This window comes from Schistocerca serialis, chromosome 7 (genome assembly GCF_023864345.2).
Source record: "Schistocerca serialis cubense isolate TAMUIC-IGC-003099 chromosome 7, iqSchSeri2.2, whole genome shotgun sequence".
Classification (NCBI taxonomy): domain Eukaryota; kingdom Metazoa; phylum Arthropoda; class Insecta; order Orthoptera; family Acrididae; genus Schistocerca; species Schistocerca serialis.
Window position 1 is genome coordinate 33,998,849 of NC_064644.1, and position 60,948 is coordinate 34,059,796.

The 60,948-nt window shown below is 43.5% G+C and overlaps 1 protein-coding gene across 1 annotated transcript; it reads right to left on the minus strand.

The window, feature by feature from the left end:
• Positions 1-7,967: 7,967 nt before the first annotated feature.
• Positions 7,968-44,454, minus strand: LOC126412606 (uncharacterized). Its single transcript, XM_050082274.1, has 2 exons — positions 44,393-44,454; positions 7,968-10,679 (listed from the first exon to the last, which is right to left on the minus strand). The coding sequence occupies exons 1-2, from the start codon at positions 44,452-44,454 to the stop codon at positions 9,452-9,454; spliced, it is 1,290 nt and encodes a 429-aa protein (XP_049938231.1). The 3' UTR covers positions 7,968-9,451.
• Between the last annotated feature and the right edge of the window lie 16,494 nt (positions 44,455-60,948).

Consider the following 60,948-nt stretch of genomic DNA (forward strand, 5'->3'; position numbering starts at 1 on the left):
ACTCAAACAAATAAGCTAATGTACCATTCCACAGTTCCCAAGTGGAATGATCGTCATTTTTTAATGAACACTATATGAAATAATCATTTTACAAATGCTAATGCACTGAATTTAAAATGAAAAAAGTTTTATTTATTTATTTATACGGTACTAAACATGTAATACAACTACTATAATACTTATTTACAATGGACACATTACTGCACTGAAATGGTGCAGAAATTAGATTGTACTTACACACACACACACACACACACACACACACACACACACACTTATTTACAATGAACACATTACTGCACTGAAACTGTGCAGAAGTTATATTGTACTTATATATATATACACACACAAATCAGTTGGTTCTACTGAGAAATTCATCAGTGGAGTAGAAAGAGTTGGCCACCAATAAATCCTTTAGGCTTCTCTTCAACTGAATTTCTTTGGTTGTGGGTTGTAAATGAGGCATCCGTGTGACCAGAGACCACATGTACACCATTGACAACATGCCTCACTCCCAAACTCTAAAAGGACTACGGTCCTTTACAGAGAAGATAGCTATTATAGCCGTTTTATATCCTTATAGCTCGTTGTCGATCGTCTTCAATAATGTCATGATCACTTTTCTAGAACCAACGCCAAAGTTCTTGATTAACACGAAATATGCAATGTTAGTACAGTTTATAAGCCATTCCTTTCTGGGCTGCTGCCATCTGTTGTAATTATTTTTGGTTGTAAAGGTTTCTAGAGAATCTCCTCTAAATGATCCTTTTCAGATGGAAAGGCATGTAAACTGATCAGCCAGGACATTATGACCAGCGACCTACTATCAATATAAGCCCACCCAGGCGACAGCAGCGTCTCCTGGCGAAGAATGACTATTAGTCAGACACATGCACGGTGCATGTGGTAACAGTGAGCATGCTCTCCATCTGTAGCATAGGAAAGGTACGTGATATATCTGAGTTGGACCGAGGGCAGATCCTGATGGCGTGGAGGCTTCGCAAGAGCATATCTGAAACTGCAAGACTGCCAGGTGTTCGAGAAATTCTGTGGTGAATGTCTTCAACACGTGGCGAAACCACATCCAGACGTCGTGGGGTTGGTCGGTCACCCTGTTTACAGATGTCAGATGTCGTAGGCTGCACAGACTGGTAAAACAGGACAGGTGGCGAACTGGGCAGAACTTACATCAGACTTTAATGCTGCACAGAGAAAAAGTGTGTCTGAACACACAGTGCACCGAACACTCCCAGCGATGGGCGTCCGCAGTCGATATATTAAAGACAAGGTGTACATCAATAACCGCAAAACCATTGCTGAGCTGAAAACAACCATTCAAGGGGTCATCGACAGCATCGATGTCCCGACACTTCATCGGGTCATACAGAATTTCTCCATTCGTCTGCTTCACGTCATCCCCAATGATGGCAGGCATATCGAACGTGTCATAACCTAAATCCGAATACCTGTAGTGACGTCTACCTGTTGAATAAAGTGTGTGCACGACGTAGTTTGTAACTAATTTACGTTTTGTTTCATATAGTTCAATATTCGTCACCCTGTAACGTCCCTTGCCTCTTTGTGAAACACTTGGCGCCTTCTAGGTGTTTCGGCCGTGAAGAGAAAACTCACAGAACACGCTGAATACCAAAGAAATCAGCCAGTTGTAGTTTTGCGCACGTAAACAACGACAGAACGCTCATGTATGACGGAAGTTTGGACAGTACCGGTGCAGAACGTAGAAACAGACTCAGCGCTGATTGGCTAGCAGCGCGACTGCCAGGTGCGCATCCCGTGCGCAGAGGCTGTCAATGCTGCCGCGGACTGTGGAAATAACAGCAGCTTTCAATAGTTTCGTAATTTTCAGTATTTACTGGAACGCACGCTGTGACGCGAAACGTGGCACAGTGATAAACAAATGTGACTGACGCACAAAACGCGAGTCCCCCCCCCCTTTCCATCCTGTGTTTTCTCCCCGCCTAACCTCTCCCTTCCTCGCTTCCCCTCCCCCCCCCCCCCCCCCGAGTCCTTTTGTATTCCCATCCCTTGCCTTCCCCACTCCCTGTCGCGTCTGCTCAGCACCCCCAACCCTCTTATGGGTCCTCATCCTCCATTGGCTCCTTTCCCCCCTCCCCCCTTCGCTTTTCCTCTCCTTCCCCCTTTTTTATTTGCGTAACATCTGTCCAGTTTCCCCCCTCCTGCTCTCAGCTGTGGTATGTCATATTTGTGCCAACTTTTTATTGCAGTGCTCAAGTGAGTGTTCAGTGTTGTGCGTCTTTCCAAAGTGTTGTGAACAGAAATCATGCTCTCGCTGGGTGTGAATTTTATATCTCTTGCGAACAGAAACCAGACTGCCGCCGTGTTTTTCAATTGTCTATTATTTTTATGATTCCTGTGTATTTTATTAGCATCATCAACCCTTTGTTTAATGTTTTAAGTTCCACAATTTTCCACCATTTTACCTTTAATTCCCCAATTTTAAAGCCAATTTTTATTATTTATTATCTTCATCTTTTAAAACAAATTCTGTAGGCTGAAGAGCGGCGTACTAAGCTGCTGCCAGCCCAAAATCAATAAAGAAAAACTCAATAAAGAAAAAAAAAGAAACACGAGCAGTGTGAAATAAGCGCGCGAACTTCGTCGCTATGCTCCATGCATCACCTTAATCATGTATTGTGGAAGAACGGTTTGCACTGCAAACCCTGCGCGATTGGAGGCTGCGTGCCTTGAACTGAGCACAAGTTAAGAATGGAAATCAGCATAACAAACCCTTGCGTGTCTCCAGGCAATATTGCCTCTTATTGAAGATGGAAAAAGAAATACGTGGGGGAGAAGTGGTGGGGAGGGGGCTGAGGGGGAGGGTTTCTAGCTAATAGGTGTTATCAGCTAATATGTGGTGTAACTTAGGGGTAATGGCCTCATGAAGTCTGCAAACATCTGACCTACACATTGCAAGTGAACAGGAATACAATGTAGTTTCCACATAAATTGATTTGAAAATCTATGTTGAAAGTTGTTAAGCATCAAATATGGGAAATGTTATCCACAAGAAATATTTAATGGCAGGAAAGCAATTAACTGAGAGTGTGCTGGCGTAAGCTGTCACCAGCACTCCGCTCGGCAAAGTGGCTGCGAGAAGATCGATAGTAGGTACCAGAGCAAGCGATCATATCAGGAGAGAGGCCAAAGACAAACTCGCAAGAAACGAGCTGCCAACGCCTTCTCAGCCACCAGTGTTTAGATCGCCACCACGGGATGGAGGGCCCAGCTGCCCAGTCATTCAGTGAGTCAGCGAGTCGAGTCATCAGTCCCACCCCAGTGGGACTCACAGTCCCAGTTATCTCAGCCTCTAGCTCAGAGTCAGTCAGCACCTAGCGACCAGAGTAGTGAACATAGTGGGAGTTATACTTCACCAGCAGTGAGGGTAACGTGGACGATTACGAAAGGCTTGTACCACAACAACCGGCTGAAGATAAGTAACTTCTTGTTCTGGTTAGTAAAGAACCCTGTTCATAACTGTGTGCAGTTGTGTTACAGGAAGAGGATACTGGCCACAAACAGGAAATAACGCAAACGATAGGAAAACGTAAAGTCTAGGGGTTTAAAAACAGGTTTTGCTATCTGTATAGTGTAAGTTTTTTCATGTTTATGGGCGATGATAGGCATTATTTGTCCTATCCTTATACCAATTAACGCTTTCAAGAGGAAAACTGTAAAATCATTATTTAACAAGCATCACAATTATCTCCTCTTGCAATTATTTTTTCGGAAATGATTTGTCAAATAAAAAAACAATATTAATGGCACTCAATTCGTATGCAGTTTCTCGGTGTTGTTATCCATCTGGCATAACAGTTTTACAGAATCACTTAAATAATTTGTCCACTAATTTCAAGCAATGAACTGAAACAGAATTCACTGTGTAATGCTTTTCACAGTAAGATGTTAATGCAAAAAGTATATGTCTACGTTAAATTCCTTTAGCAGCTGACTACCTCACATGTTATTGACTTCCCACAGTAATCACAAATATTCTGTTTTTGTGTCGTTTTTCATATAAATTAGCATTAGCAGTATTTGTGTTTGTTGCTCTTTCTTTGGTACGTTTATTGACATGTTACAGTGATTTGTTCAACGTTACATTCGATGTGTTAAGTGACCCAAAGACAGTTAATAATATTGCGCAATAATATTGTGCAGTATTATTGACGAACTCGTTATGCTGCCAGTAATATTGTGGAATAATATTGTTGCTCGAAATGTTGGACGATAAGGAGGCTGCTGTTGTGATAGTTACTCTCTTGGTTCCAAGCAGAAAAAAGATGAATGAAAAAGTGCTTCAAAGTGTAAAAGATCACTCAAGAAAACTTGGTGAGGAAATTGAGCTTGAAGGGGAAAAAAAATTGGCATAACTTCTTGTTGTTGATGGTCCATCATTTGATACATTACAGGAAACAGTTTTCCCTATATATGTTGGAATCCCCATATATAGCTACCAAGCCAGAGCTTATCCATTGTGTTATGATACCTTGCTAGTAGCAATTCTTTCGAAGACTTGAAACTTACAAGTGTTGATTCACCTTACAGTATTTGAGATCTAATTATGGAAACGTGTCATGCAATAATATATGCACTGAAGGATTTTATTTGGGTAAGTGATGCGCACACACAGACAAATGTCTACATAACTGTTATTCATAACTTTGCATTAATTAGAAATTTTTAAAAAACTTTCTTAGTGGCTTTACCCTCCGTTTTCTGAGCATCAAATCATTCTTAACACCTATGTTTTTGCACCCATCTGACATCCCACAATGCTGGCAATGATTAATACATTTCGATGCACTGTAACAGAAATGCCCTTCCATCTCGTTTTCAAACACTTTCCACATAACAAATCAACCTAACTTAATCTCCTTGGCCTGTGTACCACTTGAGAAACTGTCAAGGATACTTTCAGTACTGTCCACAGAAGGCAAAATATTTCCAGGCAGCACAGAATATCTCTAAAGTTTTTTATGTTATTAATATTACTATGGGACCTCTCAATATCACCTAGCTTTGTACCTTGAATTCATAACATCTTTCTTTGTGTCACCAGCCGATGTCAAAAACTATTAAACATGTGATTATGGTAACTGTTAACATGTTGATAGAAAGATAATATATAAAAATCTCATGGACACTATGTTCTCTCAGTTAAGTGTATTATAGGCAGTATGTACTTATTATAAAGTGATAGCATAAGTGTGTTTGTTGACAATATACACAGTTTCTTTATAGTTCTCAGTTATATTTCGTTAGAAATGGTGCTTCATTTACGTTGCGGCGTAAAGTCAAGTGCCAGCATGCCGGGCAGGAACGTTAGGGTAGAGAGGGCTGTGAAAAGACGTCAGTCAATAGTACGCAGACCGACCCCTCTCTAGGACGACAACGAGACAGTAGCGGTCTCTAGGCGAAGTTCTACGAGCTCTGCAGCAACGACTTCGCAACTGCATTATTTAACATGTATTAGGAATTGCATATACTGAGGAGATTTTCTTCTTTTGTCTGTCGCCCATTGCTTGCGACACATAATTTGTAAATTCTCAAAGTTAAGGTAACTTGCCAGTGAACGGCTGGAAAACCAATAAAAATTTTCATAAAGTTTATGATGGTCTAACTACATAATGTGAACTCTGCATGTAAAGAAATTTTAGGACAATGAAAGTGTTTTGAGGATAAAGATTTTGGTATAAGAATAATCAGAATAGCTTTGATATAAACTTTATTATATAAATATTTATGTCGATCAGTAATTTAAAATTTTTCTTGCCAGTCTATGTTTGAATTCTATAGACTTATTAACTTCTTTTCTTAGATGCTTAAAACTTTGTGCACACATTTATAATATTGTCATCTAAAAAGTAGACTACAGTGAAATGGTTTCAATCAATAGTTTTTATACTACACATACATAAATTAGACAATCAAAATTAAGGTAATTTTTTATAGTTAATAAGGGTATATTTTTCCTCCTGGTGATAGTAAGCTGGTGTCTGTAGTACACTTTTCTCCAAATGGTAGCATGAAATGCCACAAAAATTTCAGACCTCTGGCTTTTTTTGCGTAAAATAAACGTTAGAAAATAGGATCCTTGGGAAATTTAGTTTAAAGTTACATTTCATCTGAACCTCACCTCTGTTGTTATTAAAACCCTCCAGTTGCATAATATTCTTGGTTTGTGTGTTCCTCATCTTCTCTCTTCCTTTTCTTGCTCCTATCTGCTATTCTTGCCTCTTTAGTTGCATCAAGAACCCATTTTTCGCCTTCGGCCACTCTCAAGGAATCAATTGCCATCAGCGCTTGTCTCATATTGAAACCAGGAGTTAGTCCCAACAACTATGAAACATCACATCTGCTAACTGTCCCATCATTAAAATAAATAACTGCTTCTAATACACCTAATCTCATGGTATTGAAACCAACAAACACAGTTTTAGGTAGGCAGTCCCATATCACATGGTTGGAACATGCATTAACATTATGTGTCTTTCCATGTAAGCACTGTGACAATAGTTTAGTTCACTTAGGTCCCTGTATATGGCTTTAATTGCTTCTTGAACCTCAAATGGCAGGGAGTGATGGTCTGCATAACTCTTACCATTTGCTGTTGCTTTTTTGTATACACACCATGTGTCTACACCACTGTCGTAGAGAGCATGCTGTGGATGGTCATCCCTAGAAGCTCTGTGGAAAAATGTAGCCCATACTGCTTTCTTCATGGCCCCAATACTGTCTCGATTCCTTCTTATGGCTAAACCAGAATAGAGCTGCAGTTTGTCCACCTCTTCCTTAGTAAGATGACCCCGACCACCAATTGGTTTGCCATTACTGAGCTTTTCCATCTTCATATCTTTTATTAGCTTACGTAAACGTGTGCCCATCCTCTTTTGGACATGACCAAAAGTGTATAAACTACTAACTTTTCAATTTTTACCGTTCTTCCATAAGGCATGTTTTCCAACACATTTGCAAGCCCTTTGGAGGAATTTGACATCCGACTGCAGCGGAAATACGGTCGTTGCCGCATACCGACATATATTTAAATTCGTTTTTAAAGATGTTACCGATGTCCAAATCGATTCATTTAACCACCATTTTGTTCACAAAACTGTAAAAATTGATTTAAGATGGAAAAAATTGAATTTTTGAAGCAGATTCACTAGCAAGTTACCTTAAGTGTCGTCAATTATCTTTCTGTAATAAAAATTCATTAATACGATTTGTCTGATTTGTTGTCTAGCGACCGGAGAAAGCAGGTTTTCTAGGCACCCCATATCCGACGAGTAGGAAGGACACAACAATTTAGGTAGATGATAGGACTCTACAGTGAAATGTGGGACATGAAGGTCTAAAATGTACAACGTAAGGTATGACACAAGGATATGGTAGATCAAATGTTGGAAGCTGTATAAAATTTGATATTTAAATTGTTTTATTATTTACAACAGAAGAACATTATGTTATGTACATGTAGATATCATTAATTGTCTTAGTATTCTAATATTATCTCATGGAGGAACCAATTTTATTCAATATCTGAGCACGAAATGTATTCAAATTTTGAACAGTTAACGTTCTGTAACTGTATTTAGACAACATAATGTCATGTTTTTTTTCCCCTTACTTGACCGAGATTAATGAAAACACACGTCCAAAATTTTCAAAAACCCAATGGAATAGCGAAGAAGTACTCTGTTATTTTCAATAGTTCTGAATATATGCTGCTGCTGAGATATCTAACGCATTTATAATTAAAATTTAAATTTATAAAGGTTGGCAGATTCTTTTACAAAAATTCGTTTATGTAATTGTTAGCGACAGAAAGTATCATCAATCACAAAACGCATTTCACTTTAAAAAATATCATAATTTACACACTTTTGGGTTTAAATTAATCTATTCAAATATTTTAAGTCTAAAATTGATATATCCCATACATTTACCATACACTGATATGGCATATTTATAATTTATGTAGAACCAGTAGGACAATAGTCACGTAGGAGTGACTCCCAAATATCGCAGGCAGTATAGCAAGGTAAAGCAGCGGCCGTTGCTAGTGGATAAATAAGCAAATGCTTCCGTTGCCGCAAGGCTGCGCAAGTGAGTAGCGTGGAGAATAGAACGAGCTGCGCATAAGAGACAGTTTTTTAAGGCACACGACTCCGCCGTTTGGACGTCACCGGAAATCAGGCAAATAAGACCTCCAATCTAAGCTTACCGCTGCTGCTCACTCGGATGAAAAGTCCATTTGCGTGGGTCTCATCAGAACGTAAGACGTTGAAATTTCGCCTTAAATTCCTTCCGAATAGCGGGCACAAAGCTAAAATCAAGAGTATTGTGAGTAGGCTGTTTAGGTTTTTATGTTGGTAACGCCACGTAGCGCTCTATATGAAAATCACTGACTGTGCTGTGTGAAGTCTGTGGCTGGTTTGCATTGTTGGAATATTCGCTATTGTAGTGTTGGGCAGTTGGATGTGAACAGCGCGTAGCGTTGCTCAGTTGGAGGTGAGCTGCCAGCAGTGATGGATGTGGGAAGAGAGATGGCAGAGTTTTGAGAGCGGACGATCTGGACTTGTGTCCGTCAGAAAAGCGAAATTTGTAAGACTGGATGTCATGAACTGATATATTTATTATGACTTTTGAACGCTACTAAGGTAAATACATTGTTTGCTATATTGTATTCAAATTTTGAACAGCTAACGTTCTGTAACTGTATTTAGACAACATAATGCCATTCACAGAGCCGTTGCTTAATCTGTTTTTTTCCCCCTTATTTGACCGAGATTATTGAAAACACACGTCCAACATTTTCAATAACGCAATGGAATAGCGAAGAAGTACTCTGCCATTTTCAGTATTTCTTTCATTTGCTAACTTTGCCTATCAGTGGTTAGTGTCTTCAGTAGTTAGAATCATTCATTTAGCTGGCAGTATTGGCGCTCGCTGTATTGCAGTAGTTCGAGTAACGAAGATTTTTGTGAGGTAAGTGATTCATGAAAGGTATAGGTTATTGTTAGTCAGCTCCATTCTTTTGTATGGATTATTGAAAGTCAGATTGCGTTGCGCTAAAAATATTGTGTGTTAGTTCAGTGTTGATCAGAATAAGTAAAGAGAGAAATGTCTGGGTACGTTCAGTTCTGCTCATGTGTTTGAAAATCAAATAACGTAAGAGGTTTACCAGCACAGTAATTCATAAATTTTCCAAAGGGGACGTTTCGGTATGCCCCACGATTTTCCAAATGTCTGCAACGTTAGATTTGGGACAAGGAAGGGGAAACGTAGGAGCGTTTCTCACAGGTGCATCCTTAAACGCAGCCCGTGTGAAACATATTCGCATATGGCGAAACAGATAAATATTTGACGTGGACACATATTTTGCAATGTATACTTAATGACACATCCATTACAACCAGCCCCTTGCATCAAAATCTTGAAGCGTGATTAATGCTTTCGTTCGATACATTTCGCTCGAAGAAAATGACGGACTTGAATCCGGCTCATCAGAGGGCGTAAATTTCTCGTGTTCGTCTGCGCACAATACGTTCAGCAACAGTAGTATATGCATCACCTCCGTCGGGGCGACCCTGTCGATCTCTTGTCTGAATGCTGTCTCCGTAAACGCTTCTGTGCTACAACCCATTTTCTTCAGCCAGGCTACGAAACTCTCGTAATATAATGCTGTTAGTTCATCGACACTGTTTCTAACCAGATCGTGTCGTACGCTGGTGTACAGGAAAAATATGAGGTCTCTAACAGGCGACGAGTAGGTGAGCGTCTGGAAGTCGAAGAACTTCACACTCGTCGGATTGCCACTGACGTCGTTCAGGAACATCATGTTGTTGACCCACAGATCGTTATGCGACAGCGAAGCGTACGGTTCGACAACTTCCGCCCAAAGCTTCTCCAGAGAGATATCACACACCCGATCATTGGTAGCCCTAAGTCTGTCGTAATACGGTGCAACCTCTGGAAAAGATTTAAAATGTTCCATGAGGCTGTTGGAAAACTGCCGGTTCGCTTCGGCTCCCATACCAGCGAAAGTACACTTGCCGTCAATGAGGCTGCTAAACACTTGCGGTTTGAGGAGCCTGAGAGAGACTGCCGACGCTTGGAACTGCGCGACCTTCTCGACGAGCAACCTCGCGTGCGCCAAGTCCAGCCCCTTCTTCTGGTCTCCCATCTGGTAGCCGCTGCGCGTCAGGTTCTGCAGCAGGAGCACTGCGTTGTCGTCGGCCCCCGACGACTCGTCGTCGGCCATGTTCACCCGCGACCCGTAGTACCGCGGCATAGGGTCGCAGACCTCCTCTTCCGGAACGCCCCTCTCACGCTGCAGTTTAATCAGTTCGACGTTTATGGAGCGGTACGCGTGTATTTCTTTCACAAATGTCTTCGCCGAATCGAAAGCTGCTTTTTGCGCTTCTGTTCTAGGCATGAATTTGCCAACCAGGTACAGCGTTTGACCATCTCGCAATGCTAGCTCAATACTCAGTAAGCTGCTGCCGAAATTCTGACCGGGCTTCGTCATATTCTTTATAGATATACTTTCCACAGAGCCTTTGTTTAGCCCAAGGAGATCTTCAAATTTCGAAGATGTCACAGGCTCAGTCCACGGTATATTCTCCATGGCAAACCTGAAACAACAGCAAAAACAAATTACAAAGTCATTCATTATGAGCTCTGTTGTGATAACTAAAACACTAATTAAAACGAAAAATTTCCTTGAGTCATAAACTTTTTATTACACCCACTAGGGCTTTCAAATGGTTCAAATGGCTCTGAGCACTATGGGACTCAACTGCTGTGGTCATAAGTCCCCTAGAACTTAGAACTACTTAAACCTAACTAACCTAAGGACAGCACACAACACCCAGCCATCACGAGGCAGAGAAAATCCCTGACCCCGACGTAGGGGTTTCCGTTACTAAATCATCATCATCATCATCAAATGAAAGACATCTATTACGTAACTGTTTCAGTGATAAGCGTCCACGAAAACTTGCAGCAGCGTGTAAAAAAAAAAATGGTTCAAATGGCTCTGAGCACTATGGGACTTAACATCGGAGGTCATCAGTCCCCTAGAACTTAGAACTACTTAAACCTAACTAACCTAAGGACATCACACACATCCATGCCCGAGGCAGGATTCGAACCTGCGACCGCAGCGGTCGCGCGGTTCCAGACTGTAGCGCCTAGAACCGCTCGGCCACTCCGGCCGGCAGCGTGTAAAAAACGCAGATTAGTCAGGCTACCTTGCACCTGATGATGTTCTGGCCGCCGTTCAGCATAGTGCATGAAATAATACAACTGTAGTTTATGCAGAACCATAAGCACACAAGTCACTAAAAATACACTACAGCCACTGTTTTCAGTCATTTCCTATACTGCAATGTTCCGTAATCCTACAGGATATACTCCTACTCAAAACTACACTACTGGCGTTTAAAATTGCTACACCACGAAGATGGCGTGCTACAGACGCGAAATTGAACCGACACGAAGAAGATGCTGTGATCTGCAAATGATTAGCCTTTCAGAGAATTCGCACAAGGTTGGTGCCGGTGGCGACACCTGCAACGTGCTGGCGTGGGGGAAGTTTCCAGCCGATTTCTCATACACAAACAGCAGTTGACCGGCGTTGCCTGGTGAAACGTTGTTGTGATGCCTCGTGTAAGGAGAAGAAATGTGTACCATCACGTTTCTGACTTTCATAAAGGTCGGATTGTAGCCTATCGCGATTGCGGTTTATCGAATCCCGACATTACTGCTCGCGTTGGTCGAGATCTATATTCCAAAATATGGAATCAGTGAGTTCAGGAGGGTGCCGTGCTGGATCCCAACGGCCTCGTATCACTAGTAGTCGAGATGACAGGCATCTTATCCGCATGGCTGTAACGGATCGTGCAGCCATGTCTCGATCCCTGAGTCAGCAGATGGAAACGTTTGCAAGACAACAACCATCTGCACGAACAGTTCGACGACGTTTGCAGCTGCATGGACTATCAGCTCGGAGACCATGGCTGCTGTTACCCTTGATGCTGCATCATAAACAGGGGCGCCTGCGATGGTGTACTCAACGAGGAACCTGGGTGCACAAATGGCAAAACGTCATTTTTTCGGATGAATCCAGGTTCTGTTTACAGCATCATGATGGTCGCATCCGTGTTTGGCGACATCGCGGTGAACGCACATTAGAAGCGTGTATTCGTCATCGCCATACTGGCGTATCACCCGGCGTTATGGTATGGGGTGCCATTGGTTACACGTCTCGGCACTCTGAACAATGGACGTTACATTTCAAATGTGTTACGACGCGTGGCTCTACCCCTCATTCGATCCCTGCGAAACCCTATATTTCAGCAGGATAATGCACGACACCACGTTGCAGGTCCTGTATGGGCCTTTCTGGATACAGAAATGTTCGACTGCTGCCCTGGCCAGTACATTCTCCAGATCTCTCACCAATTGAAAACGTCTGGTCAATGGTGGCCGAGCAACGGGCTCGTCACAATACGCCAGTCACTACCCTTGATGAACTGTGGTATCCTGTTGAAGCTGCATGGGCAGCTGTACCTGTACACTCCATCCAAGCTCTCTTTGACTCAATGCCCAGGCGTATCAAGGCCGTTATTACGGCCAGAGGTGGTTGTTCTGGGTACTGATTTATCAGGATCTATGCACCCAAACTACGTGAAAATGTAATCACATGTCAGTTCTAGTATAATATATTTGTCCAATGAATACCCGTTCATCATCTGCATTTCTTGGTGTAGCAATTTTAATGGCCAGTAGTGTAGAAAAAATGGTTTAACGTATTTCCAAAAAAAATGTTTACACTTAGGCCATTTTACTTATATGGAGAATGGTGGGTAGTGGAGAGTGTTGCACGTTGAGGATAGTGCATGTGGAAGGCAGTATACTTAGGAACACATCTTATTTCCTGGTCGAGAATAGAAAGGGGCGATGTCTGTCGGTCCACGTTTGTCTGGGTTCACTATATGGTTCCAGAAGCAGAAACTCCGTGCTTCCGTTCTGGATACATTCACACGCTGCTCCTTAACGTGCGGTATTGGGTTTGGTTCGAAGGGTGGTAATAGTTTTATCATTTTTCAGCCTACTTTCGCAACTACTTCTACCGCGTGAAATGAACACGCTGCACAGAAGAACAATGCAACCAATGGAAACGAATTGTGATTGTTATACGTAACTGGCTGCAAGCGTCGTATGCAACCTACGACTGTTGATATTTTTAAAAATATCGGGAATCCGTTACATTGGTATTTAAAGAATATTATTATTGTCTCTCGATATGTCAAAAGAAGTATCGATATATCGACGGAAAAAATTTCGACGAACCGGCCTATGAAAATATTAGCTGCACATTGTAAATGTACTGCCGGCTTTAGAGCTGAATATTTAAGTATTGGTTATTATTATATAACAAGACAGCAGCCTTCCTATCGTCTTAGAGCAACAATTGAAAGGAAAACGATACGCCAGCCTCTGTGGCCGAGCGGTTCTAGGCGCTTCAGTCCGGAACCGCGCTACTGTTACGGTCGCAGGTTCGAATGCTGCCTCGGGCATGGATGTGTGTAATGTCCTTAGGTTGGTTAGGTTTAAGTAGTTCTAAGTCTAGGAGACTGATGTAGCAATGGTAACGGCTTGTAAGTGGCGCAATAAAAGCTGTCCGATGGTCCGTTGTTCTGTTTCATCATTTTTAGGATTTGTCCAAAACACTTCATGTCGACTTCCATGTTTTGCGTGGTGAAATTAAAAGTTTCACTATCTTTTGGTAGCTGCGTCGAGCGCCCATTACGTCAGCATTTCCCCTCACACGTCTCCGCCCACTGCAAAGACCGTTAGATTTTCGTTAATCACTTTCGGCAACTGTTTTTGAAGAATGCCGATGTGAAGAAATAGCACACTAACTGCTCAAAAATTAATTTTTTAACGCAGCTGGTGTGCTATTTCTTCACATCAGAAATCTTGTTATTCCATTCACACCACCAACCGTCAGTGCAAAGGGACTTTTTCTTTTGTGCCACTTATACTTGTTTCACACACTCAAAGAGAAAGACTGGACACGATGCAAGCTCAAAAAGTAGTAAGACTCTTTCACACAGAAAAGTAAAATTACGTTCTACTGCAGTTTCAAACGAACAGTTTCAAATATTTACCATAAATCGTGAAAAAATATAATATAAAACAAAAAAATGCCATTTTAATAACGATATATAGGAGATTGAAATATAACCGATAACAATCGATATCTATTAGAAAAATATCGATATACCGATATTTTATCAACAGCCCTACATACAACCTTTCCGCGGTTACCCACTGCACCTGAAGTAGCACAGCGATACAGCAGTGAACATCTCAGAAATCGTGACCAAGTTCGTTCGCTGATTGGTTATTACTATGACAAGTTTCCAGTAAACATCCAGCTGTCAATAACTTCGTTATTCTGCTCCAGGTATAGCGACTGACTCTAGGATCACACGAAGGAATGGGCACTGCAAACAACCATCTGCAGTTCCAGACATTTTCTGCTGTTTTTGTTTTGAGAGAAATGAGCTGCGGCGTTTGTAAACAGTGTGTATTCTTGATTGGCGACAGATTAGCTGGCTTTGATGTTGTCAGACAGGGCGCAAAGCTTATGCCAGTCGCGACGCTGTTGCTACAATGCGTGTAGGTAATTTTGGTGTATTTACTGTTCTGCGTATGCTGCCTCAGTGTGGTGAACTTATCGTTCCAGTTGGCAATTGGTTGCGACAGGGAGAGATAAGGTGCGTGTGACAAGCCTGAGTGGTGCCTTCGGACTTTGGAGATGCAGGACCAGGAAGGTAGTTCTGCTATTCACTAGATCTATGCACCCCTTTTAAACTACAGTTTCCTGATACAGGCAGTTCACATATTGGTTAGGGTTGGGACCGTCGTTATTTTCTCTCATAACATAACATTGTGTTTCATTTTGTTTGACACGAAAATGGTAAACAAGTGAAATTCACGTAAAATAGGAGAGGGAAGGGAGAACAGGTTACAAGAGGGTGATCTGCAGCGTTCTGTACACTATTTATCTGAGAATTACAACCGGCCGCAGTGGCCGAGCGGTTCTAGGCGCTACAGTCCGGAACCGCGCGACTGCTACGGTCGCAGGTTCGAATCCTGCCTTGGGCATGGGTGTGTGTGATGTCGTTAGGTTAGTTAGGCTTACGTAGTTCTAAGTTCTAGGGGACTGATGATCTCAGATGTTAAGTCCTATAGTGCTCAGAGCCATTTAACCATTTGAGAATTACAGCTTTGACATCAACAACGAAGAAACAAACACCGTGACCTTCTGAGGAAAATACCCAGTACAGAGTAAGATCTATATGAACAATAAATGTGTAGAAAGAGTGAACCGTTCACATATTATGCTATGAGCTACCCCTTTCTGGAAGAAAAAGCCATCAGGTACTTGAAAACAATGGGAGTCACAAATAACAGTCCAGAAACACACCAGAATACGCTCTTATAAGTCCACACGTAAAATATGCTAGTAGTATCCGATCTGAGGCGTAAATGTAGTTTTAACGAATGTAGTGAACACATGGCAAGGGTTCCAGGGTCTCGCAAGGGTTCTGGGCTCACAACACTGATTTTTTCACCTATAAAAGTTTATGACACGCTGTCTCTGTGTAATGGGTACTTCACGCCTACGTGTTTACGCCCAAAGTCGTAGTGCAGTGACAAAAATGGGCTAAAACTGGTCTTAACAGGCACGAAAATATGTTGAAATGATTGCCGAATATTATGTAAAGCTGGAAAGGCTGTAAGTTTAGTAAAGTAATTCTAAGCACATTCCTACTCTTTCAAGAATTAAAACAAAAGGCAGAGGGTTTGATGAATTGCTGTCGATGAGCAAAGTATCCAGCAGAAATGCAAAGCACGCGTTTATGTGTTAACCTCATATCATGCGTACTTTATGCGAGTGAAAGTGCATAAATGTGCTTTATAAATGTGTCAAAGTACATAAACAAACTATCAAAACTTTCGTGACCAATAGACTTAGTTTTATATAAGCAGTAAACTTTACTGTAGCAGAGAAAAGAAGGGAACCAGTGGAAAAATTCTCCTATCAGAGCACAAGAAAGGTGAACATGTTCCTCGTTAAAAGACTTTGACAGAAAAGTGGGGAAGCAGCTGCCTCAATCCTTCCTCACCAAAAATTTTGACTTCTGAACGTACGTGCCCAGAAAGTAATGCACCACTTTTTTTTCTCAACCGAAAAAAATTTATTATTTGAAGTCTCCCGAGGAGCGCGCCAAGTTTCCGTCACTTTCGACAGATGACGTAGCTGCAGGACAGTTTCAAAATGGCGTCTGTAGGTGATGTACGTTACAAGCAACGTGCCGTCACTGAATTTCTCACTGCAGAGAAAGAAACTGTGGGCAATATTCACAAAAGCTTGTGCAAAGTCTGTGGAGCTTCTGCTGTCGACAGAAGGACAGTTAGTCGCTGGGCACGGAGGGTGAGGTCATCAGAAGGCGGTTCGGCGGGGTTTCACGATTTGTAGCGGGTGTGGACACCATCCACGGCTGTCACACCTGACATGCTGCAGCCCCCTCGGACTTCCACTTGTTTGGGCTGTTGAAGGATGCCACTCGCCGAAGATATTTTGAGGACGATCAGGAGGTGATTCACACAGTGAAGCGCTGGCTCCACCAAGAGGACAAGGAGTGGTACCGACAGGGCATACATGTACTTGTTTCACGTTGGAGGAAGGCCACAGAAAGGGATGGAGATTACGTAGAAAAATGGAGCGTGTAGATAAAACACCATTATTTCGTGTGTGTAATTCTCGTTATGTTCGATAAAGAATTGTTGAAGAAAAAAAAATGTGGTGCAGTGCTTTCTGGGCAACCCTAGTATTTGCGCTATTTTGTGCTGAGAGAGCACCAAAGAGACAGTGGCGGTAGAACAGAGAGAAGACAGTGCCAGTTTGAGGTAAAGAGAGAGAAGACACAGACAGGAGACAGAAACCGGCAGTGAAAGAGAGAGACAGATGAAGATAATAGCAGTGGTAGTCAAGGAGGAAGAGGTGATGCTGAGGTGACAGACAACGGCAGTAAAAGAGAAAGAGAGATGGATGGAGATGGAAGCAGAGGGAGCAAAAGAGAGAAGAAACAATGGAAATGAAAAAAAAAAACAGATGAGTGAGACCAAATACAGGGCCTTGAGGGTCTGGACCCTCTTAGATCGGCACACTTTAACACGTAGGTATAGCGAAGGGCGTATTTTGGATCTAAATCTTAGACACGGGGCTATAGGGGGAAAAGTAAGCTGCCCTCTGCCAGAAGTTTTGAGCTGCCGAAGTGTGGTTGTGACAGTGGCAATGGGAAAGAAAGATAAATGGAGACTGTAAAAGTGAAGGAGGATGGAGTGTCAGTGGGATAAACAGTGGTAGAAAAAAGAGATAGTGGGAGAGAGACATATATATAGATAGTGCCAGTGAGAGGGAGATCCTGAGTATGAAGGTTTAACTACAAAGAGACACTGGGTAAAGAGATACAGAAAGTTCTCTGTTAGAAAAGCGCGAATATGTTCACACACCATAATTTCGATGAGAAAGGCCAAATGAGGATTGATCCAGCGCTGCTTCCCCATTTTTTTATTTATTGTTATTTTGCACCTCTTACATAGATGGGCTGGCAGCGGATAAGTCTACTCCGCTCTTCAGCCACAAGCATTTCAATAAAAGAGACAGTGAAGAGAAAAAGGTAACAGATTGGTGGTAAAAAACTGTAGAGACAAAAATTAAAAAACACGAAGCCATTCACACTTGACGAAAAAACACGAAAAACTGTCGGCACTTCACACAATCACTGATGACGGAGACGGTACAGGTGAACGAAGGAGCGTAACGGCGAAAAACGCTAAACACAAACACGATGGCACACACACGAGAAACTGATGGCGATAATCTCCGGCGCGCGAATGTCCACACCTAGCTTGTGCGAGTCTGGGGACCTGCCAGGAGGGGAAGAAGGTGGTGGGAGAGGGAGAGGGGAGAGCAAAGATGCCAAGGGCAGAGGAGATGGGGGGAGGAATGAAGGCATGGGGGTAGGGGAAGCCTGAGGGAGGAGGGGGGAGAGAGGGAGGAGGGAGGGAAGGGGAAGAGAAGGAAGAGAGGGTGCACATAGGAACAAACACAGGAAGAGGGGGGAGTATCAAAGTTGGTAGGAGGGGTAGGTGGAGGGGAGGAGGGCATCATCAGGGAGGGGGAGCTGGCGGAAGCCACCTTGGGAGAGGATATGGAGAGTGGAGAGATGGAGAGCAGTTGGGACGTGGAAATACAGGCATGGACAGGGGCGGGAGAGGATGGGAGAGACAAGCGGGTGAGGAGGATCGAGTTTACGGGAGGTGTAGAGGATCCATATCGGTTCGAGGAAAAGGAGGAGGTGGGGGAACGGAATAAGGTCGTACAGGATCCGCGTGGGGGAGGGGAGACGGATGCGATAGGCGAGGCGAAGAGCATGGCATTCTAGGATCTGAAGGGATTTCTAAAAGGTATGGGGAGCGGAGATCCAGGCAGGGTGGGCGTAGCAAAGGATAGGGTGGATGAGGGATTTATATGGAGGATGGTGGAGGGGTCCAGACCCCATGTACGGCCAGAAAGGAGCTTGAGGAGACGGAGTCAGGAGCGTGCCTTGGCTTGGATTGTCCGGAGGTGGGGGGTCCAGGAGAGATGACGGTCAAGGGCGACGCCAAGGTACTTAAGGGTGGGGGTGAGGGCGATAGGACGGCCATAGATGGTGACATACAAACCGAGGAGGCAGAAGGAAGGGGTAGTTTTGCCTATTATGATTGCCTGGGTTTTGGAAGGGTTGACCTTCAGCAACCACTGGTTGCACCAAGTGGTGAATCGGTCAAGATGGGACTGGAGAAGGTGTTGGGAGCGCTGCAGGGTGGGGGCGAGGGCAAGGAATGTGGTGTCATCGGCATACTGGAGAAGGTGGATGGGGGGTGAAGGCGGCGGCATGTCCGCCGTATACAAAAGGTACAGAAGAGGGGAAAGGACGGAACCTTGGAGCACACCGGCGGAGGGGAAGAAGGTGAAGGAGTCTGTGTTATAGATGGTGACATAGGAAGGACGTTGGGAAAGAAAGGACCCGATCAGACGGATGTAGTTAATAGGAAGGGCGAAGGTTTGGAGCTTGAAGAGGAGACCAGAATGCCACACACGGTCATAGGCGCATTCGAGGTCAAGGGAGAGGAAGATAGCGGAGTAACAGGAATTAAGTTGTTCGGAGAGGAGATGAGTGAGCTGAAGGAGAAGGTCATTGATAGAGAAGGACAGCTGAAAGCCACACTAGATAACGGGAAGGAGGTGGTGCTGGTGGAGATGTTGGTGGATGCTTTAGTAGGGATGGATTCTAGGACCTTGCTGATGACCAAGGTAAGGCTGATGGGATGTTAGGAGTAGACAGCGGATGGCGGTTTGTCAGGTTTGAGGAACATCGGGATGTGGGAGGTTTTCCACAGGTCGGGGTAGTAGCCGGTGGACAGACCACATTATAGAGCCTGGCCAGACTGGAGAGGAAGGAGGCAGGGGCTTCACAGAGGTGGCGACAGGTGACACGATCGTGACCAGGAGTGGTGTTGCGTTTCGTGCGGAGTGTAGTGATGAGATCCTGAGTAGTCATGGGAGCATTGAGTTCGGTTTGTGCAATGTTGTCCAAGTACTGGAAACCAGGGGCGAGGGGAGAGACAGAGGTGTCAGTTCAATCCTGGACATCCGGGAAGAGGGAGTAATTGAACTGGGGATCGTCGGGGGTGGTAAAGACATCGGAAAGGTAGGAGGCTAAGTGATTGGCCTTACTAAGATTATCAGGGAAGGGTTGATCATCATGAAGGAGAGGGTAGTAAGGAGGGGGCGTAGATCCGGTAAGGCGGCAGGAGGCTGACCAGTACTTGGACGAGCTGATAGGAAGTGTAGCATTAAGACGGATGCATGTCTGTCGCCAGTCCCGGCGTTTCTTAGCCACGCGCAAGTTCCTTATGTGTTGTTGTAATTGCCGGGGGCGTCGTAGTGTGTCCGGGTCACGCGTGTGAAGGAAGGCACGGTAGAGACGGCGGGATTCACGGAGAAGGAGGACAGCCTGTGGGGGTAGAGTAGGACGGTGGGGGTGGATGGCGACGGAAGGGACATGGGCCTCCACGGCCTCAGACAAGGTCTGCTGGAGAAAGGAGGCGGCAGGGGTAACATCATCAGGGTGGTGGTACGTGATGGGGGTGGCTATCGACCTGGGTAGAGAGGGTATCCCGGTAGGCATTCCAGTTGGCACGGGAATAATCATGGACATATTTCGGGGGAGGGTCAGTACGAGGGTCGGGACGGGGGCGACGACCGTCTGAAACGGTGAGGAGGACAGGGAGATGGTCACTGCCAGTGGGGTCCAGGACATCCACCGCTATGCGGCCAAGGAGGTTAGGGGAGGAGAGGATGACATCGGGCTGCATCCCCACTTTCCTGTCAGTTTTTAAAGAGGAACATATTCGTCTTTTTTCGCGCTCAGACAGGATATCTGGTTCTTTGGAATAATGCTTGTGTTTTTTTACTAGTGTGAAATAGTACAATTAATGAGAAGTAAAAGTTCTATGTGACCTATGATTCAGTGGTATGGTGATCCGCGATAAAAAGAAAATACTTCCCTCCTCACCGCTTGCGTGAGTTTCGCCGCCAACGAGAAGGCGGCGGGTTGCTCACAAGATGGCGCCTCGCGACTGCTCTTCTGCCACCGAGACAACGTACGGAGACGGCCGACCGCTGATCGGCAGACGCAGTGAACCGGCGAGCGTAACAGCATCGGCATGGCTGCCGGCCGCGAGGAACATTTAGTCAACGCTGAACGCGAGAGAACTGCACAGTAAATTACGAAAGTGATCAGTAACGGGAAACAGTTACGAGTGTCGTTCAATTAGGAATAACCCACTTTTTTCTCAGAACATATTTATTGTTAATAGTCAGAATTTGGTGACAATATACATCAACATGTCTTGTGCATGTCCTATTTTTCTACGTAGTATCCATCACGTTCTATAGCCGTACACCAACGTTGTGGAAGAGCATGTATTCCCTGCTGGTAAAAGCTTTTGTCCTGTAGGCTTAGCCATGTTTTCACTGCATGACCGACACTCTCGTCATCTTCAAAGTGTGTTCCCTGTAGAGAATCTTTAAGCGGCCCAAAGAGATGGAAGTCCGAGGGTGCCACGTCTGGGATGTACGGTGGATGAGGCAATGATTCAAATGGCTCTGAGCACTATGGGACTTAACCGCTGAGGTCATCAGTCCCCTAGAACTTAGAACTAATTAAACCTAACTAACCTAAGGACATCACACACATCCACGCCTGAGGCAGGATTCGAACCCGCAACCGTAGAGGTCGCGCGGTTCCAGACTGTAGCGCCTAGAACTGCTCGGTCACTCCTGCCGGCGATGAGGCAATGATGTCCAACCCAATTCGGCGATGTGTTTCCGGGTTCTCAGACTTGTGTGTGGCCGCGCATATCGTGTTGGAGCAAGAATTCTTCTGGATTCTTGTCCGATCGAACACGTCGGAAACGGTTCTTGAGTTTATTCACTCTTCACATATGCCTCTGAACTGATGGTTGACCATCTTGGCATCACATCCATCAGAATGAGACCATCACAGTCCCAGAAGACTGTAACCACGACTTTTTCGGCAGAGGGGTTGTCTCGAATTTCTTCTTTTGTGGTGAAAGAGTATGATGCCACTCCAAGGACTGCCTTTTTGTTTCTGGCGCGAAGTAGTGAACCCAAATTTCGTCCCCCGTAACGATCCGTGACAAAGAGGCCTCTCTGTCGGTCTCAAAACGCTCCAAAAATTCAGATGAAATGGCCTTTCTTTGAACCTCGTGGTCCACTGTGAGCATTCGTGGGACCATCTTGAGCACCTCTTTGAATATCCGAGAGTCTCGATCACTGCAGACGGAACTTCCAATGCTGTCTGACAACTGTAGAGCCAACTGACGAGTTGTGACGCGCGAGTCGGCACGAATAAAGGCCGGTTCCCACTAGAGCGCGGCAGCGCGGCGTGCGGCAACGGCGGCGGCAAGCGTTTTCCGCTTTGACGCGGCGGCTCGCGGAATTGGCGTTCCCATCTGGAAGCGGCAGACGCTAGCGGTAGCCAATGACGGACAGCGACTGAGGTACGGGGCGGGACCCACTGAAACGCCCGGTGCGTTTGATTAACTATATCTTACACCTACAAGAAGGAAAGACGAAGTTGGGTGAAGACATACCAAATTTTCCTTTTCTGTAGAATGTACTCTTTCACATATTTCATTATTCATGTTTTCTCATTTCACCATAAACACATTGAAACAATCAATGTACGAAAAAAGAGATTATTCAAATAAATAAGCGAGACAAAATTTTAAAATTTGATACGGTAGCAGGTACAGGAAAACAGTAAGAACACAAAGGGATGAAAGTGGAAGCCACCTGGTAGAATTTCGCACAGAGCATAATGTAATCATCGCCGGCACCTTGCTTAACACTCATGAAAGAATAATACATATTTGGAACAAAGTTTTCGAAACCAGATTTTAAATTATAAGACATTTTCCCTGTGCAGACGCAAACCTACAATACTTTATTGGTTACGATCTGCAGTTTACAACCAAAAATACAGTAAACGATAGCAAATTAAGGAAATGGAACTTGAATAAGTCAAGACCCACAGTTATTCGATAATCTTATTTACCGTAATGCAACGACTGACTGAAACAGAGGAAGGAATCCGCTAGAATACGAATGGATATCTTTGAGAGAAGAAGAGGTGAATGCAGCAGAGTATGTTAACGGGAAGAAGGTACAGTAGAAATCGTTAGATAAAACGTGATATATTAAATTTGACAAGAGGGAAAATTATAAAAATGCAGCAAATAAAGTAGACCATGGGAAACAGAAATGTCTAAACATGACGTCGACAGAAAGTCCAAAATTGCAACGCGATTTTGCACTTGGAAAACATAGGGGAATGAAAATGAGAAAGAACAAAGAAAACTTTCCTCAAAGGAGAAGCAACTGTCAAGAACTCATTTGGCAAGCCAGAACTAGCAAATAAGAGAAAGCTAGAAAGTGGAAGGAATATGTAGGTAGGAGAGTGGGAGGGGTTGTGCAAACTAACATAAGCACAATGTTAGATTCCTGTGAAATGTCTGAACACGCAAAGCAATACTGATCCTACCACTTAGATAAGTAGACACACTGAAGAACTGCGAAACTGTGTTTATAGCATTTGCATGTTTAGAGAAAGGTTTTGACAATCTAAATGAAAACATTCTTTGAAGCTCTGGAGATGTCAGCGATAAAACACAGGGCCACAAGATTATCTAGAACTTGTACAGAAACCAAACTGCATTTCTAAGACTTCAATGACTTGAAAGGGAAGCAGTAATTGAGAAGGTAGAAGTAGAGATGACATAAAATGAAGACTGTCAATAGCAAGAAAGCGTTCTGAAAAAGAAAATTTGTTCACATCGAATATAAATTATAATGGTTGGATACTATTTTACAAAGGTATTTGTGTGGACTGCAGCCTTGTATGTAAGTGAAACGTGGACGATGAACAGTTCTGTCACGAAGACAATGGACGCTTCAAAACGTGGTGATCAATAAGAATGCTGAAGATTAGATATGAGGATCGTGTAACTAATGAAGAGGTACGGAATTAAATAGAGGAGGAAGAGGAAATTACGGCACAACTTTGACTACAACAGGGGTAAGTTGACAGGACATATTATGAGGCGTCAAAGAGTGAGGACAAAGGGGTTGGGTGATAGTATTCTGATAATAATCATCTGTTGAAATGCTATTCTACTATTTTATCTATTAATGTAAGCAGTGAATTTACTCTTCCATGCACTCCTCCACAAAACATTTAAACCAAAACTGAAATCAGCTGAACACCAAATCTTTCAACCACTGTCTGACAACTACTGGATTCACTTTCAACTTTCTATAACTATCACTGACTAGCCACACGCACATACAGATATAAGGAGAACAAAAATAAACAAACATTAGTTTTCAGCATATAATTCTGCAGGTTGGCAACATGTACATAAACAAACCAGACAGGAAGGGACATGAGGTGAACACACTGTAGTTACGACTTCAAATCAGAGTTTTCGGTAAAACGTCTACTGCTAGTGACAGAAAAAAAACAGAGCGAACATGAAAATGTGCTTATGTTCCATAATCTAAGTTTTAGTTCAACCTCCAGCATGTGACCAGGTGAAGGGAAACGTATATGTCCGCCTGTCCGCCAAAAACTCGGTTCACTGTAAGTAATCAGTCATTCACGTAAAAAAAGATGTGAACTGTTTTATAATCTGCAAGTATCACATATCAAAACAAAACTGAATCATTCTAGATTCCACCGAAGGTGCCTTAAAGTAAAAGGCGAAACGCGTCTTCAATCAGTGAAGTACACTGGATAAAGAAAAAAAAGTTTGTTACTTACCAAAGGGAATAATCAATAGCTGTAGATATTTAATAAATTACATCTTATGACATACCAGCAAATTAGTTTCGGTTTAACTTCTCATTCCACATGCTATTAAATGCTGTTTAAAAAAATTCATCTATCCCTTCTGAAAAACTGTAGTTACTTTCATATCTCGGTAGATAAACAGATTTAGGATATTTATCATGCGACGAAGTACATGACTTTTCACAAGTTATCGTTTGCAAAAAAACACGTTTCGATTTCTTGAACCGTTTACGAAATTTGCGGTTGATACAACCACATGGTTTACGACGAGCAGGACGAAGTACCGGTCGCGTCGCGAGCGACCCGCGCGCGGTCACCGCACAGCCCGTCCGCCGACATATCATCCAATATCTCGAGAACGGTGATAGCTATCGATCTGCTCTCAGCTTTAAAAACAATTTCGATATGTTGACTAAATTTCATACGCAATAATGTATTACCTAAAATGAACTGTACGCAAAGTCCACGCAATGCGTTTTTACCTCTGCACACTCATTAAAATTTCGTGTAAAGGTTTACGTAAATGCGATACAGCAAGTAACCACAACGAATAACGAAAATAAATTCGGTCCTTTATCGAGAGAAGATATCAGGCTGTAACATACCCAAGAATCAAATTTTTCTGCCGAATAGTTTCCTTGGAATCGGATGATAAGTATTTCATTGCTGCCGCCGCGTCCGCGCCAGCGGTTCGGCGAAAGTTCGTGTGGCCCGGGGTTCCGTACCTGACGTCACGCTCAGCGCGTTCTGTGATTGGCGGCGCGCACCTGGAGCGCGGCACGCGGCAGCGGAAGCGGTTCGACATGGTCAAACCGCGACGCAGAGCCCGCCGCGCCTTGCCGCTGACGCCGTTTCCATGGCAACCACGCCGCTGACGCGCGGTTTTGACGCGCGGCAGCCCTAGTGGGAACCGGCCTTAATGGCATCCGCACGGTGCGGCACTTCTGGAACAGTGCCTGTGACACGGCGTCCCGATCGTGGCTGATTATGGAGCTTTGTTTCTGCTTTCCTGAGGCTGTAACTTTCTTTACCCATCGCCCAACTGTGCTCCTCTCGACTGCATCATCGCCATACACAACACACAAACGTCTATGAATGTTCACTACGGTTTCTTTTTCTGCACACAAGAATTCAATAACAGCTCCACGCTTGTAACCGGAGTCGTAAGTAGACGCCATTTTGACGCTGTACTACGGCTCTGCCATATGCCAGAAAGGTTCGAAACTTCACCGGCCCACAGAACAAACATCAAATGTGAAGTACCAACAAGGACGTTTGTCTATGTATATTAATAGCTTTTTTTTTAAAAAAAAAGTGGGGTATTACTTATTAAACGATCTTCGTAGTTACGGCGATGGCTCACTAATTTAATTAGATACCATTGAAACGTAGAGGAAAGCAATCACATAGACATGTAGCTGCTAAAATTAGGCAGTATCGAAAAGGAAACTGATTTCGGTACATCGGAAGCGAGAGTAATTGATGAGAGAAGTACATCAGTAGCGCTGTCAACAATGAAAGTAATAATGCCCGTTAGCTGTCGCGAACCGACTGTTGATAAAAGTAGTAAAGCAACCGCTAGAGCAGCATTTCTCTACTGGCAGGTTGCGACACACTGGTGTGCCGCAAATACATGTCAGGTGCGTTGCGAGATTTTTATGTTCTTGCTTAAGAGTAATAAGTTTATTTCACTGCATGCCTTATATTTATGTTCATATATAATTTGTATATCGTATTCGTTGCACAATCAAAACAATGTTTTGTATGTACTTTGTGTGTTTGTTTTTTTGTATCTGGGAAAAAATATCTCATGTAGCGGTGTCACGAAAGCGTGCCGCAAAAGAAAAAGAGTTCGAGAAACGCGCTCCCTACACAGTCAGTACTATTGCAAAATGATACTAACGGGTAACCATAACTTTTTTACTCTTTAATGGTCCAACATTTGATACAATACTGGAAATAGACGTTCCATGGCCAGAACACAAAACACTACAGTGAGAGGCGCAATTCCACAAAGTCAGCGCTTATCTGTTACGTTACAGAAATTTTGAAAGTGCAGTTTCACCTCAAAAGTACACTCTAAGACGAAAACACGACGTACCACGAAGTATCAAATGGGACGGAAATCGGTAGGTGAGATTTACATATACAGACAAAGAAGTGATTTCCGTTTCAGAAAAAATGGGTTATTTATTCATAAGAAAGAGGTGCACAAATTAAGCAAGTCAATAACAAACTGGTCCACCTCTGGCCCTTATGCAAGCGGTTATTAGACATGGCATTGACTGACAGAGTCCTAGGATGTTCGCCTACGGGATATCGTGCCAAATTCTGTCCAATTGGCGCGTTGGATGGTCAAAATCCCGAACTGGTTGGTGAGCCCTGCCCATAATGCTCCAAACGTTCTCAAATGGAGAGAGATAGGGCGACCTTGCTGGCCAAAGTAGGCTTTTGCAAGTACAAAGACAAGTAACAAAAACTCTCGCTATGTATGTATCGGCTTAATCTTGCTGAAAGGTAAGACCACGTTGACTTCCTACGAAGGGCAACACAACGGGGCGTACAGTATCGTCGACGTATCGCTGTACTGTAATGGCGCCGAGATTGACAAAACAAAGAAGTTCTTGTACGAAATGGCGCTCCAGACCATCATTCCTGGTCGTTGGGCCGTATGGGAGCCGACAGTCAGGTTGGCATCCCACCGCGTCAATGAGGTTCCAGGCTGAAGACGTGTCTGGAAACGCCCCAAACAGATGTGGATTCCAACCTTGCTGTCGCTCGCCACACGGCTCGACAACTGGGAGTGATGGTCTGGGGAACTATTTCTTTTCATAGACCCTTTGGTTGTCATCCTTACAGCACAGCGGTAAGTCGACGATCGCTTTGTTGCCATTCATGGCAAGTCATTCAGGGCTTACAATTCAGCAAGAACGCCCACACTCATACGGCGAGAGTTTTTACTGTTTGTCTTCGTGCTTGCCAAACCTTTTCTTGGCCAGCAATGTCGCCGGATATCTACCCAACTGAGAACGATTGGAGCATTATGGGCAGCGCCCCCCTCCTTCCCAACTACCTGGAGAATTTGAAGATCTAAGGAACCAATTCGACAGACTTTTCCACGATGTCCCTCAGGAGGACACACATATTGGAGACATAGTTATGGGAAACTATCATCCAAAAATTCGTACATGAAAGAATTGTATTCGGGTGACTGATATACATACACAATTTTACTCATAACTTTCTAGTAATTTTTTAAAACAGTTACCTTCGTGGCATTCCCTGTATTTTATGAGCAACAACTCGTGCGATTCATTCTTAATATATGTGTTTTTATAATTATCTGCATAATTATCTGCATTTATCCAGAAAATAACATGTTCCACATCTTCCTAGCAATCAGATGAAAATACTTGTGATGTTACGAAGGTCGATGCAAGGTCCCTTTGACGTACTTGCCCGAAGGAACATTGTCTCATACTTCTTAACAGCACAGGCAGTGCCGTATTGTATTTATCCGCCGAATTCAAATGGTTCAAATGGCTCTGAGCAGTATGGGACTTAACATCTGAGGTCATCGGTCCCCTAGACTTAGAACCACTTAAACCTAACTAACCTAAGGACATCACACACATCCATGCCCGAGGCAGGATTCGAACCTGGGACCGTAGAAGCAGTGCGGTTCCGGACTGAAGCGACTAGAACCGCTCGGCCACAGCGGCCGTCCGCCGAATTCAGAAATGAATTTCAATTAACATGTTCTCCCTTGTATGGGACTTACATAACGAGTGTACGAGTACAGGTTGCGTCGCAGGAAAGGCGACATATGGAAGTTTGGGTCGTGCACGGATACCCAAAGCGGTTAAGGCACCCGCTCGCGTAAGGCGGAAAATCCGGATACTCGTCTCGGTCCGTCACAGATTTTCATTGTCATCATTACCTCATATAGCTGATTGTTGTTCGTATTCGCAACTGCTGATACATATCATGAAAATCAGATGAAATATGTTTTTTGTAAAAACGTTATCTGGGTAGTTAGAGCGTACAGATCTTCCCACTGAACGCGCTTTGGGTTGACGTGTGGGCCGAGATGATGAAATGGCAGCGACAAAGCGTGACGGACATCATCTCCACGTGCTGTGAAGGGGTTGCTTACGCTCTGGTGTCGCAGCTCGGCGCTGTTTTGGAAGGCAGAGGGAAAGAGACGCCGCAAACTGTGTCAACGCCCAGAAACAAATGAACAAAGCAGAAAAGAAATGTCACTCTCTTCTGTGATGTAATGACATTCATTTCGATAATGGTGTTCTATTTAACATTAAATCTCTTCCCCTGGCGTGTGTGAATGTTACTTGACAGCAACAAAACACAGAAGAGTTATTTAAAGGCAGTTACCTTCTGGAAACGGAAATGAAGGCACATGGCAAGAGTTGGTGGTATTGCGTAGCAAATCTACAGCATGAAGAAACTGAGAATACGGCAGTAAGAAAATACCCAAGGTAAAAGTTCACGACCAGCGTTAGGTTGACAGATCATTGAAATGCAGCGCGTCTTCTCGGATCAGTACATCTACATCTACATCTATACTCCGCGAGCCACCTTACGGTGTGTGGCGGAGGGTACTTGTTGTACCACTATCTGATCCCCCCTTCCCTGTTCCATTCACGAATTGTGCGTGGGAAGAACGACTGCTTGTAACTCTCCGTATTTGCTCTAATTTCTCGGACCTTTTCGTTGTGATCATTACGCGAGATATATGTGGGCGGTAGTGATATGTTGCCCATCTCTTCCCGGAATGTGCTCTCTCGTAGTTTCGATAATAAACCTCTCCGTATTGCGTAACGCCTTTCTTGAAGAGTCGTCAGAAGTTCCCTCTTCTTTACGGTTACATTTCGCAGCCCACAGTGCCTGCAATAACTCATCCGTTTTGGTTCACCCTAATAAGAACGCTCTTTCGTCTTCTTTTGAGTCCATTTTCAACTCTTATGCAACAACGCCAACAGCAACGCACAAGAAACTCAAAGATGCCCATAGGCTGCAGCATGCGAGAAACTGGCAAGTATGTTACCCATAGACGGCAAAATATTTTCAGGCAGCACCCTAAACACTATGTGATCAAAAGAATCCGGACACCCCCAAAAAGAGACGTTTTTTACATTAGATGTATTGTGCTGCCACTTACTGCCAGGTACTCCACATCAGCGACCTCAATACTCATTAGACATCGTGAGAGAGCAGAATGGTGCGCTCTGCGGAACTTCCGGACTTCGAACGTGGTCAGGTGATTGGGTGTCACTTGTGTTATATGTCTGTACCCGGGATTTTCACACTCCTGAACATCCCTAGGTCGACTGTTTCCGACACGATAGTGAAGTAGAAAAGTGAAATGAGCGTACGGCATTGTGGGCCGGGAGGGCCCCATTCAAGTTCGGCCGCCGAAGGCAAGTACTTATTGCATTCGACGCCACATTGGGCGACTTGCGCATCGGAGATTGGGATGAAATCATGAGGAGGACAACAAAACACCCAGTCCCTCAGCGAAGAAAAATCTCCTGCCCAGCCGGGAATCGAACCCAGGCCCCTTGGCGTGGCATCCTGCTGCACTGGCCACTCTGCTAACGGGGGCGGACAGTGAAGTGGAAACGTGAAGGGACACGTACAGCACAAAAGTGTACAGGCCGACCTCGACTGAGAGACTGCCGACAGTTGAAGGGGATCGTAATGTGTAAGAGGCAGACATCTATCTATACCATCGCACAGGAATTCCAAACTGTATCGGGATCCACTGAAGTACTATGATAATTATGCTGGAGGTGAGAAAACCTGGATTTCATGGTCGAGCGGCTGCTCGTAAGCGCCGGCCGGTGTGGCCGTGCGGTTCTAGGCGCTACAGTCTGGAACCGCGTGACCGCTACGGTCGCAGGTTCGAATCCTGCCTCGGGCATGGATGTGAGTGATGTCCTTAGGTTAGTTAGGTTTAAGTAGTTCTAAGTTCTAGGGGACTGATGACCACAGATGTTAAGTCCCATAGTGCTCAGAGCCATTTTGCTCGTAAGCCACACATCGCGCCGCTTGATGCCAAACAACAACTGGCTTGGTGTAAGGAGCGTAAACATTGGACGATTGAACAGTGGAAAAACGTTGTGTGGAGTAACGGAATCACGGTACACATTATCGCGATCCGATTGCAGGATAGGGCAAAGCTAAGGGTGGGCCAACACCACATTGAGTTCCAGCATTACCGATGGCGGGCGCCACGAACTCGGAGGTCATGTTCATCCAGGTGTCCAGATACTTTTGATCACATGGTGAACTTTAAAAGCTTTTGGTGTACTCAATATTATTGCTAACCTCTCAGTCATTGCACATCCAGGACTATTGCACAATGATATTGATCGTCTCCGGGTCGCTTAATAATGTGTTGCCGCTATTTGTGCAAAGTACCTACCAAAACCTGGAAACACTTGAAAATAATAATCGTGGAAACAAAGATAATAATTGCTAGGTGAAAGAGAGTAGTTGCTGGCTTTGAAATTTACTTACTGAGGCATTTACTTACTGAGGCATTTGATATGAGTACTAGACAGTTTAGAGAGTAATTCCGCTGCTGGGAGGGATAATTGAGGCCGAAGTAGCAGAATTAAAGATCAAAGGAGATAGAGACATCGCTCGCGCAGACGGTGTATGTCAATTTAACAAAGGCACTTTAATGAAGATGACTGGAGACTTGCAGAATCACTGTCTAAGTTTGGAGCTAAGGATAAGTGCACTGTACGAATGGACAGGGAAAGGTGGTTTAAGAATTCAGCAACTGATGAGACCAACGCACGCGAAGAAATTACGCGGTAATGGAAGATAAGAGAACGGACTCTGTCGTCGGCGAGTCGAGCGCCGCGGATGATAATCACATCTAAGTACGACACTTCCAGTCGCTTCAATCATCAGGTAACCTCCACGCAGCTGCGTTTGTGAAACAGTTTAAGGATGCCGTTCCGTGTAACTGGGACGAAGGTAAGAGAATGCGCTTCTGCATTAGTTACATGCAAGAGACACATGCATGAAGTAGTCGAAGGATATAAGAATTGACAATCTGAATAACCATTTAAAACACATACTGGTCAATCAATAACCAAATAGGAGTATAAAATTGTAAAACAGGAACACCTGTGAACGGGAACGCGTTATGCAGGTCTTGGTGCCTCTCGCGTCCATCTAGATTTTACTATTTTATATTCCTAGTTTTTACTGAGTTTAACGAAGGCGATATTGGCCTGATATATTCTACGATGCCCTTTGGCTACACTGACTAAAAGATTCTTCTAAGAAATACCACATTAAGGTATTTGCTCTTTCAATATTTGATCTGTTTATACATGCTCATAGGTTATCCAAGTCTGCACAACGCGATCGCGATTCTTAAATAGATGTATTTGTTCTCTGTATTCCAAGTAGATAACTTTAAGATGCCTAGATAAGGCGAAACGCGTCGTTGAAAAATAAAAAACGAAAATTGCAACCAAGACTGTTTTTAACTAATACCGTTAAGCACTGGTTTGCTGTATGCCACATATGGATTGGACGAATTTCTTTAGTCAATCTCGTTCGATATGCTGACATCAGAGATGTCATTTTTGAAAATGTTTCTTCACAGCACTGATGCTACATCAGCGGAAAATTTCTTTAATATCGGAATATCAGATAAACAGTGGTAAAGTTCGACAAGTTTTCCTTCTCTGTGCTTTTCTTTCAACAAGTCATGTGCTTGGAAATCAGTGAGCTCAAACTACAGTTTAGCCGGTTCTTCACTAAGGTTACAATCAAACGTATTCTAGAAAAGATGAATGGCATTGTGAATTCTGTCAGGATCTGAAAATCTCTAGAAAAAATGTTTCTTCAACTCACAGATAATTTCTTTTGGAAAATAAGGATTACATCTTCGGGGAAGGTATCACGAAGTTCTTTGAAATGAAAAAGAAAAGTTTTCTCCCCCCAGTTGCGCCTCAAACGACAACAGCCTTCTCCGAAATTCTTTGATGGTTCTACAGAGGTCATAGACGAGGTTATCCTTTCCCTGAAGTTTTAAGTACAGTTCATACTCGTAGAATGTGATGTCGACCAAAATGGATAAATTTGACAGCTAGTCATAATTCCGAACCAGTTTCTTCAAGGAAAGACTGAAACTGACGGTGATTTTGAGTGAAAGTCACCGAATCAATTTCATACTGGATTATGCGGGGCAAGAACCAGTGTACGGCGTTCGTAACGACGATCTGAAAGAGCCTGTATGCAACATGGTATGTGAAAATGTTCCTAGATCCTTGTGTACCAAGAAAACCGGGTCCGTACCTCGGGACGCTGGTGCCGGGCGAAATATTTCGAAGTGGAACTTACTGAAGTAGGACAAAGGTTCTCGTGACGGGTGCCATCTTGCTGCTCGAAAAATTCACCGTACGCAGATTTTTCTGCAAAAGCTCCAAGTTCAGGTTTAACGGCTGCACGTAGTCCGAGTAACACCAGCAGTAGGGCAAGTACACATCGTGTTGCATACGTTTTATGAAACCAATTGAAGTACCGTTGGCGGCTTCAGGCGCGCGGGCGCTAGTTTGGTGACCCCTGGCATTAAGTATGGACAGCTATGGGAGCCACCGCCGTATAATTACAAAATTAGTTACACATGGGTGCTGACACTCCTGTTCATCAACGTGCGTGCGGTTTGCGTAATACTTGAACCTTTTTTTGTAGTTAACAATTTACTGCGAATTGTGTACTTACTGCTATTCATGCCTAGAGAACATTTTTAAAGAAGTTTTCAATCGTTATTGGCTGCTGTCAAACACCATATATACTTAATTTTTCACGGCAAATATTTCGAATTTCCCTCTCTTATAGTGCCGATAACTGTATATAAAATACGTTGAACTAATCGCATTGATTACAAGTCGCTTCCAAGAACCGTTATGAGATCAGATTAATCTGAACTCAGTACTTGCGCCTACGTCATTATTTCTTAACCTAAGCTTAAAGACCTAGAAAAATACTTCGAGTTTCAGCAGTGTGAAGTAGTAAATTCATACGTATAGACTTAACATTTAACAACTCTCTTACTGAAGAAGGCCGTTGTAATACGGTCGAAATGTTGGTTTTTAGTTTATAAGTGAAGTATTTTATACAATGACGCGGTACAGCAGCCAGAAGAATTTAATCGTCGTAATCATCTTTATTATCTACGTCTTTTTAACCCGTATTTGCGTAAAACAAACTCGTAGTTTTATAATGCCGCTACTTCGTACTTGAACTTTATCTGCGAAATTCCGTCAGTCAGAGATGATGCTGCTTGACGACTATATGATCTGGGATTGACGTTTATACAAGGCAGATTTCTAGTTCAGCTTGAACTGTCGTCATTTTCTGTGTTAATCTAAGGTCAACTGCTTTATGCAATTCGATCCCTTGCTGAAAATATATATAGTGTTGTGCATTTTACGGAAAGTAAATGCATGCTATCTGTCTGACTACCTGATTAATCATTAATAAATAAAGTGAATCGTGCCTTATAGCCGGCGGGTGTGATACCGGGAATAAACCAGCTACGTAAATTTTAAGGGCAAGTGATATTGCATTCTACTTCTTTGCGATAGGTGTCACAGTTCAGATGCACTCGATTTTTTGTAGTTTTCGGTATGGCACGGCACTTTATAGTATTACAGAGCCTGACGTACATTTTTGCAGTGATAGTCTTGCAAAACGACGTGACAGTACGCTAGTACTTTTGCAAGTGTCCGGAAAACACTGAATTTGCCTCACATTACTGATTATATCCCTGCTAATTCGTCCTTTTTTCTGCTATTTCCGCGTATTTATTTTCTCGGTTTTGCGACCTAAAGCACAATTTTTCTTACTCGTGACACTTTGAGGTGTATATTTAACGCATTTTACGTACTTGCTCCCAGTTTATTAAATAAATATTAGACTGAGCAAGAAGGGGGAAAAAGGCGATCGGAGAATAAATGTACTGTAAAGCAAATAGAGTTGGTCATGTAACAGTCAACCCATATAACATCATTAAGGGAAGTGGAAAGTGGCACAAGTGAAAGAGTTTGGGGACATGTTTACTAATATTTTACGCTTCTTAATGGCAAAGGAAATAAATTGAAGGCAAACTACACCAAAGAAGATGTGTACTTTTATTAGCTACACTATTGTGTTTTTTATTTGATTTGTGCAGAAAATGTATTTAAGCTGAATGCAGAAATTGGTAGTAGGCGTTGTGGAAAATTAAAAATAGTTGGTATAGCATCTATCTTCAGCCACACACGTCCAAATTTTTCTCTTTCTAAACATTCCTCTTCAAAGTGTTTTGAACATGCTTCCTCCTTATTTTCTGGAGCAACGTCTTTACTCATTGTTCATCCTTCGGGAAACTAAAATATAAATCACACACAATCATCCTCCATGTAGACACACTTGGTCTCTTTATAGTAAACAAAAGATTTGGACACACATATTATACGAAAACAATTATAGACTCCCACTCTATTGAATTTATCTGCCTCCCGTTTTCAAATCTATATACATAATCGACAAGTCACTGATAAATGTATGGAGGATAGTATTTGCTGAAACAACTAACCATTCCCTTGGAACGCACCTCCGTTACAGACGCCATTTTGAAGGCTACGTGTAGCGCTGCCACCTATCGGAACTTCATGAAACTGTAGGAGCTGAAGCGGGAATATGCCACGACGTCCCACAATGGCTCTGAGCACTATGCGACTCAACTACTGAGGTCATCAGTCGCCTAGAACTTAGAACTAAGTAAACCTAACTAACCTAAGGACAGAACACAACACCCAGCCATCACGAGGCAGAGAAAATCCCTGACCCCGCCGGGAATCGAACCCGGGAACCCGGGCGTGGGAAGCGAGAACGCTACCGCACGACCACGAGATGCGGGCGTCCCACAATAAATTCTGCCTTTTTTCACCCGAAACTGGCCGAGAAAAATGTGTTGCGTTACTTAACGAACGCCCTTCGTGTGTGAATAGAGATTGACGGCACAGATGACAGCAGTATGCCTTCAGTATGAACAGTTATGGTTATGTAAATTCATTTGGAGTGGTGACGTCGATAAGCTGCACAAAGACAGCACGTATACATCGTAAATCTGGTTCTTCTCAATTTGTGAACCGCTGTGTAATCAATGCGCCACCTGATCCAACTTCAGTTATCGAGATAGGATAACCACTGTTACAAGAACGATAATATCAACACGTTCTTGCTAATACCAGTGACATCATAATGTAATAAGTCGTCTACATGTGTCCAAATTCTAGCAATATTTTACAACCAACAACATTCTCTGTAAATGACGCAGACTCTTGTCTTAATGCACATGCAGAATGTGTGGACATGGCCGACACGAAGAAAGTATCGCCCTAAAATGAACGGCGGATTGACGCACTTCGTTGTGAGGCAGGAAAAGCTACAATTAAAAAAAAAATTGTTTTAAAATATTGACTGTGTTTTCGAAGCTGAACTAATCTTCAAACAAATTATACTGTTACAGCTATCGCCTAAAAATGGCATAATAAGCCGAAATCGCAATCGTGTTGAACTTAACAACAGCCCAGGAGAAACAAGGCATTAGAATTTGGCTATTTCACTCAAATGCTGAACTGAGCTTTGGAAGAAAACATTCTCTCGTAGTGCTTAAACCAACTCGTGAAGTTAGTACCCCAGACCACAGAATACGTGATCTGGGATATTACTTCAGATTACTTCAACAGTACTGATTAAATTTCAGAGTGTCTTTATGCAAAAATTTCATACACGATTAGCCGATGACATCATTACGACAGTTCATGACAAAGTAAAATATAAAGTTATACTGAAATTTACAGCTGCAATGGAATAGGTGATGTTGGCTTGCTATAACTGTTACAAAGCCTCAATTAGAAAGCTTCGGAATACGATGTTCGAAATTTGCTGACGTGTTGCAACTGATCTGCTGCGTAATCGGAGCGGGTGAATACATTATTTTTCTGTTAATAATGAACGCTCACCCACATCTCATGAAACGGTGGCACCGTAAGACAGATCTGTAGATGCTGTGGAGGAGCGCAGCCAGATGCGTAGAGAAATACAGACCGTTACTTATGCAAACGACATTGAGAGATATCTTGCTTAGATAAGTGCAACTGGTATCTGGTACTTAACGAGAACAGAGTTATTATAGTGGCTATCTTGAACATGAGAGTAATTCGAGAGAAGTCATTCAGATTGACTTCTGTAGAGGTTTGATCTGCGATAACAGTTATCAGACAGACGGAAGAAAGCAGGTTGGAAATCCCACAAACACTCAAAATAAAAACAGAAGATAAAATCTCCAGCCACTCTTTCTATAATCGATCAGCATATGTGGACATGGGATTTAAATTCCCGTTAACACTACTGTTCACATTAAACGCACTTGAATTTCTGAAATATACAGGGTGATCAAAAAGTCAGTATAAATTTGAAAACTTAATAAACCACGGAATAATGTTGATAGAGAGGTAAAAATTGACACACATGCTTGGAATGACATGGGGTTTTATTAGAACCGAAAAAAAACAAAGTTCACAAAATGTCCCACAGATGGCACGTGAAAGATCAATACGCGCGTCGTTTGGTGATGATCGTGTGCTCAGCCGCCACTTTCGTCATGCTTGGCCTCCCAGGTCCCCAGACCTCAATCCATGCGATTATTGTCTTTGGGGTTACCTGAAGTCGCAAGTGTATCGTGTTCTACCGACATCTCTAGGGATGCTGAAAGACAACATCTGATGCCAATGCTTCACCATAACTCCGGACATGCTTTGCAGTGCTGTTCACAACATTATTCCTCGTCTACAGCTATTGTTGAGGAATGATGGTGTACATATTGAGCATTTCCTGTAAAGAATATCATCTTTGCTTTGTCTTACTCCGTTATGCTAATTATTGCTATTCTGATCAGATGAAGCGCCATCTGTCGGACGTTTTTTGAACTTTTGTATTTTTTTGGTTCTAATAAAACCCCGTGTCATTCCAAGCATGTGTGTCAATTTGTACCTCTCTATCTACATTATTCCGTGATTTATTCAGTTTTCAATTTTATACTGCCTTTTGACCACCCGGTATATATACTGCCGTTAGTGCTCTGTGAAGTCATCTATAAATTTAGTTTGAATGATTACATTAAAAACACCAGTTGAGTAGTGTAGAGGCAGTGCAGTGGCTTCTTTTTTTTTTTTTTTTTTTTTCGAAGTAGTCTCTCTTCTGATAATATACCGGGTGGTGCAAATAGAAGTGTCCCGAAGAACAGGCTACAAAGAAATACAGCAGAGACAGGAGAATGCAGTCTAACCTGACTATAGCAGATGTTCATCTCTTGGCTCTTTTGGGTCCTGATGAGCAAGTTGTTGAAGGCGGATCGAAGCTGGACTGCTAGAATTGCTGCAGTCTCATCCTAAATGTTCTGCTGCAGTTCTTGAAGATCATGATGGTTGTTGCCATACATCTTCGACTTGCCCCCCCCCCCCCCCCCCCCCCCCACTTAAAGTAATCGCACACTGACAGATCAGGTGACGTGGATGGCCAGCTAGGGGACGTCCAGGTGGAGTATTCGTCCACACGGTCGACGGGATATGTCGGTCTCTTAAGACATGCGACGGGTTGATTTCGTAGATTCTAAAGCATTTTCTAGCGAACTGCAGCCACATTTTCTGGTGTGCGGGCACATTTCGGAATATTTTCTGACTTGTTCAAAACAGATCCCGTCTGACGCCGTTTCCGGACTAAGGACTGCAAGGCACTCTTTGTTGGCGCTTTGACACCATTAAACCCTCAGCAAACCACCACAAGTACCTTCGTCCCCGTTGCACTACTCCACTCACGCTGACGCAGCTGTCACTACGCTCTGAACTGGTGTGGATCGCGCTACACGTGGTGTGCGGTTATATGCATACATTCACGTCCAATCGCGTCCACTCGTCTGGGTCACTTTTATTTGCCCCATCCCGTACATAGTAAAGGATGTTATGAATGCTAGACGCCGATCTGGGGTAGATCGGTTTGGGCTTCGTTGAAATGCAGGAAAACGCGAGCCAGTACTTAGGCTACGACATAAAGTCTTAGAAGGTAAGTTAAAAAAAAAAAAGGAAAACTCACTGCAGCATTTGTAGATTTAGCAATAACTTTTGAAAGTGTTTACTGGAAAACTCACTTCGGTATGCGAAAGTCATCAGATATAAAATACAGAGATTGACATTTTATCTACAACGCGTACAGATATCAGACTACTGGTGTAAGAATCGAAAGACATAAAAGGGATCCTGTAATTGAGAAGGGAGTGAGATTTGACTCTAGACTGTACACCGTTTTATTCAACCTGTACAAGAAGAGGGGAAAGTATTACCGTCGCCTTTGTGAGTGTATCAGAGTCGGTAACGCACTTAGAAGATCGGTTCAGCGGTCTACATGGAATCTTGAAAAAAGACTATGAGGTGAACACGAACAAAAGTAAAACAACAGTAACGAATATTGTAGGTTTGAAATTAAGAGATGACACTTTAAAGTAAGACGAATTTTTCTATCTGAATAACAAAGTAACTGTCACTGGTCTTATATGGAAGTGAAATGCGGATGATAAAAGGGTAACAGAAACTTTTGAAAAATGTGCTGATACAGGAGGATGCTGATGATTAGAGGGATGAAAAGAGTAAAACTAATGCAGTGATGCTGCATCGAATCAGGGAGACTAAGGAAGGCACAGGAAACATCCTGAGAGATAGAGGGGCAATGAATTTCGTAATGGGTTTAAGAATGGTAAGCAAAATTTGTAGAGGGAGACCGAGATTGGACTAATGCAAGCAGGCTCAACTTGATGTGGGGTTCCGTAGTAACGATGAGAAGAAGAGACTCGTGTAGGATGTATAAGCGTGGAGAGCTGCAGCAAACCAGTTTCGGACTGAAGAATATAACAACATATAATAACGCAGTCTTGAAGTAATTCCCATAATTTAGTAACCTTATTAAATACAAGGTGCACATATTACGTTTTCATTGTATTTTCAAGCAACATACTAATACGAATTCTTCAGTGAAGAATGGAACACCTGGTAGAGGGCGATCTCGGGAAAACCAGTTTTTATTCTCGAGAAATGTAAGAACACGCGAAGCAACATTGATTCTACACCTTGTCTTAGGTTAAGGAAACGCAAAACTACGTTTATAGCGTTTGTATACTTACAGAAAGCTTTTGACAAAATTGACTGGAACACTCTCTTTGAAATTCTGAAGGTAGCAAGGGTAAAATACAGGGAGCAAAGGGCTATTTCCAACTTGTACAGTAACCAGGCAATTATAAGAATCGAGGGGTTTGAAAGGGAAGCAGCGGTTGAGAAGGAGTGAGACGAGTTTGTAGCTCAAAAAAAATGGTTCAAATGGCTCTGAGCACTATGGGACTTAACATCTATGGTCATCAGTCCCCTATAACTTAGAACTACTTAAACGTAAGTAACCTAAGGACAGCACACAACACCCAGTCATCACGAGGCAGAGAAAATCCCTGACCCCGCCGGGAATCGAACCCGGGAACCCGGGTTTGCAGCTTATCGTCAATATTATTCAATCTGTACACTGGGCAAGCAGTAAAGGAAACAAAAGAAAAAATTGGAAACGGAAGAAATAAAAACTATGAGGTTTTCCAGTGTCATGGTAATTCTGGTAGAGACAGCAAAGGACTCGGAAGAGTTGTTGAATGGAATGAACAGTGTCTTAAAAGGAGAATATAAGGTGAACGTCAACAAAAGTAAATTAAAGATAAAGAATTGTAGTCGAATTAAATCAGGAGATGCCAAGGGGATTAGATTAGGAAATGAGACGCTTAAAGCAGTAGATGAGCTTTGTCATTCGCGCAGCGGAATAACTGATGGTGACCGAAATAGGGAGGATATATAAAATGTAGACAGGCAGTGAAAAGAAAAGCGTGTATAAAGAAGAAAAATTTGATGAGATAGAATATAGATTTAAGTATTAGGAAGACTTTACTGAAAGTATGTGTGTGAAGTGTAGTCATGTATGGAAGTGAAACATGGGCAGTAAACAGTTAAGACAAGAAGAAAATAGAAGCTTTCGAAAAGTGGTGCTACATAAGACTGCTAAACATTAGATGGTTAGAACAAGTAACTATTGAGGAGTTACTGAATAGAACTGGGGAGGAAAAAAATTTGTGGCACACCCTTACTAGAAGAAAGGACCAGTTGATAAGAAACATTCGGGGGGATCAAGGATTTAGTACTGGAGGGAACCATGGAGCGTAAAAATTGCAGAGAGAGACCAAGAAATGAATACAGCAAGCAGATTCAGAAGGATGAAAGTGGCAGCAGTTATTCGAAGATGAAGAGACTCGGACAGGATAGAATAGAATGGAGAGCTGCATCAAACCAGTCTTCGGAGTGAAGACCACAACATGAATATGTTTCCACCAATCTTTCGTTAATCTGGTTAGTGGATGAGTTGAGCCTCCACATTTCATTAAGTGATATTTTGGGTATGGCCTGTTGTACATTTATGTCCTTGGGGTCGTGATACGATCCCTTATGGCATATCTTCCCGCGTAACCAGGGGCTGCAAAACGCGTGTACAGGCTACGCAGTTGGAAGTTCGCTTCTTTGGAGCTATTGTATCTGAATTCATCGCTTCTGATTCCATAATTTCCATCGTTATCTCTATTGCTTCAGTCTCTCTTTCCTCGATGACGGTTTTGTATGAGCGCGTCCACATAAGATCGAAGCATTGTCTAATGTCTTCTATGAAGAAAGATTCCTGCACTGTTATGTTAGTACAGCTATTCCTTGTCAATTTTGAGACTGACAGAGCTCTTTCTAGGAATTTGGCTTTACCATTTTCTTGTTTCCTGAATTTGCATTATTGCCAAAATTAGTTGACTAGTACTGTCAGCACAGACGGGCGAACGTCTGTCAAGTTTGTGAAGTAGGGCTAAGGTGTTGGCAGTATTGAAGCTGAGAGGGCGGGTCGTGAGTCGCGCCTGGCTAGCACAGTTCGTAAGAGGACTGCCCGCGAAAGGCAAACTCCTAGTTTCGATTCCTGGTCGGACTCAAGATTTTAATCTATCACGAAGTAATAATAAAGAACTGTTCTCTGTCAGACTGTGCTCGTAGAGAGACAGAGCTACAATGCAAGAGTAAAATACTACTGGCTAGCCACGGAAGTGTCCTGTAACACAGGTGAAAGATCTAGTCAGCTTGCCAAAATATCGCACCATTTGGGTATTCGTACGTGTACCTACAATGACGAACCAAAATGTTATGACCACCTTCTTAATAGCTTGCCTGTCCGTCTTTGGAACGAAATACATCTCTGAGTCTGCGTATCAGGGATCCAACAGTTTGTTGGTAGGTTTGTGGAGGTATGTAGCATTTGATGTCTACCCACAGGCCATGTAATCCGCGTAAACAGCGAGTCAATGATTTACGTGACCGGTCAAGGCGCCCTAGAGTGACCCAGATGCGTTCCATACGATTTACATCAGGTGAATTTGGTAACCACGACATCAACGTGCGTTCAGTGCAATGCTTCTCAAACCACTGTAGCACGGTTCTGGCTCTGAGACAACGACAATTATACTGCTCAAAGGTGAGACCGCCGTCGAGGAAGACGTAAAGAATGAAGGGACGCAGGAGGTTCGCAGCTGTCAGCGTGTCTTCCATTACTACCACAGATCCCATGCAAGAGCACTGGAATGTCTCCCACAGCATAACCGTGCTTAGACCAGCCTGCGCCCGTGGCTCGCTGCACATTTCGAGCTGCCGTTCACCTCAATGACGGGGATTTTGGAGACGACTGTAGACCCGGTGTAGCAAAAATGTGATTCACCCGAACAGACTACACGTTTCCACTGATCGACGGCCGAATCCTGGTGGTCCCGTGCCCACTGCAATCGTAACTGAGGATGTCGTTGGGTCAACAAGTGAACACGTAGCGCTGGTGTGCTGCCGAGCTCCACGTTCAACCCTACGATGAACGGTGTGATCCGAAACACTTGAGCGTGCACCAGCACTGTGCTCATTAGGCGCAGATGTCACAGAGAACCATCTATCCTAGTTTACAGAGCATACAAGCCTTCGAACCCCACGTTCTGTGAAACATCGTGGACGTCCAACCATTTAGGGCCTCGTTGTTTCACTGTCGTTCTGCCTCATGCCGTAAATGCTCACGACAGTAGTACGTGAACATTCGACGAACTTCGCCGTTTTCGAGATACTCGCTCACGGGCTCTCGTAATAACAATCTGACCTTTGTCAGAGTCGTTTTCCTCAATGGATTTTCCCACTTGCAGCCATATCTTCGCTAGGGTATACGTCATCGTTCTACTATTTGGATTGCGGTAATGTTGTGGATACAGTTTTAATGTGCACTACGTAACAACCAGGTGCACGCCAGAACTGTATACATAACACTAATGCAATCCCAGTAGTGTAGAGCCAACGTACATACGTTCACTTTTTCGTATTGTTTGTTAAGAGCCACTCACACAGTTGTAGATGACACGCTGTATGCTGAAGAAACGGCAACAGAAACACAGAAAATATGCCGGAAACAGCGACAACAAATGTAAAAACCATGCTGTGACTTCAAATACATAAGGTATTATGAAGCTGTTCACGGAACACAATATTTGGAATCAAACAGCAAACATGTAATAATGTTTTATAATGTTTATAGCTATGCTATTTTTTGCATGTTTTAGAGCTAGAGAACGCACTGATGATGACGATATTGTCGCTGAAACTAGTTTTGGAATAGATAAATAAAGAACAAAAGTGTTTGGCATCAAAGCAGACCCACATTCCCATATTGTTGCCGAAAATTAATATAGCACATGAAGAGGAATCAGTAAATAGAGCAGAACGTTCTACATTTTTGGGAGTACACACTGATGAAATCTTAAACTGAAAGAAACTTATCACTGTGATGCCCAAATAGTTAAATCATGCAACATTTGATCTTCGTGTAATTTTTAGTTTTGGAAACAAACAAATAAAAACATCTCTCGCATATTTCTGTAAACAGAAATTACTGATCGCACAAAAGCGAACTTTGACAATAAAATGTGATGTCCATCCACAAACATCTTGTAAGAGGCTGATTCGTAGTAAGTATAATCATTAAAGAAATTTGACTTAAAGAATCCATCACTATTTGGGGAGAATGGTGATGTTCACGAATACGACACTAGCGGAAAAAATAACCATCAGTACTGATGAACAAAGCTGTTTATAGATCAGGAAAGATTTCAATATCTTGCCACATAAATCTTTGATTATCCGTTTTAAAAGCCTAGGCCTCATCCAAGACTGCCTTACAGTTTGACACTATAGTACGAAGCCATGCCAAGTGGACAGAAGAATCTGTCACTATATGACTGAATTTTGCGCTGTGTGCCACCCATACAAACTGCAAAGATTCCAACTCCTACACAATCATCTTTCCGACCTTAAAGTTTTACATTTGTTTTACTCGCTTCTACCACAAAAAATGTATTTCTTCTTTTGGGCTTGACTCATTTGGGTTCATATGTGAATTATGCAGGAACGCGCCCACAAATCTAGTCGAATCACAGACAATCGTTCCCAGATAATCGTTGCTGTAAACTGTAATGTACAACAAAGTCTGTATCGCAGAGTCCAGGAGGGAGCGAGAACACTTGCCCCCTCCCCCTCCCCCTCACCTCCACCCACCTTTCACCAACCCCTTGTGGACTCCTGTCCATGAGACCCAGGTATTGTTGCGCGTGGGACATCTCTTAATAGATTATTAATAGCCCCTTAGTTGTTCTCAGTGACTTTAGGACCACTTTCGTGCGTATCACTAGCAAGAGCTCAAGCAAGGGAGCTATGGAGCTCTGTTTTCAGGATTATACGTACAGTTGCGTTCACTAAGGGCCATAGCTCTGGATCTCTTCTAATGATACGCAAATATCCTGAAGGACAAAATAATAGTAGATTAAAACTGTGTGCCGGACTGAGACTCGAACTCAGGACCTTTGCCTTTGGCGGCCAAGTGCTCTACCAACGGAGCTACCCAAGCACGACTCATGCCCCGTCCTCACAGCTTTAATTCCGCCAGTACCTCGTCTCCTACCTTCCAAACTTCACAGAAGCTCTCCTGCGAACTGAGCAGGACTAGCACTCCTGAAGGTAGGAGACGAGATACTGGCAGAAGTAAAGCTGTGAGGACGGGCTCTGAGTCGTGCTTGGGTAGCTCAGTTGGTAGAGCGCATACCCGCGAAAGGCAAAGTTCCCGAGTTCGAGTCTCGGTCCGGCACACAGTTTTAACTTGCCAGGAAGTATCATATCAGCGCACACTCCGCTGCGGAGTGAAAATCTCATTCTGAAAATAATAGTAATTTGTCAAAATTTTCGACCAATCCACAGTCACAGAGTTCTAAGTGCTGGTTTCCAGTTTCAAACAATATTGCGCCGAGCTTTGCAGTATATTGCTATGTTCAAGATTCAAATAAAGGCTTAAAAAGGGAAAATAAGTGACAAAATCCGCTTATGGTGAAGCCACCACGTTCCGCCATCACGTGTAGCGCCGCCATCTATCAGAACTTCATGTATTTATAGGTGCTGAAGCGGGAATATGCCAAGACGTCCCACAATAAATTCCACAATTTCTTTCAACGGAAATTCGTTGAGAAGATAATTTGTTGTGCTCTGTCTGTCTGTCTTTCAACTGGTATTTGAGGACATGGACTATAACGCCTGCGAGGTTCCTGTCTGTTCTGGATATCTGACGAGGATGTGCCACGTAAAGCCCGCAGTCAGGTGCGATCATCAGACTGAGTGATAAGCGCGGCAGAAAAACCGGCTCCGTGTCCTTGCACTGTGCTACCACTTCAGCACTGAGGCCAGCTGCTATCAGGAGAAGCTCCGATTAATCTGTAGCAGAGCGTAGCGCAACCGGCAGGCGCAAGGCGATCGAACCAAGGTCGGAGGAAGGGGGGGGGGACAATTAAGAAACACAACAAATATCTTCTCAGCCATTTCCTGTTGAAAGAAATTGTGGAATTTATTGTGGGACGTCTTGGCTTATTCCTGCTTCAGCCCCTATAATTACATGCATCTTACAAGGGAACCTCCCCATCGCACCCCCCTCAGATGTAGTTATAAGTTGGCACAGTGGACAGGCCTTGAAAAACTGAACACAGATCAATCGAGAAACCAGGAAGAAGTTGCGTGGAACTATGAAAAAATAAGCAAAATATACAAACTGAGTAGTCCATGTGCAAGATAGGCAACGTCAAGGTTGATCTTAGCTCCGGAGCGCTGTGGTCTCGTGGTTAGCGTGAGCAGCTGCCGAACGTGAGGTCATTGGTTCAAGTCTCCCCTCCAGCGAGAAATTTTTATTTAGTTTGGCAAAGTTATGATCTGTCCATTCGTTCACTGACGTCTCTGTTCACTGTAATAAGTTTAGTGTCTGTGTTTTGCGACCGCACCGCAAAACCGTGCGATTAGTAGACGAAAGGACGTGCCTCTCCAATGGGAACCGAAAACATTTGATCGCAAGGTCATAGGTCAACCGATTCCTCCACAGGAAAACACGTCTGATATATTCTATACGACACTGGTGACGGCATGTGCGTCACATGAAAGGAATATGTTGTCGACCCCCCTAACTTGTACACTTGGTGAATGGGTAAAAACATTCTTCTACCTTGCCCGATTTAGGTTTTCTTGTGGATGTGATAATTACTCCCAAAAAAGTGATGAAAACATAAGAGTTTGTCACATAAACTGCAACAAATGAATCCAACAGTTTCGCAGTCGCTCACTTTTCCCTGTGCTCTGTCAAAACATATGTTTCAAATTTTTCCGTGTGTAGGCCGTCAAATCCTGCCTATGTCCAAGCAAATCTGAACATGTCCTGGAATTTTGGAGAGCGAAGTTGATTATGTGTGAGTGTCTGAACGTTGATAATTGTCTGAAAATAAAAAATTAAACCTTTCGCTCGAAGGGAGACTAGAACCTAAGACCTCTCATTCCGCAGCTGCTCACGCTAACCACGGGACCACGGCGCTCCTGAGTTCAATTTGTCGTAGATGTTGCATATCTTGCACATCGACTACTCGGTTTGTATATTTTGCTTATTTTTTCATAATTCCACACAACGTCTTCCTGTTTTCTCGATTGATCTGTGTTCAGTTTTTCAAGGCCTATCCACTGTGCCAACTTATAACTAAATCTGAGGGGGGTACGATGGGGAGGTTCCCTTGTTAGATATTAATAGCCGCTTGCAGAGTGTCTGTGGAGACCTGGCGCGCTGAACAAAAGCGAGGCGTCTGTCAAAGGCGTAACAACGTCGTTCAGATTAGTTCGATCTTCCAAGAGCTGCTCGGCCGCGCACGGCTGTCACTCCTCCAACGTAGAAACGTGTGGACGCTCCCATTCGAGGTGATCGACAGATCACAATCAAACACCTAGCTGCACAGCTGGTAGTGGTGACACACTCGTCCACCAGATGGGGTATCTTTGGGTGTGTCCGCTTGGTTCCTCGCCTCCTAAGAGAAGATCATAAAAAGCAACAAAGGACCATCTGTGCGCAGTTGCTTTGCACATTACGAGGTTGATGGTGACAATGTTTGTCGAACGTCGTTACAGGCGAAGAAACATGGGTTCGTCTCTTCGAACCGGAAACAAAACAGCTATCCACGGAGTGGCGCCAAACCACTTGAAAAGTACATACACTGGGTAAATTAATTCAAGTCTTGTAAGGAAATATTATATTCAACCAGATATTGTCAAATATAGTACCGATTGTGTAGTAGTGTCGCTGCTTGCGATCGTTCATTCAAGGTGTTATGGGTGATATGTTAGAGTAAATTTAGATAGGGAGGAGTCTCAAGTGTAAAGACGTGTTGTATTGGACGCGTGCTAGATTTATACTTACTCGTTACGGGCAGTAATGAATTTTATTTGCTAGATACTGTGATGTTTGCTAACTGTAAAAGGAATCTCAACTGAAGTTGGAAATAATTAAGTTAAAAGAAAGTTGATTTGTTACTAATTCAATGCGAGTATTCATAAGTAATGATTGAGAGAATGTATAGCACTCACATCCAATAATTTTGTAAAGCTAATTGTTAATGTGTAATAGGTTTATTGAGTATGTTAATTACGAGCATTACTAATTTTCAAAGGGTCAAAATACAAGTTTTAATGTTCGTGCCGTATTGTTACTTACCCCAAGTTAATACTAATTCCCAGATCCATGTATTTTTGATTCACTAATTTTATCAAGAAGTAAGTGTGTCAGTCATATGATTTAATTAAAATGCATGCTAAGCAACAGAAGTATACACAGCTGTTTGCCACCTATACAATTTAAAGTACTAACAGAGAGTAGTGCGAAGAGCGTTACCATTGCGTAGGTAAAGGGATAGCAATCATTAAGCACAGAGACCATTATTTTCAAATTGATCAAGTTTTATTTTATTATCAGGGCCAATTTCAAATCAGTAGTGTTGTATTACATTCAAATCTTGTATTACGCAAATTCATGCAGTTTTGGTTTGGTTTAAATTTATTGACAGTTTACATTCTCGCAGCTAAATTAAATTTACATTCTCGCAGTCAGAAAAGTTCAGTACAGGGCAAAGAGTATAAGCGACGAGGTAAGACACACGTCCAGAGGCCAAAGTTGTGCTTCAGGGCTACTGTCAGTTACGTAATTTCAAACGTACATGTTTCAATCTCCGCTCCGAAGAAAAAGTTCAAATCTGCACCCTCAGCCTGTAAAGACATAGTTATTGTCTTCTAGGACTCTGAAGAGGTTACTCTGTTCGATGTCTTCCCTCATGGCGCAACCGTCAACTCGGAAGTGTGTTGCGCTGCCCTCAGGAAACTGAATAAACGACCTCAGCGTGTTCGTCGCCTCAGAAAATGCAAACGAATTTCTCCTTCTCCATGACAACACAAGTCTGTGCATCCGAGAATACCTCACAGAACTTCATTGGACTGTTCCTCCTAGTCCACTATACAGCACGGATCTCACGTCTTCCACCTGTTTGGCCTAATGAAGAATCTGTTCCGTGGGAAGCAGTACTTGGATGACGGCGAGGTTATTGATGTAGGAAGACATTGGTTCCGGCGTCGACCAGTAAAGTGGTACCATCTGAACACACAATCCCAGGAAGGTGGCGTAAGGCCGTCGCACTGAGAAGAGATTATGTTGAAAAATAGGGTTTTGTAGCCAAAAGAATGGGGAATGATATGCTGCATTGGAATGCTGTATAAAGTCGACCTACTGAACGCCTCTCGTAGAATCAAAGTAAGCGACACATTCCAACGTTTCCACACTCGTGATTAAGTGACAAGGTTAAATATTATTAAAAGAAAGTGTCATTTCTCCATTTCTGCTGCATTTATTTCTTTCGTACTTGTCTAGCTTCTCCTTTTAGCCAATATTCAACTGATTTTCTGCAGTATAAATATGCGCCATATTCCAGAATGAGATTTTCACTCTGCAGCGGAGTGTGCGCTGATATGAAACTTCCTGGCAGATTAAAACTGCGTGCCCGACCGAGACTCGAACTCGGGACCTTTGCCTTTCGCGGGCAAGTGCTCTACCATCTGAGCTACCGAAGCACGACTCACGCCCGGTACTCACAGCTTTACTTCTGCCAGTACCTCGTCTCCTACCTTCCAAACTTTACAGAAGCTCTCCTGCGAACCTTGCAGAACTAGCACTCCTGAAAGAAAGGATATTGCGGAGACATGGCTTAGCCACAGCGTGCGGGATGTTTCCAGAATGAGATTTTCACTCTGCAGCGGAGTGTGCGCTGATATGAAACTTCCTGGCAGATTAAAACTGTGTGCCCGACCGAGACTCGAACTCGGGACCTTTGCCTTTCGCGGGCAAGTGCTCTACCACTTGCCCGCGAAAGGCAAAGGTCCCGAGTTCGAGTCTCGGTCGGGCACACAGTTTTAATCTGCCAGGAAGTTTCATGTGCCATATTTATTAAAAAGGCAGCACCTTTAAATTTACGTGTTTCATTAATTTTTGTAGCACATTTGGTGACTTCTTGATTTCATAGCCTGACATTTCAAGAGTGGAAATGGTCAGACGTCCTAAGTACGAAATCCCACATTGTCAGGAGAATTAAAAAACCAAGGTACCTCTTTTTGTATATAATTATTTGTGTCCAAAAAACTGAGAAAATATTCTTCTACCACAGAATTATGGTCCTCGCCTCGTCACTGCAAAGATAGTGAGACAAACTGGAAAATACTTAATTTATTAGGAACGTTTTAAGTGTTGTATCAGTGAACTCGCCGGTTCCAAGTAGCAATAAGAACGTTCTTCTTTCAAGTGCCATTAATACCATGGCGCTAAGTTGTATTTGTGATAATACAGCTGCAGGAATACAGCACTAATGGTTTAACTAGTAGAACAGTTGTCAACAAAAAACCATTTCTCTTATCTTTTAAATTTTTGCAAGAGAGTAACAAATTTAATTTAATTAAATTCAAGAAAAAATCTTTCGATATTGACTTCTGCTTCTTACACATACCCGTTCTTAGGATCAGTACTAAGTAGTGTATAGAACTCCCTGTGTTGTTGAGGCAGATGTACTTTTCGCAACATTTTCCACACATACATCGCTTTGACTGTCCACTTCTCCAATCTTTCTTACTATTTTTCAAAACCCAAATTGTCTCTTTCCATTATAAAGATGTTTCATTGATAAAAACAAAAATTCCGTGCACTCTGCTTTCCACACGAACTGTCCATCATCAAATAAATGGATGAGACCTTTACGCATGGCATTTGGAACTCCAAAGCAAAGCACTGCTAGGCACAAAGACCATGCGCCATCTGCTGATGAATGTTTGAAAACATTCTCTTCATTATTTGGTACTTGGAGCAAGGCCGCGCACTAATGTTCCGAGAACACAGCGGCAAAAAACGCGTAACGTGAAAGAAATGGAACTTGGAAAGTCTGATATTAGCACTCTTTCTTTTGATAATGATGAGGCACCTTATTAAAATGTCAGTTTGCCAAACCAACAAGAAAGCATATATCTGAACTGTAACGAAAAGAACACGTAAATTTAAAGTCACTGCCATTTTAATGTATATGGCCCATTTTCGTATTGCAGAAAATCACCTGCGAACAGCCTAATCGGCAGTAACTACTAGTGTACCAGTAATATAAATGCAGCAGAAGTGGAAAAATTACGCCTCTTTTTTAATAAATTTCTTGCTGTGGTATCCACTGCGAAGAAAATACATTGCAATCGCTTGATTGGTTCACGGGCGTCGCGTCGTATAATGTTGTGGAAGCTGCACAATATTTCGACGAGACAGCTGCGCGTCATCTTCCAACAAAGTATTTTCTCACTTTGAGGAATAAGATGGTGATTAAAATTTGATTGGGACGTACCGCCTCAACGAAAAATGCCTTTTTTGATTGGCGGCTCCATGGATTGCTCTGTGCACCACGACCAAATAGTGGATAGAATTCGAAGGAGAATCAGCATTGGTCGTATATTTTTGTTTTATTATCCGCAAAATCGATTTTCGGTCACTTAGTGACCATCCTCAGTGCTGTAACATACAATTAAAATTGGTAGGCACTGGTATCAACAAGATTAGAGCGATCACATAAACTAATGTGATCGCTCTAATCTTGTTGATACCAGTGCCTACCAATTTTAATTGTATATTACAGCACTGAGGATGGTCACTAAGTGACCGAAAATCGATTTTGCGGATAATAAAACAAAAATATACGACCAATGCTGATTCTCCTTCAAATTCTAAAAATGCCTTTGTTTTAATGACTGCCACACCAGATCTTGTATCATATCCTTGACACTCTCTCCCCTATAAATCGCTGCCCAACTTTTTCTATGTTCTCCATCAATTCTGTCCGATGTGTGTCCCACACCGCACAACAGTACTCCAGAAGAGGATGCCCAACCACATTGTAAGCAGTCTCTTTAGTAGACCTGTTGCATTTTATAAGTGTTCTGCCAATAAATAGCAGTCTTTGGTTTGCTTTGCCCACGACATTACCTATGTGATGGTTTCAACTTAAGTTACTCATAACTGTAATTCTTAAGAATTAAGTTGAATTTACAGCCTTTAGATTGGTGTTATTTATCGTGTAACCGTAATTTAGCAGATTACTTTTAGTAGTTACGTGGATGACTTCACGCTTTATATTATTTAGACTCAATCGCCACTTCTCGCACCATACAAATATCTTGTCTAAATCAATTTGCAACTGGTTTTGATTATCTGATTACTTTACAAGATAGTAAATGACAGCATTACCTACGAACAATCTAAGAGAGCTGCTGAGAATGTCTCCTAAATCGTCTATGTAAAACAGGAACACCAGAGAGCTTATAACACTTCCTTGGGAAACGCCGGATATTAGTTCTGTTTTACTCGATTACTTTCTGTCAGTTACTACGAACTGTGACCTTTCTGACAGGAAATCACGCATGTCAAATGGTTCAAATGGTTCAAATGGCTCTGAGCATTATGCGACTTAACTTCTGAGGTCATCAGTCGCCTAGACTTAGAACTACTTAAACCTAACTAACCTAAGGACATCACACACATCCATGCCCGAGGCAGGATTCGAACCTGCGACCGTAGCGGTCACGAGGTTCCAGATCGAAGCGCCTTTAACCGCACGGCCACACCGGCCGGCTCACACGTGTCCAGTCATACTCCACAGACACACAATTTGAGTAGAAGTCACTTTTGACGAATGGCGTCAAAAGTCTTCTGGAAATCTGAAAATGTAGAATCAATTTGACCTCGCCTGTCGATAGCACTCATTACATCGTGAGAATAGAAAGCTAGTTGTGTTCCACAAGAACGGTATTTTCTTGATCCGTGTTGGATGTTTGATAAATGATTTTCCTCGATGTAATTCATGATGTTCGAAAAGAGTAGATCTATGTGTTTCAAAATACTACTGCAAATCGACGGTAATATATGGGCCTGTAATTCGGCGGATTATTGCTATTTCCTTTCTTGAGTATTGGTGTGACTTGTACAACTTTACAATCTTTAGGAACGAAGATTTCGACGAGCCATAGATCGTGTATAACTGCTAAGTACGGAGCTATTGTATCAGCATACTCTGACAGGAACCTGACTGGTATAGAGTCTGGACACGATGCCTTGACTATATTACGTGATTTAAACTGCTTCGTCACACCGAGACCGAGAATATCTACTTCTAATTTGCTCATGTTGCCAGCAGTATTTGATTCGAATTCTGGAATATTTAATGTGTCGTTTATCGTGAAGACATTTCGGAAAACCGAGTTCAGTAGCTGTGCTTTAGTTGCACTGCCATCAGTAACATTAATTTGCTATCGCACAGTGAAGGTATTGATTGCGTCTTGCCGGAGATGTACTTTGCATACGATCAGAACCTGTTCGGGTCTGCAGCCGGCCGCTGTGACTGAGCGGTTCTAGGCGTTCAGTCCGGAACCATGCGGCTGCTACGGTCGCAGATTCGAATCCTGCCTCGGGCATGGATGTGTGTGATGTCTTTAGGTTAGTTAGGTCTACGTAGTTCTAAGTCTAGGGGACTGATGACCTCAGATGTTAAGTCCCATAGTGCTTAGAGCCAGCCATCTTCGGGTCTGCGAGAGTTCGAGACAGAGTTTCGCTGTGGAAACTATTAAAAAGCATTTCGCACTTAAGCCCACACTAACTTTCAAGCTTCTGTAAAACGGTTCCAGTCTTTGAGGTTTTGTATTCTTTTAAATTTGACACGTGTATTTCATTGCTTCTGCAACAATGTTCTGACATGTTTTGTGTACCATGCAGGATCAGTACCATCTATATGGCATATATCCCTCAGATGCCGTGGATACAATTTCTTCCAATTTACGTTTGCATGGTCAGATCAGAAGGAGTGGAGACTGTCCCTTAGGACGGCATCAAGAAAATTTTTATCTGTTCTTTTGTAAACAGATGCATTTTGCGTTTACTCTTGGTGGATATGGATGCTGCTGTATTCATTCTTGCAACAATGACCTTGTGGTCACTGATCCCTGTATGCGTTATTATGCTCACTATTTGCTCAGCATTACTTGTAGCTAACAGGGCAAGTATATTTTCGCAACCATTCTTGAACAAATGGTTCAAAATAATTTTCTGAGATAGCATTCAGTACGACTTCGCACGACGTTTTATGCCTGCGACAGACTTTAAACATGTATTTTCGCCAACATATCGAGGGTGCACTGAAGTCACCACCAACTATACTCGTATGAGTGTGGTACCTATTTGAAGTGAGGTTCAAGTTTTCTTTGAGTTGTTCAGCAGCTTTGTCATCTGAGTCATGGGGTGGAGGTTGGTAAAAGGAACCAGTTATTAATTTATCGCAGTTGTCAAGTACAAGCTATACCCATAGTAACTCACGGGAACTATCTACTTTAATTTTTTTTCAGTGGAGCAATCAGCGCGCTAAGATGGTTCGACGTGGAGACGCGACAGAGTGACAGACAGAGCGGCTGTTCTCTGGACATATCCGTGGCCACGCTGTGAGTGAAGCGGCCGCCGGATTTTCTGGCGTATCAACGAGGACTCTCCAGTCTCTCTGAGAACGGTGTTCCATAACAACAGTGGTAGTGGAAAGACCCTATCTCACAGGTGCGGGAGACAGGTGTCGCGGCCTCTAAGTGATAACCGGTTTGAAACCGTACAGACATTTGTGCAGTCTGTGGACATTTGGAATTGAACTACATGCAATTGGCATCTGCAGAGGATACCCCGCAAAAATCCACTGCTCGCGTATAGCTACGCGTCTTCAGTGGGCCAAACAACACAGAAACCCCACGTAACACGAGCGAAGTGCTGTCCAACGCGTCGCGATTTCGGCTCATATCGAGGCGTAGAGGGCACCGACGGCTCGAATTGGCTTTTAACTCGCCGGCTGTCGATGGCGTAATTCGGGCTGGAGGACGTGGTTCTTCGATGTTTTGGGGGTTTTTTCCGTACCGCGACTCAGGCAAGCTCGTTCAGGATACCGCGAACGTGAGTCAGCATGCGAGGCGCCCACAAGTCTTTCAGACAGGGAATTCACAACCGACCACGTCGAGGGGCGAGCGGCGATCGTCGCGTGGGAGCGGTTTTGTCTGGAATCTCGTGTCGCGAGTTACGCTACGATGTGGCCGTAAGAGCAAGAAAAAATAACTCGTGATACTGGGCAGTACCGAAGTCTGTGTGAAAGGTGAAAAGTGCTGGCTCAAATGACACGTCATATAGTGCTCAAAGGCATTGCTCTGTTCGCATCTCTGGAACAGAGGACATAATCTCATGCAGAAACGCTTTGGCCGCACGTGGGAAGATCTTCAGTCATTGCAGTTTTATAAAATCATAATATTAGCTACTGAAACAGCTTGCACTGTTTTTAATGAGAGTTCCGACAGTCTCCGAAGTCTGCGTCAGTGGTTCACGTCAAAAACCTGGTACTGTAATCCAAAAGAGAGAAAACTGAAGACAATGTTACTCAGTACGTGTGAGCAGTGTCGATCACAACAATGATTCTATTACCATACTTGATTATTTGCAGATCTTTTCTCTTTGTTGTGTTCAAGATCTATGTGAACTACAGCCATTTAGCGAGACAAATCGTATTTCGTATTCTCCTCAATTTTCTGATGTTGTTCTTGATGTGTTTTGTTGAAATGCTTCTTCTTATTGCAATAAAAGAAAGTAACTACAATGTCACTTTATTATCATTCAATTTCTTTTTTCACAAGGTTTTGGAGTTTAAAAAGAGTACAGTTTTATAAAAAAAGAATAAAGTTATATAAAACTGCAACAAAACTGGCCAAGTCAGAACTTAACAGAAAAAAGGATTATTATTAATTAGCTTTCACAGACCAACAGCACTTAAATACTAACCCAGTATGGTTATATTTACGAAAGAAAAAAGTTTGTAGCCCTCATTACCGGCCGGGGTGGCCGAGCGGTTCTAGGCGCTACAGTCTGGAACCGCGCGACCGCTAAGTTCTAGGGGACTGATGAGCTCAGAAGTTAAGTCCCATAGTGCTCAGAGTCATTTGAACCATTTTCTGACCCTCATTGTTTTACCTCTAGAGGTTTTTCATCCCTTTAGTGACAGCTAGTTTGGATAATATAGCCGGCCGTTGTGACCGATCGGTTCTAGGCGCTTCAGTCCGGAACCGCGCTGCTGCTACGGTCGCAGGTTCGAATCCTGCCTCGTGCATGCATGTGTGTGATGTCCTTAGGTTAGTTAGGTTTAAGTAGTTCTAAGTCTAGGGGACTGATGACCTCAGATGTTAAGTCCCATAGTTCTCAGAGCCATCTGAACCAGTTTTTGGATACTACAAGTCTCATATTTCTTTCAACATTCTCGGAGACTAAATGCTGGCCTCTCTTCTGCGTTCTCACGATGAGTATGCTGTCGACATTCTCGTTTTCCAAGACGATAACAGCTGTGTTTGTAAACTGCCCACATACGTTCCTCGTTTGACCGATGCTTACGCATCGCGACTGGTCAGCTATACCAGCCGATCTCAGTCCCATAGAACTTGGACCATTTGCAACGCCGTAGCGGGCGAAATGTACCAATCAACATCCACGCAATTTGCTAGCTCTGCACTAGAAGATCTATTCGTCAGTGTGGATATGGCACGCCGAGTTGTCATCAAAGCTAGAGGCGGAGTCACTGTAGGACCAACACAACTCGGCACTTCAGCAGGAGACGCTCGGTGCCTCTTCCTGGCACACTGATTGTTTCAGCTGTGGAGAAGTGTGGGAGGAACAGCCCCAGCCCCACCCTCGCAGGGCAGCCAACACACTGGAACTACACTCGCAGTGCGTACTACACACCTACAGTAGCCCGCAGCTCGTGGTTGTGCGGTAGCGTTCTCGCTTCCCACGTCCGGGTTCCCGGGTTCGATTCCCGGCGGGGTCAGGGATTTTCTCTGCCTCGTGATGGCTGGGTGTTGTGTGATGTCCTTAGGTTAGTTAGGTTTAAGTAGTTCTAAGTTCTAGGGGACTGATGACCATAGATGTTAAGTCCCATAGTGCTCAGAGCCATTGGGACCATTGGAACCACACCTACAGTTCTGTCGTGTGCTGTACCGTTTCCCAGCTACAGAGTGGTAGGAAACAAAACTCGTACAACTTCTTTCAGAATTTTTTTATAAAAAACGTATAATCCGTATTACTTATACGTTTAGACGACATTGTCTGTGGAGTGCAGCGATCTGGTGCTAACTTCGATGAGAACAAGTATCGATTATTACCGGTTTCGGCTTACGTTAAAGCCATCCTCGGACTTTTCTTAGGCGCCCTTTTTATGCCACAGTGTAAGATCGTGGCATCACGACAAGTACCGAGGAGTCGCCAGCACCAGACGTAGGCGGCCTAAAAAATCTGAGCATGGCTTTAACATAAGCCGAAACCAGTAGTAATAAACACATCTTATGGCGATCTCGACAGTTGTTGGAAGAATAAAAGAACATAAAAATGTAACGATTAATTACCAATCTGTTAACTGTATAAGCGAAATGAGCTACAAAACGAGTTCTGCGCACGTAAGTAGCGGAATCTTCCAATAGTTTCTCTCACGCGGCTCACCACCGTCGGAGGTTCGAGTCCTCCCTCGGTCGTGAGTGTGTTTGTTGTCCTTAGCGTAAGTTAGTTTTAAGTTAGACTAATTAGTGTGTAAGCGTAGGGACCGATGACCTCAGCAGTTTGGTCCCACAGAACTTAGCACAAATTTCCATTTTATCCAATAGTTTCTCGCATTAAGTACAAGACATAAAACATTTCCTTACGGTGCGTTCTTCCTCAACACTTACTGCTATCATCCCGCGAGAGTGGACATGTATCCACTGCCGGTTTTATACACTTAAAGATGGAAGTTGTTTTGCGTAAATTGTTTGCTAGATGATTTAGAGACAACTGCATGATGGTAAATAAGAATAAAACTGTACGAATGAATCTTAGAGGTGTAAGGAAAAAAAAGAAAAAAAATGGAAGTAGTACAGTACTAGAATGAAGGGACAGCTTCACTGAACAAACTTCTTACGCGAATTTTCTTGGACTATCGCTGGATGGGAAAAATATGTTCGCCTATATAACAGAAGTTCAAAAAAATGCTATTATCTTTTGACAGTGCTTACATATTGCTGTGTCACTGAAAACTCTTGTGCGTGCTACTGTGTCCAAATGTGCACACGCTGGTCTGAGGAATTACAAGTTTTGCCAAACAATCGATTTAAAATTCAGAAAAGAGCAATAAGAATAATCAGTGGTGTGTGTGTGTGTGTGTGTGTTTGTGTGTGTGTGTGTGTGTGTGTGTGTGCTGGAGTGAGAGAGAGAAAGAGAGAGAGAGACTGTCTGTGTTGCCTTTAATCAGACGGGAAATATGAGCACTAAACAGCCCAGTTGACAGCTGTGATGCAACTGTAAGTAGGGATTATTTCCGTAGAGAAGCAGATAACAAGATCCTACTATATACACTCCTGGAAATGGAAAAAAAGAACACATTGACACCGGTGTGTAAGACCCACCATACTTGCTCCGGACACTGCGAGAGGGCTGTACAAGCAATGATCACACGCACGGCACAGCGCACACACCAGGAACCGCGGTGTTGGCCGTCGAATGGCGCTAGCTGCGCAGCATTTGTGCACCGCCGCCGTCAGTGTCAGCCAGTTTGCCGTGGCATACGGAGCTCCATCGCAGTCTTTAACACTGGTAGCATGCCGCGACAGCGTGGACGTGAACCGTATGTGCAGTTGACGGACTTTGAGCGAGGGCGTATAGTGGGCATGCGGGAGGCCGGGTGGACGTACCGCCGAATTGCTCAACACGTGGGGCGTGAGGTCTCCACAGTACATCGATGTTGTCGCCAGTGGTCGGCGGAAGGTGCACGTGCCCGTCGACCTGGGACCGGACCGCAACGACGCACGTATGCACGCCAAGACCGTAGGATCCTACGCAGTGCCGTAGGGGACCGCACCGCCACTTCCCAGCAAATTAGGGACACTGTTGCTCCTGGGGTATCGGCGAGGACCATTCGCAACCGTCTCCATGAAGCTGGGCTACGGTCCCGCACACCGTTAGGCCGTCTTCCGCTCACACCCCAACATCGTGCAGCCCGCCTCCAGTGGTGTCGCGACAGGCGTGAATGGAGGGACGAATGGAGACGTGTCGTCTTCAGCGATGAGAGTCGCTTCTGCCTTGGTGCCAATGATGGTCGTATGCGTGTTTGGCGCCGTGCAGGTGAGCGCCACAATCAGGACTGCATACGACCGAAGCACACAGGGCCAACACCCGGCATCATGGTGTGGGGAGCGATCTCCTACACTGGCCGTACACCACTGGTGATCGTCGAGGGGACACTGAATAGTGCACGGTACATCCAAACCGTCATCGAACCCATCGTTCTACCATTCCTAGACCGGCAAGGGAACTTGCTGTTCCAACAGGACAATGCACGTCCGCATGTATTCCGTGCCACCCAACGTGCTCTAGAAGGTGTAAGTCAACTACCCTGGCCAGCAAGATCTCCGGATCTGTCCCCCATTGAGCATGTTTGGCACTGGATGAAGCGTCGTCTCACGCGGTCTGCACGTCCAGCACGAACGCTGGTCCAACTGAGGCGCTAGGTGGAAATGGCATGGCAAGCCGTTCCACAGGACTACATCCAGCATCTCTACGATCGTCTCCATGGGAGAATAGCAGCCTGCATTGCTGCGAAAGGTGGATATACACTGTACTAGTGCCGACATTGTGCATGTTCTGTTGCCTGTGTCTATGGGCCTGTGGTTCTGTCAGTGTGATCATGTGATGTATCTGACCCCAGGAATTTGTCAATAAAGTTTCCCCTTCCTGGGACAATGAATTCACGGTGTTCTTATTTCAATTTCCAGGAGTGTATACGCTGTAACTGGCAGACAACGCTCTGTGACACGCCACTTGAGACAGGGCTATTTGAGCATTCAAGGCGATTTCACAGACAGCCTTTGAAACGATAGTAGTATAGCGCTGTATAATCTGCGCAGCCCCCTTAGATTGTTTGCAGATGACACTGTAATTTACCGTCTAGTAAAATCATCAGACGATCAGTTCCAATTACAGAATGATCTAGAGAGAATTTATGTATAGTACGAAAAGTGGCTATTAGCACTGAACAAAGAGAAGTGCGAGATCATCCACGTGGGTACTAAAAGAAATCCGATGTATTTTGGATATACGGTAAATCGCACAAATCTAAGGGCTGTCAATTCGACTAAATACCTAGGAATTACAATTACGAGCAACTTAAATTGTAAAGACCACATAGATAATATTGTGGGGAAGGCGAAACAAAGACTGTGTTTTGTTGGCAGAACACTTAGAAGATGCGACAAACCCACTAAAGAGACAGCCTACATTACACTTGTCCGTCCTCTGCTAGAATATTGCTGCGCGGTATGGGGTCCTTACCAGGTAAGATTCACGGAGGACATCGAAAAAGTGCAAAGAAGGGCAGCTCGTTTCGTGTTATCACGCAATAGGGGTGAGGGTGTCACTGATATGATACGCGAGTTGGGGTGGCAGTCACTGAAACAAAGACGGTTTTCTTTGCGGCGAAATCTATTTACGAAATTTCAATCACCAACTTTCTCTTCCGAATGCGTAAATATTTTGTTGACACCCACCTACGTAGGGAGAAATGATCACCATAATAAAATAAGAGAAATCAGAGCTCGAACGGAAAGATTTAGGTGTTCCTTTTTCCTACGCGCCATTCGAGAGTGGAATGGTAGAGAAGTAGTATGAAAATGGTTCGATGAACCCTCTGCCAGGCACTTAAGTGTGAATTGCAGAGTAACCATGTAGATGTAGATGTAAATTATTGGGCGTATGTGGGGTGCCTTGCAATGTCCTGTTCAGAAGAAATATCTACCCCTCGTACTCTACGGATTTATGGACAGCCCTGAAGGATTTATGGTGTCAATTCCCTCCAGCACTACTTCAGACATTAGTTGAGTTCATGCCACGTCGTGTTGCGTCACTTCTGCGTGCTCGCGTGGGCCTTATACGACATGAGGAAGGTGTACCAGTTTCTTTTGCTCTTCAGTGCACAAAAAAAAAAAAAAAAAAAAAAAATCGGGGTCCTAAGATGGAATCTTGTGGGACACCGCGTGTAATTTAAATGACGCCTGATAGGTTAATGCATGTCTCTTTTCTAATAACACCCTTTGTTTACTGTCGTAGATTTAGGACT

Coding starts and splice junctions, on each gene's coding strand:
- LOC126412606 (XM_050082274.1), bottom strand. CDS start 44,454: ATGTCCCACGCGCAACAATACCTGGGTCTCATGGACAGGAGTCCACAA. Junction 10,680..44,392: donor CCACAAGGGGTTGGTGAAAG/GTGGGTGGAGGT, acceptor CTGTTGTTTCAG/GTTTGCCATGGAGAATATAC.